The sequence below is a fragment of the Aegilops tauschii genome, chromosome 3, assembly GCF_002575655.3.
Source record: "Aegilops tauschii subsp. strangulata cultivar AL8/78 chromosome 3, Aet v6.0, whole genome shotgun sequence".
NCBI lineage: Eukaryota > Viridiplantae > Streptophyta > Magnoliopsida > Poales > Poaceae > Aegilops > Aegilops tauschii.
In genome coordinates this window covers 574,304,332-574,375,174 of record NC_053037.3, presented here as the reverse complement: position 1 = coordinate 574,375,174, position 70,843 = coordinate 574,304,332, and the positions used below count along the sequence as shown (strand labels likewise).

The window sequence follows — 70,843 nt, the reverse complement described above, 5'->3', positions numbered from 1 at the left end:
AGAGTTGTAGCAACTTCCCAGATTTCTCAATATCATGTCCAATAGTGTTTATAGTCTTTCTTTCATAGATTTTTACTCACACTTTAAAAGTGTTATTAACCAAATTTATGCGAGCTTAATGGAGCATTTGAGTTACACCAAAATGTCCAATAGCAATGGATTCTGTACATTGATAAAAGTCAACATATTGCTGGTTAAATCTGTTTTCACCAAAATGGTAGAATTATATGTTCCACTGTGCACGTCATAATATTTAGATTTCTATATGCCTTTAACTACATTGACTTTGTCAAAACAATATTCTGCACTAGAAACAGTACAAGATATCTCTGAGTCAACTTATGTATGCAGATTGTTAATATGAGGCGGAAAACTTTATCTCAAGTTATTATATGATCTTAGTTACTGCAGTTTTCAGTATGGTTGCTCTTGCCAGTCGACTTTAGCTTAGCCTCCATTTCTGAATGTTTTGAATTGATTTCTCTTCCTGTGTTTGTCGCTCTTCCTATTTCCATTCCCGATGCCATAGTAATATATAATTGTTTCTGATGAATATAAGACATTCAGTGTGCTTAAGGACATGGGCGAAATCAAGTATAATTTTAAGAGGAGCATTTATGAGATCGAGCAGCTACATGATTTCTCAATGCAAAGCTCCTACCTGTGTTTGTGCACTTATTCTTCCAATATATTCTTAGGATATGCCTAACTACAGTGTGACAGCTCCTAACTGTGTTTGTGCACTTATTCTTCCAATATATTCTTAGGATATGCCTAACTACAGTTTTGTCACATGGATTCCTCCTTATTTTGTTATCAACTCACTTGAACTCAAAGTGGTCGGACCCTTCCCCGGACCCTGCGCAAGCGGGAGCTATATGCACCGGGCTGCCCTTTTTTTTTTGTTAATGTTACTGACTTGAATTGTTTCTATACCTCATTCTCAACTATATGCTCTAGATTATTATGTTATAGTTTAAAATTCAAATATAAAGATAATTACAATTGTGATCTGATTCACAACCTATATACAGGAACCTGCACCATTTTAGTCCATTTTAATCTGTATCCATTTTAGTAAACAACAAAGTTAGGCAAAATGGGAATACAGAGGAAAAATGAAATAGCCCACCTAAAGATTTCCCCGTAACCATTTTGATTTGTATAAGTGGTAATTTAACCTTCCAGTATGCAGATATTGTGACTTCACTTAGGATGGCAGATCTCAGGCTCCTTAAGCAAGCCCTTGATAGACATGAAGACCACTAAGTTCACATATTTGTGTCCTGAAAAAGTTTCGGCCCTCTGCTGTCACTGATTGCGTCCTACTTTTTTGTACAGGGACACTGGTTGCTTTGCATGGACACTGATTGCTTATTTCTCTTGCAGCGTTACTAAAATGCGGTGTCTACCTTGTGTTGGACAAACTTGAACTCCAGGTTTACCGGAGATTAGTGAAGAAAATGTGAGTGTAAACTTGTAGGTGTCCTCGTCACAATTTTACAGAATGAACCAATCCTTTTCGCTTTGCTTTCTTCTGCAGCCATATCATCCAGAGGGAGAAGGAACCATCTAAGGCAAATCAAATCAAGCTAGAGGTCTCTGCAACCATTTTAGTCGAGTAGCAGTTTTGCAAAAGGTGACCGTGGCAAACATTTTATCCTGTTACAAGCACATTATTTGGATGAAATGGCGTTTATTGTTGGTGGCTTATTTGTATGCCTAACAAGTTGGGTGCTTTTCTTCAGGGTATGTCATAACCTCAACCTTTAGGTTACTATAAACAAGTTTAGAACGACAAGAATATCAAATTATAACTTTTTACTGTTTTGTTACTATAACTGGAATGGAATGAGCTGTGTACGTTAGCCTGATTCAAATCCTTTTCATCTCCAATGAACGATCTGTGTACAACATCAGCCTTCATTCAAACTCCATGTACTGAATAATTTCACAGCGTGTGCTGCTACAGCCAACGCCCAACAGCAAGGCAAACAAAGAAGGCATTAAAACACTTGTCCTTATGTGATGTAAAAATTGCATTTTTATTGTGCTTCCAGTACTAGTTGCATGTTCATGTATGTTACAATAGGTTTATTGTGCTATGAGAGCTCCATTCTGAGTTTCCGTTCTGTTGCAGGTTTCCCAAAGATACACTACTTGATGGAGATTTGGATGATCTACAAGCTGCTGAAGGTTTGCAAGATCTACTATTAAGTTGGTGGAGTGATAATGTAATGCGCCTTGTTTGTTGAACTTGGGAGACATTGGCAAGTTCTGCTCATTTTGGTGGTTGTTTTGGCACATAGGCCACTATATGGCCATTTTGGTTGCGTGACACATTTAGAAACATATATACTTCTCCCTTTGTGGAACTACTTCATTTTGGTTGTGTGGCACATGTATCTAGAAACATTTATGTACTCTTTTTGTGGCACAATCTGCTTATATACGTTCTTATGTTTATGGAATGAAGTTTAAGGTTTCTGATGAGACCTATATGTTACTTTGAAGTGTATGTATAAATTGTGCGAGGTGCCCTGATTGCTTAACATAATGAATGGAAATTATATCGGGAATGCATACAATAGTTTGCTAGTGAAATCAAAGTGCTGGCATCATAACTGCCGGGAAAACATGCATGTGCAGGCAGCTAAACTGCCGGCAATTGTAGTTTCATGTGTCCTGACCAATCTGCCGGGAGAAAACAAACTGCCAGCAAATATAAGGGCCGGGATAGAGAAACCGCCGGGACAAGTAATCCCCGGCAGCCGTTCTCGTGGCGGTTCTATCTGCCGGGAGAAATGCTATCCCGGCAGATTGTCTGCCCTTATAAGTATGTTCTCCCGGCAGTTTTTCTGTCCTTATATCAGTGTTGTGTTGTAGTCCTGCTCGTCCTGTAGGTAAATGATAAAAACAGAATTTTTGATGTGGAATGCTTCTTTACATACTTTTTAATGTAATCCCTTTTTATTGTGGCATGAATATCTAGGTCTGAAAGATTCAAGATAAAAGTTTAATGTTGACATAAAAATAATAATACTTCAAACATGCTAACCAAGCAATTATGTCTTATCAAAATAACAGAGCCAAAGAAAGCTTATCCCTACAAAATCATATAGTTAGGCTATGTTTCAATATTGTCACATAAACGTTCTCATCATGCATAACCCCGATGACAAGCCGAGCAATTGATTCATACTTTTAACGCGCTTCAGCCTTTTCAACTCTTACGCAATACATGAGCGCAAGCCATGGATATAGCACTATGGGTGGAGTAAAGTATAATGATGGGGGTTATGAGAGAAGACAAAAAGGTAGAAAGTCTCACATTGACGCAGCTAATCAATAGGCTATGGAGATACCCATCGATTGATGTCAATGAGAGGAGTAGGAATTGCCATGCAACGGATGCACTAGAGTTATAAATATGTGAAAGCTCAACAAAAGAAACTAAGTGGTTGTGCATCCAACTTGCTTGCTCACGAAGACCTAGGGCATTTTGAGGAAGCCCATCATTGGAATATACAAGCCAAGTTCTATAATGAAAAATTCCCACTAGTATATGAAAGTGACAACATAGGAGACTCTCTATCATAAATATCATGGTGCTACTTTGAAGCACAAGTGTGGAAAGGATAGTAGCATTGTCCCTTCTCTCTTTTTTCTCTCATTTTTTTGTTTGGGCCTTCACTTTTTTTTGGCCTCTTTTCTCTCTCTCTTTTTTTTAGTCCGGAATCTCATCCCGACTTGTGGGGGAATCATAGTCTCCATCATCCTTTCCTCACATGGGACAATGCTCTAATAATGATGATCATCACACTTTTATTATTTACAACTCAACAATTACAACTCAATACTTAGAACAAGATATGACTCTATGTGAATGCCTCCGGCGGTGTACTGGGATATGCGATGAATCAAGAGTGACATGTATGAAAAAATTATGAATAGTGGCTTTGCCACAAAATACGATGTCAACTACATGATCATGCAAAGCAATATGACAATGATGAAGCGTGTCATAATAAACGGAACGGTGGAAAGTTGCATGGCAATATATCTCGGAATGGCTATGAAAATACTACAATAGGTAGGTATGGTGGCTGTTTTGAGGAAGATATAGGGAGGTTTATGTGTGATAGTGTATCGTATCACGGGGTTTGGATGCACCGGCGAAGTTTGCACCAACTCTCAATGTGAGAAAGGGCAATGCACGGTACCGTAGAGGCTAGAAAATTGTGGAAGGTTGAGAGTGCGTATAATCCATGGACTCACATTAGTCATAAAGAACTCATATACTTATTGCAAAAGTTTATTAGCCCTCGAAGCAAAGTACTACTACGCATGCCCCTAGAGGGATAGATTGGTAGGAAAAGACCATCGCTCGTCCCCGACCGCCACTCATAAGGAAAGCAATAAAAGAACACCTATGTGTCAAAATTGTTACACAACTTTTACCATACGTGCATGCTACGGGACTTGCCAACTTTAACAAGAGTATTTCTCAATTTCACAATTACTCAACTAGCACACTCTAATATTACCACCTTTATATCTCAAAACACTTATCAAGTATCTAACTTCTCATGATATTCACAATTAAAGAAAATTACCATGCTGTTTAAGACTCTCAAAATAATATAAGTGAAGCATGAGAGTTCAACAATTTCTATAAAATATAACCACCGCCGTGCTCTAAAAGATATAAGTGAAGCACTAGAGCAAAACTATATAGCTCAAAGAATATAAGTGAAGCACATAGAGTATTCTAACAAATTCCGAATCATGTGTGTCTCTCTCAAAAGGTGTGTACAGCAAGGATGATTGTGGCAAACTAAAAAATAAAGACTCAAATCATACAAGACGCTCCAAGCAAAACACATATCATGTGATGAATAAAAATATAGTTCCAAGTAAATTTACCGATGGATGAGGACGAAAGAGGGGATGCCTTCCGGGGCATCCCCAAGTTTTGGCTTTTTGGTGTCCTTAGATTATCTTGGGGTGCCATGGGAATCCCCAAGCTTAGACTCTTTCCACTCCTTGTTCCATACTCCATCAAAGCTTTACCCAAAACTTGAACACTTCACAACACAAAACTTAACAGAAAATCTCGTGAGCTCCGTTAGCGAAAGAAAACAAAACACCACTTCAAGGTACTGTATTGAACTCATTATTTACTTATATTGGTGTTAAACCTACTGTATTCCAACTTCTCTATGGTTTATAAACTATTTTACTAGCCATAGATTCATCAAAATAAGCAAACAACACACGAAAAACAGAATCTGTCAAAAACAGAACAGTCTGTAGTAATCTGTAACTAACGCAAACTTCTGGAACTCTAAAAATTCAGCAAAAATAGGACGACCTAAATAATTTGTTTATTGATATGTTGAAATTGGAATCAATATTATATCACATTCTGGTAATTTTTAACAATTGTTTTCGTGAACAGAAAGTTTCTGGAATTTTCAGCAAGATCAAATAACTATCATCCAAGAAGATCCTATAGGTTTAACTTGGCACAAACACTAATTAAAACATAAAAACAAATCTAACCAGAGGCTAGATCAAAGATTTATTCCTAAACAAAAGAGAAAAGCAAAAAACTAAAAATAAAATTGGGTTGCCTCCCAACAAGCGCTATCGTTTAACGCCCCTAGCTAGGCATAAAAACACGGATAGATCTAGGTATTGCCATCTTTGGTAGGCAATCCATAAGTGACTCTCATAATAGATTCATACGGTAATTTAATTTTCTTTCTAGGGAAGTGTTCCATGCCTTTCCTTAACGGAAATTGGAATCTAATATTCCCTTTCTTCATATCAATAATTGCACCAATCATTCTAAGGAAAGGTCTACCAAGAATAATAGGACATGAAGGATTGCAATCTATATCAAGAACAATAAAATCTACGGGCACATAATTCCTATTTGTAACAATAAGAACATCATTAATTCTTCCCATAGGTTTCTTGATAGTGGAATCCGCAAGGTGTAAGTTCAAGGAACAATCATCAAATTCGCGAAAACCTAACAAATCACACAAAGTTTTTGGAATCGTGGAAACACTAGCACCCAAATCACAGAAAGCATAGCATTCATGATCTTTAATTTTAATTTTAATAGTAGGTTCCCACTCATCATGAAGTTTTCTAGGGATAGAAACTTCCAACTCATGTTTTTCTTCATAAGATTGCATCAAAGCATCAACGATATGTTTAGTAAAGGCTTTATTTTGACTATAAGCATGTGGAGAATTTAGCACGGATTGCAACAAGGAAATACAATCTATCAAAGAGCAATTATCATAATTAAATTCCTTGAAATCCAAAATAGTGGGTTCATTGCTATCTAAAGTTTTAACCTCTTCAATCCCACTTTTATCAATTTTTGCATCAAGATCTAAAAACTCCGAATTTTTTGAACGCCTTCTAGGTAGAGGTGGATCATATTCATTCCCATCATTAAGATTCATATTGCAAAACAAAGATTTAATAGGGGACTCATCAATAACTTTTAGATCTTCATCTTTATTCTCATAAAAATTAGAAGAACACGCTTTCACAAAGCAATCTTTTTTAGCACGCATCCTAGCGGTTCTTTCTTGCACTCATCAATGGAAATTCTCATAGCTTTGAGAGACTCATTGATATCATGCTTAGGTGGAATAGATCTAAGTTTCAAAAAAATCAACATCAAGAGAAATTCTATCAACGTTCCTAGCCAATTCATCAATCTTAGGCAATTTGTCTTCAAGCAAAGCATTGAAATTCTTTTGCGAATTCATAAATTATTTAACACTTGTTTCAAAATCAGAGGGCAACTTAATAAAATTTCCATAAGAATTGTTGTAGGAATTACCATAATTATTAGAGGAATTACTAGGGTACGGTCTAGGATTAAAGTTTCCTCTATAAGCGTTGTTACCAAAATTATTCCTACCAACGAAATTCACATCCATAGATTCATTATTATTCTCAATCAAGGTAGACAAAGGCATATCATTAGGATCGGAAGCAACACTTTTATTAGCAAATAATTTCATAAGTTCATCCATCTTTCCACTCAAAACATTAATTTCTTCTATCACATGCACTTTTTTATTAGTAGATCTTTCGGTGTGCCATTGAGAATAATTAACCATAATATTATCTAGGAGTTTAGTAGCTTCTCCGAAAGTGATTTCCATAAAAGTGCCTCCCGCGGCCGAATCTAAAAGATTTCTAGAAGCAAAATTCAATCCGGCATAATTTTTTTGAATAATCATCCACAAATTCAAACCATGAGTAGGGCAATTACGTATCATTAATTTCATCCTCTCCCAAGATTGTGCAACATGTTCATGATCAAGTTGCTTAAAATTCATAATATCGTTTCTAAGAGAGATGATCTTAGCAGGAGGAAAATACTTAGAGATAAAAGCATCTTTGCACTTATTCCATGAATCAATACTATTTTTAGGCAAAGACGAAAACCAAACTTTAGCACGATCTCTAAGTGAAAAAGGAAATAGCTTCAATTTAACAATATCATTGTCCACATCTTTCTTCTTTTGCATATCACAAAAATCAACAAAGCTATTTAGATGGGTAGCAATCTTCACTAGGAAGGCCGGTGAATTGATCTTTCATGACAAGATTCAACAAAGCAGTATTAATTTCACAAGATTCAGTGTCGGTAAGAGGAGCAATCGGAGTGTTAGAAAATCATTGTTGTTGGTATTGGTAAAGTCACACAATTTAGTATTGTCTTGAGCCATAGTGACAAGCAAGCAATCCAACACACAAGCAAACAAAAAGCGAGCGAGAAAGAGGCGAACGGAAAAGAGAGGGCAAATAAAATGGCAAGGGTGAAGTGGGGGAGAGGAAAACGGGAGGAAAATGGCAAATAATGTAATGCGAGGGATAAGGGTTTGTGATGGGTACTTGGTATGTTGACTTTTGCGTAGACTCCCCGGCAACGGCGCCAGAAATGGCTCGTTGTCGGGAGTCCAAATCTTGACCTTGCATAAGCCTCCCCGACAACGGCGCCAGAAATCCTTCTTGCTACCTCTTGAGCACTGCGTTGGTTTTTCCCTTGAAGAGGAAAGGGTGATGCAGTAAAGTAGCGTAAGTATTTCCCTCAGTTTTTGAGAACCAAGGTATCAATCCAGTAGGAGGCTACGCTCGAGTCCCTTGCACCTACACAAACAAATAAGAACCTCGCAACCAACGCGATAAAGGGGTTATCAATCCCTTCATGGTCACTTACGAGAGTGAGATCTGATAGATATGATAAGATAATATTTTTGGTATTTTTATGATAAAGATGCAAAGTGAAAATAAAAGGCAATGGAAATAGCTAAGTGTTGGAAGATTAATATGATGAAAAATAGACCCGGGGGCCATAGGTTTCACTAGTGGCTTCTCTCAAGACCATAAGTATTATGGTGGGTGAACAAATTACTGTCGAGCAATTGATAGAATTGAGCATAGTTATGAGAATATCTAGGTATGATCATGTATATAGGCATCACATCCGTGACAAGTAGACCGACTCCTGCCTGCATCTACTACTATTACTCCACACATCGACCGCTATCCAGCATGCATCTAGAGTATTAAGTTCATAAGAACAGAGTAATGCTTTAAGTATGATGACATGATGTAGAGGGATAAACTCATGCAATATGATATAAACCCCATCTTGTTATCCTCGATGGCAACAATACAATACGTGCCTTGCTGCCCCTGCTGTCACTGGGAAAGGACACCACAAGATTGAACCCAAAGCTAAGCACTTCTCCCATTGCAAGAAAGATCAATCTAGTAGGCCAAACCAAACTGATAATTCAAAGAGACTTGCAAAGATAACCAATCATACATAAAAGAATTCAGAGAAGATTCAAATATTGTTCATAGATAAACTTGATCATAAACCCACAATTCATCGGTCCCGACAAACACACCGCAAAAGAAGATTACATCGAATAGATTTCCACGAGAATCATGGAGAACTTTGTATTGAGATCCAAAAAGAGAGAAGAAGCCATCTAGCTAATAACTATGGACCCGAAGGTGTGAGGTAAACTACTCACACATCATCGGAGAGGCTATGGTGTTGATGTAGAAGCCCTCCATGATCAATGCCCCAAGATGGGATCTCACGGGTACAGAAGGTTGCGGCGGTGGAATTAGGTTTTCGTGGATGCCTCTGATGGTTTGGGGGTACGTAGGTATATATAGGAGGAAGAAGTACGTCGGTGGAGCAACGTGGGCCCCACAAGGGTGGAGGGCATGCCTGGGGGTGGGGGGTAGGCGCGCCCCCTGCCTCGTGCTCTCCTCGTTGATTTCTTGACGTGGACGCCAAGTCCTCTGGATCATGTTTGTTCCGAAAATCACGTTCCCGAAGGTTTCATTCCGTTTGGACTCCGTTTGATTCTTTTTCTGCGGAACACTGAAATAGGCAAAAAACAGCAATTTGGGCTAGGCCTCCGGTTAATAGGTTAGTCCCAAAAATAATATAAAAGTGTATAAATAAGCCCATTAAACATCCAAAACAGAATATATAATAGCATTGAACAATAAAAAATTATAGATACGTTCGAGACGTATCACATGATATGCTTATTCCTATGCCCTTGCCATGCACTTGTGACCCATGCTTTGCATTACACATGATGATTGATTCTAGTACTTGTATGTGTATTTGCAAGCTTGGTGGAGATAGTGCTTGTTATTGCCATATTCCTTTTGCGCACCATTCCTATGATGATACTATGATCTTGCTTTGTGTTCGTGCTTGCGATATGTCATGTGCATTGTCTATGCCCACTATTTGCACCCATGACATGATTGACTTGCTTGCCTCACACATGTTGAACAATTGATCTTTACTTTGTGTTGAGTGCCACGATATCTTCACTACACCCTATGCACATTATGCTTGGATTGTCTTGCACTTGCCCCATGTGTTTAGACATCTCATTATACATGGTGTTGTGAATGATTCCTATGCCTACCATAGACCTTTTGTTGAGCACGTTGCGCATTCTTGCTATGATCTTGAGGTAGATGCTTGTTCACTTCTCACACATATTAGCATTCTTACCTCCCATTGGCATGCTTGTTTCCATGATGTCCTTGATAGTGCTCAATTTATATGCTTAAATGCCATGCCACACTTCTTTGTAAAATCATATGCTATGCTTGATGACAACACTTGTTGGGTGAATCGCCTCTTGAATGCTTGGTTTTGCTTTAATGCCAACCACATTTGTTTTTCCAAGTGCTTGTTATCTTTGCTCCTTTTGAAAGAATCGCAAGATGGTGCGACATTGGAGAGTGCAAATTTCAAGCTACAAGATGATGAATACTTGGTGATCGTCAGCTTCTACATGGCGACATCATCTCTTTCCCATGGTGATTTGGTTTTCGATCCGAGGTCGGATCTTTCCCAAGGGGGAGGGGATGGTGCGGAGCATCCTATGGACATCACCATGTCAAGAATCCCATCGCTAAGAGACAAGTTCAACTTCTACTTCAATCATACTAAGGTGAATTCCATCCTTAATGTGTGTCTTCTTAGTTCCCTTGTGGATGGTATACTACTTGACCGTCCTACCATGTGCCCATATAGGTTTGAGACCGATGATGAACGTGCCATGGAGGAGGTCATCCATAAGCGAGCGCCTACACCATCCATGAGAGAAGCCTGGAAATGGAGAAGGAACCGTCAAGAAGAAGGCGAGGTTCCACCTGCACCGACGGGAGTCCACGAGAAGACGTGCTGCAAGCTTCAGGACACCCCGTGTGCACGGGCCTTGGACCCCGTGCACACGGGACCCCGTGCCTGCGGTACAAGCCCGTGCGCATGGGCTAAGTCGCTGGGTCTCTGGATACCCCGTTCACATAGGCTCCACTTACCCCGTGTGCACGGGGCCTCCTGCGTGTGGCTGTTGGGCTTTGCCTTGTATTCCCATTTCGCCCCTCCTTACCCCTTCATCCCTTGGGCCTATATATACTCCTTCATCTCCTCCATTTATACTTAGCTAAGGATAGACACAAATCATAGAGCTTAGCTCATGTATCTCCCCTTGTGGGATTCCTCTTGTGAGAGAAGACTCCATTGGAGTACAAGACCTCCATTGGAGAAGATCCCTAGGGATTCAAGACCCCCTTGTGGGAAGGATCTATCTAGATCATCAAGCCCTCATCTCCTTCACAGGATTTGGGATGAACTCTACCATGTATCTTGTTTCCCTTTGATTGTTCATGTACCTTGTGGATCTTGTGTGTTTGTTGGTCTAGTGGATGTGTGATTGGACTTGTTCTTGAGTGTTCCTCTTGTTTTCTCTCTTGTGTTCATCTTGTTCTTGGGGATTCCCCCTCCAATTCGTGAAAGATCTTCACTTAGGGTTCCACCCTACAACACATGCCTCCTCCCAGAATGGACGAGCATGTGAACAGGAGATAAGAGCATGCTGCAGGTCCTCCTCACCAGCCAAGCAAACTTTGTAGCTACTGATGTCTGCAATATGGCGCTTCTTGAGCGTGCTTTCGTCTGGGAGAATACCCCGAAGCACTCTCTACCAGAATACTCTAACTTTTGGAATGACATTAAGTTTCCATAGAGCTTTCCACATCTGTTTATCGTTCTCTGATGTCCCGGTAGCCGTCCCTTCCTCTAGAGCTAGTTGCTCTTTCCGAGTCACTACAGCATGGTACGCCGTCTTCACAGTGTAGTTGCCCGATTTCTCAAACGCCCATGCGGGAAAATCATGTCCCCCTCCCTGTCGAATAGGGATGTTTATAATGGTAGCGACATCCGAGGCGACGAAAGTATCCTGAATCAAATCTTGTCGCCGCGTCCAATTATCTGTATCTATCAAATCTAACACCTTCTCCACATTTGTGTTTGATGACCTCGAGGTTGGAGTCATAGAGATAGTGCCTGGGATCCATTTATCAGTCCACACTGAAATGGTGGAGCCATCTCCTACCCGTGAGATCAAACAAATATTAAAGGCCTCTCTTCCCACTATGATGGCCCTCCATGTAGCCGAGGCCGACTTGGGTGCTGTTGCTTGCATGAACTCGGTATATGGGAAATAGCGACCCTTTAAAACTCTTGCACATAGGGGATTTGGGTTTGTCAAGAACCGCCATCCACGTTTACCCAACATTGCAAGATTAAATTGTTGTAGGTCTCTGAAGCCCATACCCCCATTGCACTTGGGTGTAGCCAACTCCTTTCAAGATACCCAATGCATCGACTTTTTGTCAAGAGAACTACTCCAAAAATATTTAGCCATGGGAGAAGTTAAACTCTTACAAACCTTCTTGGTGAACAGAAAAGTACGCATTGGGTAAGTAGGAATTGCTTGTACGACTAATTTCAGCAGTGTCTCACGTCCTGCACAAGCTAGAAGCTTCTCCGACCAACCCTGAATTTTTCCACGAGCTCTTTCGCCAATGTGATCGAAAGTCCCACTCGTGATACGCCCCACAGCCGTGGGCAAACCCATATATTTCTCGCTGAAGGACACCACTTGAATATTCAGTGTCGCTTTTAAAACATTCTTCACAGTATCAGGAGTGTTAGAAGAAAACAAAATGGAACTTTTGTCACGATTAACACGCTGACCTGAAGCATCTCCGTATATCCTTAGAATCTCATTCAATCCAAGAGCACTTTCATCTTTTGCATTGATGAAAATCAAGCTATCGTCTGCAAATAGCAAATGGGTGACCCAAGGTGATCGATAGCTAACTCTCAGGCCTCGATCAACAGTACCTCCATTGTAATTCTTAAGCAATGAGGAAAAACCTTCCCCACAAAGCAGGAACAAATACGGCGAGATAGGATCGCCTTGTCGGAGTCCCCTGGACGGGATGAAAAACGGCAAAAGCTCCCGATTAACCCTGACTGAGAAATGTACTGAAGTCACGCACTTCATAATTAACCTGACTAAAACTATGCTAAAACCAAGTTTAGATAGTATCGCTTCCAGGTAATGCCACTCGACACGATTGTATGCCTTGATCATATCAAGCTTCACCACGCAAGAATAGTTTTTCCCCTTTTTCCTCCTCTTCATAGTGTGCACACTCACATATGCCACTAGAACATTATCAGTGATAAGCCGACCGAGAAAAAAAGCACTTTGATCTTGGCTAACAATCTCATCCATAATGCCCCTTAGCCTATTGCAAAAGGACGATAGGACGGTATTGAGATATGGACTGAGGATGATTTACCTTTGGAATGAAAGTAATCGAAGTGTCATTCAAGCCAGAAGATAGCTCCCCGCCATTATGAAATTCCAACACCGCACTAGTAACGTCGCCAGCCAGGAGACCCCAGTGACATTGGTAAAAACCTGCTGTATACCTGTCCACACCGGGCGCCTTCGAAGGAGCCATCTGGAAGAGCGCAAACTTGACCTCTTCAGTGGTATACGGTTTTGTGAGCTCCACATTCATTTCATGTGAAATTTTGACAGGAACGTGAGCTAGTAGTTCGCCGGCATCAGCAAAACCTTGCGATTGGTACAAATTCTTACAGAACATCTGTACTTCGTCCTTGTCCTCATTTTCATCAGCACAAACTGACCGATCCGCCCTCCGAAGGCCTTGTATTTTGTTCAATCTTTTTCGTTGTATTGCTTGTGCCTGAAAATAGGCAGTGTTACGGTCCCCCTCACGGAGCCACGGAACGCGTGAGCATTGCCGGAACCACACCTCCTCCTCGTGTAACGCCTCTTTTCAGTTTTTTGACCGTGGACAACTCCTCATGTGACGGAACCCGGCCAATAGACACAGACCGGATGCCATCAAGCTTCTTCTGAAGTTGCCTCACCATCCACATCAAACACCCAAATTCCCTAGAACTCCACGGTTCTAGTGTTGGTTGTAGTTCACCCAATGCCTCGGATATGCCTCGCAGACCCGGTCTGCGTTGTAAACCTTGCATTGTATCCACAACTAAGCGATCATAATCAGTGTGTGTTTGCCACACATTTTCGTATCTAAACTGCTTCTTGGCATGCGACCTCGATGATACTGTTTCTTTTATTTCTGCAAGAACAAAGCAGTGATCGGACTCCACCGATGAGAGATGCCTCACCCTTATATGCTGAAACTGTTGACGGAATTCCTCATTAGCAAAAGCATGATCCAGTCTTGCTTTCACATTGTTCTCTCCGTCTTGGCGATTGTCCCATGTGTAAGCCATACCTGACCAGCCCAAGTCCTGGAAGGAAACATCGTCCACCACCTCCCTAAAAGCTCGCATCTGTCGCTCAGGATGAGCAGCTCTAATGAAATGCTCATTGGAAAACATGGTCTCGTTAAAATCCCCCATGCACATCCATGCAGCATGTGGTAATGTATATAGAGTACGCAAGAACCACCAACTGTTGTGTCTATCTTCAACACGCGGTGCTCCGTAAAAACCAGTGAACCTCCATGACGGAGAGTTCTGATCTTTATTACTAACCAAAACATCAATATGGCAACGACTGGAGTTTTCAACTCGACAGAAACATCATTAGACCAAAAAAGACCAATGCCGCCACTGAGGCCAACACTGTCTATGGCAAAACAGCCACCAAAACCTAGCAAATTCTGGAAATCCTCTACTCTTTTTGCTTTTATTTTCGTTTCCATAACAAAGAGAAGAATGGGTCCTTCTAGCCTCACAATACTGCAAAGCTCACGAACAGCCTCGGGGTTCCCAAGCCCCCGATAGTTCCAGCTGATACAACTCATTGAGATGGGCAGGACCGCGGCGCGGTCTCTGCCGAATTCTCTGGAGTAGGCTTCTTCTTCTTCTTGGGCTCCTGAGCGAAATCATCACCCTCACCATTGACTTCTGAAGATGCATCAACACTGGCCAGCTTTGAACCTCCAACAATAACCCCTTCGCCTCCATTAGTAAGCAGCAGGGTAGTTTTTGCAACTGGTCTATAAACCTGATTTGGAGCATCCTTACGTTTCTGTTGTTGCCTATTCTTGACGGGGAAGGTCACTTCCTCTCCAGTGTCTTTAGCAGTACTCGAGTTCCTGGTCTTGTTACTCGCATTATGCTCCCTAGAAGAGTTCTCTGAAGCCGCCGGATCCTGAAATCCTCCTGCGCTCCCAACTTTGGTCCAAACGGGAGGTCACCATTCTCATCCCGAGACCCCGGCGTTGGACAATAGAGATCTGAATGACCCAACTTGCCACAGGAGAAACATAAATAAGGGACTTGCTCATACTAAATATTATACATATCGACCTTCTTCGTCTTGGCAGAATCAATGAGAATCCATCTCCTAAGTGGTTTCTCTACATCAATGGAAATTCTTGCTCGCAGGAAACCACCATTATGATCAAAGACAACAAGCTATTGGGATCCACCAAGATTCATCTCTCAAGTTATAGGGTAGGTTAACAACCCTAGCCCAAATTTGCAGACGATTGAATTTGATTTCATCTGGCCGCATGCAATCGTCGAACTCCGCTAACACCACAGCGTATTTGTTAATGTGCCATGGCGATCCACCCCAGACTCGATCTCTATCTCGCTGATTCTCAAATTCAGCCACAAACATGTTAAAACCAACTGATCTGAACTTTAGTCCTCGTGGGTTTCCCCACGCCGGTCGGAGTGCATTGGTGATAGTCTAGATATGGAAGTGATTTCTGTGGTGAACTTTACCAGCCAATAGCCACTTCACCTGACCTCCATCTACCCGATCGTCGATCACCCGGGGAGTCGCCTCTTCTTCAGATATATCGAGTTTGCCCAAAGCTTCCTCCAGTTTCTTCATGGCCTCCCGACCCATCTGCCCATCATCTCCAGTCCCGCCCTCCATTGAGGCGTTGGGAGCAGCCATCAGCACGCGCGTAAGGGCGCGCACGATCAGTCCTGGCGATGAATCTCCGGCCGAAGCCCTAGTTCCACGGTCAAAACCCTAGTCACCCGTGGCGCCGCTAGAGCGTTTTAGGGTTTTGAGGAAAACCTATTTTATGAAGCCGACCCTGTGCAGGGTTTGATTGTAATGCCAAAACATCAACTAGGAACAAAAAAATTGTAGAGTTTTTAGTTTCTGTAATGCGAAAATGTGATTTCACAAAAAAAAAGTGAAAGGGTATGTGTTTTGTTGGGAAAAGAATGTACTCCTATATGAAATCAGTATAATATTTCCCGGAAAAGAAAAAAGAAATCAGTATAATATGGCCTTGTTCTGTTCATCTATATGTAAACGAAACCATTGTGAGTGAAATTCAGGAGATGTTAAAAGTTGATAGGGAGATCTCAGTTACTCTTATTAGCCGTACCAAAAATAAAGTTAGTCATAGTCTAGCTGCCTACGGGCATTGTACTCCTCGGACTGCGGTGTGATTAGGAGGAGGTACAGACGAAATTGTGAACTTGTGCAAGGATGATGCACCACCTTAAGTAATGAGATTTTCCTTTCCCCGCAAAAAAGAAAATGAAAACGAAACCAGTAAAGCAGCAGCGAGAGCAACTCGAACAGAAATCATATGTCGACACATACATCGCGCATGCAACTGACCCCGCGCGTACGGCGGCCGGCGAGATAGGATCTAGGGTTTCAAGGGAATAACTGAAGTAATCGATCTAAACCAACACGGGATCGAGAGAGCTCATATATATCCTATCCAGCCCGGTTAAGCGTTGTTCGAGATTGGCAGCCCAAAGCCCCCAATACATCTCATCGCTGTTTGTTCGTCTGCCAGAGAGAAACACGGACCAACAGATCGAGAGCTCATCCAGCCGGCGACCATGGCGGATGCTGCAACAGCAAGATCGACGCGTGTCCACCAAGGCCTTCTGGAGGAGATCGTGATATGGGAGATCCTCGTCCGCCTGCCCCCCAAAGCCCTCCTCCGCTGCCGTGCCGTCTGCCGTGCATGGCGCCGCGCCACCTCCGTCCGCAACTTCCTCCTCGCCCACCACGGTCGCCAGCCCGCCCTCCCCCTCGCCTCGCAATGCATGAACTGCGGCAACAGCTACTACCAAAACATCATCACCTTCAACAATCGGGCCACCGACGCCCAGGTCCAACACGTTGCCCGGGTGCAGCTTGCTGACACGATCCGGCTAGATGCCTCCTGCGAAGGCCTCCTCCTTTTCACTGACAACTCGATTAGTCAGCTCGAACAAAATGGCAGTACGTATGGCCCCTGCTTTTCCATCTGCAACCCGGCCACTCGTGAGCATGCTCGTCTGCCCATGCTTTCTGCCTTCCTCCCGTTCGGAATGTACCGGCACCGTCCTACAAGCGAGTACCGGATACTGCTGACTCAGGAAAAGGATGATCCCGCAGTCGACGCCTTCTTCATCTTTGCATTGGGCTCAGCCCAGCCACCGAGGAACATCGGGGGGTGGCCGAGGGAGAAGGTTAGTGTCTGGGGGGATGATGTCCTGCTCCGCGGTAGCCTGCATTGGCACCTACAGAAACATGAGAGCAAAAGCATCCATATAATGGTATTCGACACCACAGCCGAGTCGTTCCGTGAGATGCGTGCTCCGGTGGTTCTTGATCCTAACCGTGCTAATCTGTTTGAGATCTATGACAAGCTCGGCATGTCAATCTTTAATGGTGAACTGAAAATCATTGATATCTGGATGATGCAGGATTACGAAAGCGAGGTTTGGGCCTTAAAATATCGGGTTGAATTGCCGGTAGCACATCTCAATGAGCAGTTTGGTAAGATTGTTGAAAATTGGAAAGTGGCAGTCCACTCTTGCCATGGTGATGTGCTCGTGCTGGTCAGATTTGGCGAGTGGCTACTTCACTTTGATACCGATAGCAGGTTGGTGGCCAGTTTCCATCACGAAGGTCTCCGTCTTGGTCAACATCGGCTCCAGCAAACTCTTGTTCCACATACCTTCTTTACGACGCTAGACGGTTATTCTGTGAACCGTCGGTGCTTCTATACATCATATTGATATATACAAAATTATGAGAAGAAGCCACCGAATTTTATATGATTGCATCTTGCATGACATTCATATTTCTTTAAATATCCTTTTGCGCTGAAGTGGCTACCGCGCAAGTTGATGCTACCAAGTCATTTTTGTCAGTGGTTGAAATATTTGCCAGTTGATCTGCCACATGTCTATGTTTCTTCTTATCTGAATAATATATTTGGCTTTTATCGTGGTCTTCTACTTTTTTGGAGATTATCCAGTGGTTCTCTTAGTAATGCATTTAGCAAAATAAATTAATTTCTGGGTTCCAAGTTTTGTTGTAGCCGACAATAAAATTAAAGCAGAGTATCCTCTTGTTGGACCAACAAGTTGCGCTTGATTTTTCTTGATACATACTGAAATCTTCTGCTGTTTTTATGTCTTTCTGTTGAATCGTTAGGTGCTACCTCCATCATTTTTCTTTAGCTGCAAACCATTTAATTGCAGTAAAAGTTGTACTGGTAAGCCGAATAATGGTTTGGCAGGTCCCACGATGTGTTCCTCTCGAGATATTGAAATTGCAAGTCATGTCCATTTTTCTCTGTTGGCATTACAAGGCCATCTCCACTACCGTTGGTCGAATGGAAGTTTTCTACTTGTCTTATCTCATGCAGGGGACAACACCAGGAATTATGAGATGATGCAGTTGTATTATGCCGTTGAAAGATGGCTGATCATTTGCTAGTGCGGGGGGCCAGGGGTAATTGTTCAGCTGCTCAAATTTAGGCTACTGTGCTTTCCCCCCCTTATTTTGCTGGGTAATTTAGGCTACTCAACCGCCAATTTTTACTGCATAAACCTTTGGGGGCAAGAAGCTCCTTGTTGCTTTCAAAGCAAAGGTACGTACTCGTGAAACAAGGTGGAAGACAAGGATTTGTGCTGCTCAAACTTCCGTGCATTTTCTGCTCTTTCTTCTCTTCTATTTATTCAGATTACAGAAAAGTAGAAATGGGGCACAATCAGATCAACGTGGCGTGAGACTCACGCCAGATTGTTAAGCCCGCGAGCTAAACCAGCTAACTAACTAACTAATCTGCCAAATGATGAAACTGAAGAAAATGACACCTCAACCTGAACCTACTGAACTGAAGTTTCTGAAGCCACAAGGTTTATTTCCAACACACCTGATTGCGAGGTTCCATGTCGAATATCGTCTGCGAAATAGCTTCACTCCACCCTGGTTCCATCCTGTTCGACTAACCTGATACAGACCTACAAATTGATCTTGTATGATATTATGGGTGCAGTTTGCCCAAAAGTTTAAGCTGTGAGGTGGTTTATTTAATCTTGATCAGGCATTCCATGATTAATTAGGTGTGACTCATCAACTCCGTACGTTTGAGAACATACTCTTTGTTGATCTGTAGTCCAGTATACATAAATATGAGTCTGTAACTTAAGCAGAAGTGTTTCAAAGTAAAATCTTGAGATGAATATCTCGGGATGTTTCAATGGACAGAACTTGAGGAACCAGATCCAAATCTCTTTTGTTCGCTTCCAATAATCATACAAAGCTTGTCCCAGTTTTTTGGGATGAACGAATCACTTATTGTGGCTGAAATAATGACCAGTTTTCGAATTATTTCAATCAAAAATAAAATCATGACATAAATCTTGGGAGTTGAAGGGCATTATGACGTTATGACGATTTTGGACATAAAGCTACTACCAGTTGTCTGCCTGTATAGAACCATCCAAAGTGTTTATTGCTCGTGTAGACCAAGTAACCTTGGGTTTCCTCCTGGTGAAGCTTTTAGTGTCATTGGGTTCGGTTCTCTTTTGAGAAAACCGCACAGTATTTGCGCCATTTATCCTGGCTGGTGCTGATTTCTGAACAATGAGTTTGTATTTTATTATGCGAAAGGCATCGAAAAGGTGCAGAGTAGATTAGTAACTAGGTAAGACCACATACAACAATCTCCTAGCAGAACGGTTTTCAGGAGTGTTTGTGTACTGTAGCAAGAGGAACTGCCAACAGCAAGAATGTTCGGCCAAGTGAATCCTTAGGCCAGTGTAGTATTAGCATTAGTGGTGCGTGTGATTGGCGTGCTGTCAGAAGGTGTGCCCGATGAGCGGCTGGCAGGCTGCAGCATCTTGGAGCATTTCATTCAGAGAATGGTCTTCATAGAGGCGGCTTTGGCTCACCAAAATAGCACTATGTAAAATTCCAAATAAAATAAAATAGCAGTATGTATAGTTTCTTTATCAAGGTTGTATGATGTACATGATACCGCGAGGGGTGACTCGTGAGAATAGAGCTCTTCTCCTAAATTAGAACTGACAGCCGAAGTCTATTGCAGAGTCTATCCAGGAAGCTCCGGTAGATGGTACCTATCCATCTCAAGTTCACCATGATACCAATATGGCTTACAGGCTTGGGCACTCGCCACCTGTCTCGTAGAGCATTTTTTCCAAGGTGAATTTAGAGTCGAATAAATAGTGTACATACAACCTACAAACAAGACGGTGGTGAATACAGAAGGAATACCTATTTTCCCTAGTCCTCCCTCGCATGCCATATTCAATGTGCACAGGACTGTGACTGTGACTGTGATATACTCTGTCAAAAACACATTTGATTCATTGTAAATTCGGAGAGCAAGTATGTGCATACCCAGTCAATACCGGCACTTAACAGAACAAATACCTTGATGGAAGTGAGAGATCGGCCACTCTCTTTAAAACCTTGACGATCTTGCTCCTTGGCAGGAAAGGAGTTTCTTTACTTCCATCATAAAAGTTCATCCCAACAAAAGTCCCACCAAAATCAAGTAGAGGGGCTCCAGCTCATAAACATTCAACAAAAGAAAGAGAGGATTGAACAGATTTTGATGTCGTAAATAAAAGTTGCAACGTCCATACTGTCCAAACGAAAAGTTTAGCTCCTCATCTAGAGAAATATTGCTTCAATATTATGAAAGAGCACTAAATTAGCAACAGATATGTGTATCCACAAGATATAGGTAGAAAGAAAAAGATAGTTTTCAATCCACATATTACTATGTGGAAAGTCTTTGGTTAAATGTTGCTGGTATCTAAAAATGGCTTACTAAAATGGTTTTGGATCAAAGAGAAATAAACCTACTTGGGAGGATCATAGATACTGGAAGCGTAAAAGACATACTTGAGTATCCCAAACTTCTTCAAGCTTTTAAGAAGTATCTCCCGTCGAAGGAAGACAACATTTCTCTCGTCTACATCATCAGAATCGTCCGTATGAAGGCTCATCCCAATAAATCTATCACCATTTCCTATAATTGGCCCTCCAAATACAACCTAGACCAAAAGTAAAGTGGTGGGGCTTATAATGGGAATATGGTATCTTCACTTTGGCACACACAGTGATAAAGTAGACCATATATATCACCTTGCAATTATTTGTTTCAGGTTCTCCATCATGCCAGGAATGTAACATACAAATCAATAGCATACCTCGGTGATATCTGGATCATCAGAAACCCACATGGGAGGGTTTTCAATGAGAGACCCACGTGTGGCCATCAAACTGCTCGATGAGAAGGCACGACTGACAACAAGTATACGGTCGCCATGCATGAGAGGGAGCCAGGTCCTGAGGATTCAGATCTACGACATGCAGAGTTCGGACTTCCAAGGTTGTGACAATTGCAATTTGTTGATCATATAGACCCAACAACCCGTCGGCAATATCACTATCAGGAAGGCGTACTTTGACCTGTTAGTGATAAAAGCAGTATACCAGTTTAGAATGACCGCAATTTAGCTTGAAAAACAAAGCAAGATAAAAAAAAACATAATGATTAGCATCACAACACACAACGCTCAAATTATCATGTCTATTTCTATTAGCATTGTATGCAGTAGCCAAACGTGATGAAGTCACAAATCTTGTTAGCCATAGTGTAGCTCTTCCCGGCGGTAGTGGTATGCCCGAGCATTCAAATAACATCTTGTCTCCTGCAAATACTGATCATTCAGATCACCAGCAAGTAACAACTAGATACAGATTATAGGAAATAAAATTTGGTAAGCATGTAGCAGCATGATCACCATCAAACAAGGCAAGCGAGACGGCAATAGAAGACAAATCTCGAGAAACGTTGGCATCGGTGATATAGCATTGTTGACCATACACAACTTCACGGCCAAATGGTCTCTCCACAAAAGGGCTGCCGGAAGCAGGTGGATTGGGAAGGTCCCCAAACAGCTCCTCCCGAACAGCACATCTGTGCTCATAGGCTTTCATGGCCGCGGTGTGGGCAGCTCCAACTGGTTAACAAACACGTTTCATTAGCGAAACTGTGAGGGTTTTCTTACAGCAACATATGTGTGTGTGGTGCGCGGAAAGGAAGAAGCAAAGAAAACTTAGACCCATTTACTGACTTCTATCCATTCTCTCTATGGCTTCACGTAAGCCTTTTACGCAACCTCCCTTTGCTTTCAAGGATGACTTGAGTCTGGCGTTTATATCATTGACTGCGTCCTCCGTCTTGGATGTCAGGCCGGGAGTCCTGTGGTACAAAATAAATGTAAATGCTTGGAAGAGGAACTACTTAAAGCTGGCCATGCGTAGGGTTCGATTATACTGCCCCAACATCAACTGGGAACCAATATGTATAGTAGCTTTTTAGGCTCAGTAATACGAAAATGTGAAACAATATGTATTTTGATGGGGAAAAAGAATGTATATGAAATCAGTATAATATGTGCGTTTATATGAAAACGAAACAAGTCCAGCAGAGACTCAATTCGAACTGCTCCGTGATCGTGAGCAGCAGCGACAGCAACTCGAACAGAAACCAGAAAGAAAATCGACACTTGCATCGCGCATGCATGTCACGGCCCCCTCTACCTCATCCCCACCAGAAGGCACCACCGGAGAGGCCAGCCCGCTTAGGCCCAGGCGGGAGAGGAAGCCCAGTGCCAGGTACGACCCAGCAACCTGGGAGTTGGCACCGCTACAAAAGGGAGCGACCACCAAGTGAGAAAGGGTATCCAATGTAATAGGCTATTGGCACTTTCCCCTTCCCAATTCTTCTCCGCTCCCGATCCCCTTGCTGTTCCTCCTCCCCAACCTCCAATTCTCCCTGGATTTGTATCAGTTACCTATGAGACGAGTAAATTAGATTGAGTGCCCTAACACATGGTATCAGATTTGCCAGAATACCTCAAGAAACCCACCTATTCCACTCGCCAGAAACAACAAGCCACCGAGATGGAGCAGCAACTCGCCGATCTCGCGGACGCGATGGCGAAGATCCAGGAACAGACGGCCGCGATCCAGCAGGCAATCGCGGCGTCCAGCACCCTCGTCGCAGAGATCAAGCCGGCGGTGCTGGATCTCGCGGCATGGCGGCCCGTGATGGAGAAATCGGTGGAGGAGCTGCAAACCGATCTGGGCGGCCTTCGCAACCAGATCGCACAGGTCGCGCGCAACCCCGTGCTCTCCATTAAGCCGGCGGATCTTCCCCCGCTGATTCCGCGCGTCCCCGAGGCGGATCGGGCTCCCAACGGTGACAACAGTCACGGGCCAAGCGGCCACCACGACGACACAACAACACGGAGGTTGGGTACCGGAGTGGTCACCACCCTCCTGCCACCTCCGGCCATGAGTACGTACCACCAGCTTCCTGCACCTCCTGCCCACCTATCCCCTCGTCATACATCTCGATCCCGCAGTCCGCAACGCCATTCCTCGCTGCTTCCTCGCCCCAAAATGGATTTCCCACTGTTTGGGGGAGAACGCCCTCGCAGTTGGAAGCGCAACTGTGAGGCTTATTTTCGGGTTTTTCACATCGATCCGTCTCTCTGGATTGACACAGCATCCATGCACTTCTCTGGTGCAGCCATGCTCTGGTTAGAGAATAGTGGATTTGATCTTGATTGCCTAAAGTGGGAGGAATTCTGCGCGCTGGTCTGTGACCAGTTCGGACGCAACGAATTCTCTGTTTTGCTTCGTCAGTTGTTTCACCTTCGTCAGACAGACTCGGTGCTCGATTACACTACTCGTTTCAATGAAACTATGCATGCTCTGCTTGCTCATAGCAAGGCTTGGGATCCTGCTTTGTTTCCTTCCCGTTTTGTTGATGGCCTTAAAGATGAAATTCGAGTAGTTGTTCTGGTTCACAACCCCAAGGATTTGGATACTGCTATCTCTCTTGCGTATCTGCAGGAAGAAGCTCTGGAGATCCTCAAGCGCCGGGAGCCGCGGCGCGCGGACATGGGGCACAGCTCGCGCACGCATTTACGCGGAGCCATGCCATTGCCGCCCCCTACAGGACGGCCACCCACTCTGACTACACCACCGGAGGCTCCCCGCGGCGACACGATGCCACGGGGAACACCATCGACAGATGAGCGCCTCTCCACCTTGGGCGCTTATCGCAGGGCGCGCGGTCTCTGCTACATGTGCGGGGAACGCTGGTCGCGGGATCACAAGTGTGCAACCGCGGTGCAGCTACACGTGGTACAAGAGCTGTTCGATGTGCTCGGCCTGACGGACAGCACGCCTGAACCAGCTCCGTCCGAGATCAACAGTGAAGTGCACACCATTTCAAGGGCTGCTGTGGATGGAGAGGCCACACCTCAGACTATCAGGTTGCAAGGCAAGATTCAAAACCACCAGGTTCTCATTCTGGTTGACAGTGGTAGCTCACACAGTTTCGTCAGTTCAGCCCTAGCGGCGCGTCTGCAAGGGGTGGTGCAAGCTGTTCGGCCGCTGTCAGTTAAAATTGCAGATGGTGGTGAGATGCGCTGCACACAAGAGCTGCTCAAAGGGGAATGGACTGTTCATGGGCACAAATTCTACTCTCGGTTGAAAGTGTTGTCGCTCGGATGCTATGATATGATCGTGGGAATGGACTGGTTGGAGGCACGTAGTCCCATGGATGTGCATTAGGCACACAAGGAGCTCTCCTTTTCACATCATGGCAGGACGATTCAGCTAAAAGGGGTTCAGCCTAAGCTCTCGGATTGTTTTCAGATCACCAGCCATCAGTTGCAGGCTATGCTGGAAGAGAATGCGGTTCACTACATAGTCCAACTTTGCACAGTTGATGGGAGTGCTACTCAGGATGCCTTACCAGCTAGCATTGAGAATCTGTTGGCTCGTTTTGCTCATCTCTTTGAGGAACCCAAGGGACTGCCACCACATCGAGAGTTCGACCATGCAATTCCATTGATTCCAGGCGCTCAACCAGTTAATCTCCGGCCTTATCGCTACAGCCCCCAGCAAAAAGATGAGATTGAAGCACAGGTTGCCGAAATGTTAAAACAAGGGATCATCCAGCCTAGTTATAGTCCCTATGCTTCGCCGGTTCTCTTAGTCCAGAAGAAGGATGGAACATGGAGATTTTGCGTGGATTACAGACACCTCAATGCTATTACGGTCAAGAACCGCTACCCTCTGCCCATCATTGAAGAACTCTTGGACGAACTAGCGGGCTCTTGTTGGTTCACGAGCTTGGACTTGAGAGCTAGATATCATCAGATCCGAATGGTGCCGGAGGACGAGCACAAAACTGCATTCAAAACTCATCATGGCCACTTTCAGTTCAAAGTGATCCCTTATGGTGTTACCGGAGGCCCTAGCACTTTCCAAGGGGGTGTGAACACTGTTCTTGCTCCACTGCTACGCAAAGGGGTGCTCGCGTTCATTGATGACATCCTGGTACATAGCAGCACCTTGGAGGAGCATGTTAAGCTGCTGCGACAAGTGTTTGAATTGTTGGATAAATACAAACTTCACATTAAGCGCAGCAAGTGCAGTTTTGCTCAGAAACAGCTGACTTATTTGGGACATGTGATCAGCGAGCAAGGAGTAGCAACAGACAACAAGAACATTGCTGCAGTGCAAAGGTGGAAGACTCCTACCTGTGTGAAGGAAGTACGGGGATTCTTGGGGCTTGCAGGTTATTACCGGCGTTTCGTCCGGAACTTTGGAGTGATCAGCCGGCCGCTCACGAACCTGTTGAAGAAGAATGCGGTGTTTGTGTGGAGCCAAGAGGCCGATGCAGCCTTCCATCACCTGAAGCAGTCACTGATCACGGCGCCGGTGCTAGCCTTGCCCTGCTTTGACACCCCGTTTGAGATTGAGACGGATGCTTCTAACAAAGGGATTGGGGCTGTGCTTATGCAGGCCGGGCACCCTATAGCATTCCTCAGTCGGGCGTTGGGGCCTCGCAACCAAGGTCTCTCTACCTATGAGAAGGAGTTCATGGCAGTTCTTCTTGCAGTGGAGCGCTGGAGGCCGTACTTGCAAGGGAATGAGTTCACCATACGCACGGATCAGCGCAGTTTGGCCAACCTGGGTGACCAACGACTGTCCACACCTTGGCAGAAGAAGGCGCTGACCAAGTTAATGGGGCTACGTTATAAGATTGTGTATCGCAAAGGCGTGGAGAATCGCGCGGCGGACGCCTTGTCCCGTGCTGATCATGGTGACTTGTTGGCCCTCTCGGTCGCTCAACCAACTTGGCTGGAGGATGTTGTTCGGGGATATCACGGTGACCCACATGCCAAGGATATTCTGCAGCGCTATACCGGAGCACCAAGTGATGATAATCCATACTCTGTGGTGGACGGCGTGATCAGGTACAAGGGGAGAGTGTGGCTGGGTTCAGATTCTGCCGTCAGACAGCAAGTCTTGCGTGCGCTCCATTCCAGTCCCACAGGAGGGCATTCGGGGATTCATGCTACTTATGAGCGAGCTCGCAAGTAGTTTGCCTGGCCTAAGATGAAACAGGACATCATGCAGTTCATCTCTGGCTGTGACACTTGCAGGCAAGCAAAGTCCGAGCACGTGCGATCGCCTGGTCTCCTGGAACCCTTGCCAATCCCACCGCATGCTTGGCACACGATCACTCTGGACTTTGTTGAGGGTCTGCCACTGTCTAAGAACTACTCCTGTATCATGGTGGTGGTTGACAAGCTCACTAGGTACGCTCACTTTGTGCCCCTGTCGCACCCATTCACCACTCTACAGGTTGCTACAGCATACATGACGCACATCTACAAGTTGCATGGGTTGCCGTATGCTATGGTCTCCGACCGCGACCGGGTGTTTACCAGCAGCCTTTGGAGAGAGTTGTTTCGGCAGGCAGGAACTGATCTGAAGATGTCATCGGCCTATCATCCACAAACCGATGGTACCACGGAGCGAGTGTTTACCAGCAGCCTTTGGAGAGAGTTGTTTCGGCAGGCAGGAACTGATCTGAAGATGTCATCGGCCTATCATCCACAAACCGATGGTACCACGGAGCGAGTCAACCAATGCATGGAAGCCTACTTACGTTGCTTCGTGCATGCTTGCCCACACAAATGGGTCCTGTGGCTACACCAGGCTGAGTTTTGGTATAATACCGCCTTTCACTCGGCTCTCAACTCCTCGCCTTTTGAGGTTTTGTACGGCCATTCGCCTCGCCACTTTGGCATTGTCGATTCTTCTTCTGTGGCATCGGCTGATCTGACTGCGTGGATGCAAGAACGACAGTTGATAACAGCCATCCTGAAGCAGCAACTGGAGCGGGCTCGCCAGCGCATGAAAGAGCAAGCTGACAAGAAGCGCTCGGAGCGAGTGTTCCAAGTGAATGACTGGGTGTTCGTCAAGCTGCAACCCTATGTGCAGACGTCAGTTGCGGCCCGTGCTAACCACAAACTCTCTTTTCGCTACTTTGGCCCCTTTCAGGTTCTGGACAAGATTGGCTCAGTCGCATACAAGCTGGCCCTCCCTGCAGACAGCCGGGTGCACCCGGTCTTCCACGTCTCACTGTTGCGTGGGGCTCTACCGCCAGCTACCGCAGCCCAGCCGGACCGGGCAGTGCCACCGGCTCCTCATACGGCGCCATCTGTTCCAGAGGCAGTGCTTCAGCGCCGGGTGGTTCAGAGAGGCACAGCTCGACTACCGGAGGTGCTGATCAAGTGGTCTGGCCAGCCGGCGTCCTTGGCTACCTGGGAGGACTACTTCGAGCTCCGCAGCCGGTTCCCGGGAGCCGCGGCTTGGGGTCAAGCCGGCGCTGAAGGGGGAGGGGATGTCACGGCCCCCTCTACCTCATCCCCACCAGAAGGCACCACCGGAGAGGCCGGCCCGCTTAGGCCCAGGCGGGAGAGGAAGCCCAGTGCCAGGTACGACCCAGCGACCTGGGAGCTGGCACCGCTACAAAAGGGAGCGACCACCAAGTGAGAAAGGGTATCCAATGTAATAGGCTATTGGCACTTTCCCCTTCCCCAATTCTTCTCCACTCCCGATCCCCTTGCTGTTCCTCCTCCCCAACCTCCAATTCTCCCTGGATTTGTATCAGTTACCTATGAGACGAGTAAATTAGATCGAGTGCCCTAACAATGCATGCAACTGATCTGGCAACCAACACGGGATCTAGGGTTTCAAGGGAATAACTGAAAGGAATCGCCAGACTTCGACCGAAACCAACACGGGATCGAGAGTGGCTTCATTATTTTATAGCGGAGACAAATTGGGGCTTCTTAGGTAAGCCCAGCCCGTTTAAGCGTTTTTCTAGATTGGCAGCCCAAAACCCTAAATACATCTCTGCTCTGTTTCTTCTTGTGCCCCTGCGACGACGGATCGAGAGCTCCCATCCAGCCGGCGGCCATGGCGGATCCTGCAACAGCAAGATCGACGCGTCTCCACCAACGCCTTCCGGAGGAGATCGTGATATGGGAGATCCTCGTCCGCCTGCCCCCCAAAGCCCTCCTCCGCTGCCGCGCCGTCTGCCGTGCATGGCGCCGCGCCACCTCCGTCCGCAGCTTCCTCCTCGCCCACCACGGCCGCCAGCCCGCCCTCCCACTCATCTCGGAGCACATGAACTGCGGTGACCGAAACTACCAAAACATCATCACCTTCGACAATCGGGCCCCCGACGCCCAGGTCCAACACGTCGCCCCGGTCCAGCTTGACGACACGATCCATCTAGATGCCTCCTGCGACGGCCTCCTCCTTTTCACTGACGACTCAGTTAGTCAGCTCAAACGAAAAGACACCTTGTATGGCGCCTGCTACTCCATCTGCAACCCGGCCACTCGTGAGCATGCTCGTCTCCCCATGTTTTCTGCCTTCATTCCGTTCGGGATGTACCGGCACCATCCTACAGGCGAGTACCGGATACTGCTGACTCAGGAAAATGATGATCCGGCAATCAACGCCTTCTACATCTTTGCATTGGGCTCAATCCAACCGCCGAGGAACATCAAAGGGTGGCCAAGGGAGCAAGTGACTCTCTGGGGGGTTATGTCTTGCTCCGCGGTAGCCTGCATTGGCGCCTAGAGAAACATAAGAGCAAAAGCAGCCATATAATTGTATTCGACACCACAGCCGAGTCGCTCCATGAGATGCGTGCTCCGGTTGTTCCTGATCCTAGCCGCGCTAATCTCTTTGAGATGTATGACATGCTTGGCATGTCAATCTTTAATGGTGAAATGAAAATCATTGATATCTGGATGATGCAGGATTACGAAAGCGAGGTTTGGGCCTTAAAATATCGGGTTGAATTGCCGGTTGCATATCTCAATGAGCAGTTTGGTATGATTTATGAAAATCGGAAAGTGGCGGTCTACTCTTGCGATGGTGATGTACTCGTGCTGGTCAGATTTGGTGAGTGGCTACTTCACTTTGATACCGATAGCAGGTTGGTGGCCAGTTTCTATCACGGAGGTCTCCGTCTTGCTCAACATCGCCTCCAGCAAAGTCTTGTTCCACATACCTTCTTTACGACGCTAGCCGGTTATTCTGTGAATCGTCAGTGCTTCTAAACAGCATATCCTTATGATCTTCAATATGCATGGATTGGATCAACTAAAGATGCCTATTCATATATACAAAATTATGAGAAGAAGCCTCCAAATTTTATATGATTGCATCTTGCATGACATTCATAGTTCTTTGAATATCCTTTTGGGTTGAAGTGGCTACCGTGCAAGTTGATGCTACCAAGTCATTTTTGTCAGGGGTTGAAATATTTGCCAGTTGATCTGCCACATGTCTTTGTTTTTTATTATCTGAATAATTGATTTAGCTTTTATCGTGGGCTTCTACTTTTTTGGAGATTATCCAGTGGTTTTCTTTGTAATGCATTTAGCAAAATACATTAATTTCTCCGTTCCAAGTTTTGTTGTAGCCGACCATATAATTAAAGCAGAGTATCCTCTTGGTGGACCAACAAGTTGCACTTGATTTTTCTTCAACATACTGAATCTTCTGCTGTATTTATGTCTTTCTGTTGAATCGTTAGGTGCTATCTCCATCATTTTCATTTAGCCGCAAACCATTTAATTGCAGTAAAAGTTGTACTGGTAAGCCGAAGAATGGTTTGGCAGGTCCCACGATGTGTTCCTCTTGTGATATTGAAATTGCAAGTCATGTCCATTTTTCTCTGTTGGCAATTGGCATTACAAGGCCATCTCCACTACCGTTGGTCGAAGGGAAGTTTTCTACTTGTCTTGTCTCAAGCACGGGACAACACCAGGAATTATGAGATGATCCAGTTGTATTATGCCGTTGAAAGATGGCTGATCATTTGCTAGTGCAGGGGTAATTGTTCAGCTGCTCAAATTTAGGCCACTGTGACTTTTCCCCCCTTTTTTTACTGGGAAATTTAGGCTACTCAATCGCTAATTTTATAGTGCATAACCCTTTGGGAGGAGTGCAACGGGGGCAAGGAGCTCCTTGTTGCTTTCAAAGCAAATCTACGTACTCGAGAACCAACGTGGAAGACAAGGTTTTGTGCTGCTCAAACTTCCACAGCTTTTCTGCTCTTTCTTCTCTTGTACTTATTCAGATTACAGAAAAATAAAATGGGGCACAATCAGATCAACGTGGCGTGAGACTCACGCCAGATTGTTAAGCCCGCGAGCTAAACCAGCTAGCTAACTAACTAATCTGCCAAATGATGAAACTGAAGAAAATGACACCTCAACCTGAACCTACTGAACTGATCTTCCTGAACAACAAGGTTTATTTCCAACACACCTGATTGCGAGGTTCCATGTCGAATATCATCTGCGAAAAGCGCTTCACTCCACCCTGGTTCCATCCTGTTCGACTAACCTGATACAGACCTGCAAATTGATCTTGTATGATATTATAGGTTCAGTTTGCCCAAAAGTTTAAGCTGTGAGGTGGTTTATTTGATTTTGAACAGGCAATCCCTGATTAATTAGGTTTGACTCATCAACTCCTTACGTTTGAGAACATACTCTTTGTTGATCTGTAGTCCAGTATACATCAATTCCATTTAAATCATCGGAATCATTAATATGAAGGCTCAGACCAATAAATCTATCACCATTTCTTATAACTGGCCCACCAAATACAACCTAGGACAAAAAGTAAAGTGGTAGGGTTTATAAAGGAAAGATGGTATCTTCACTTTGGCGCACACAGTGATAAAGTAGCAAGGCCACATATATCTGCATGCAATAATTTTTTTCAGGTTCTCAATCATGCGAAGAAAGTGACATAAGAGTCAATAGCCCAGATCCGCCGCCAGCCCCGAATCTGGGCCACTTCTCGCGACCCTCCTGCGTCCCGCCCCCCCCTCCCCCTCCCCCGCGGGCGGCCAGGAGGGAACCCTAGCCGCCGCCAGGGCGCCCCCTCCTCCTCTCCTTCCTCCCTCGCCGCCGCCAGGGGTTGCAGCCGGGCGAAGCGCGGCTGGCGTCGGCGGCGGCGGGGAGATCTCGTCCTCTCGCGCGGGGCCCTGATGCGGGACGGGGCGGCCGGGCTGGGGTGTGGCACTGGCAGAGGGCGCTGCGGCGTGGCGGGGAGTCGGAGCTGTGCGGCGTCGGCATCTTGCTGGCTGCGCGACGGGCGTCGTGGTGGTGGGGCGTGCTGGGCGGCCGGTGGCGGCGGATGGTGCGGGTCAACGCAGCTCCGCCAGATCTAGCCGCGTCGCGACGCGAGCTGCGGGCGGCGAGGACTGCGGACGGCGCCGTGGGGTGCGGCGGTGGTCGTCCGTGGCAGGGGTGTGGCCTCGGCTGGTGTCCGGGGCGGTGGTGCGTGCTTGGCGGCGGCGGCCCCGTCCAGCACCATTCTGGTCTGGCAGGCATGTGGGCGTCGGGCGGTGCGGGGGCGGGCTGCGACCCGGTGTGGTCGTGGCCATGACCGTGGGCCACGGCGGCGCGCTAGCTGCTGCTGCTGGCGGCGGTGGTGGTGGCAGGTTGATTACGGCGGCGGCCAGATTTTCCTGGCGTCGGCCCGTCTGTATGCTGCCTGTATCGGCCTTCGACCCCTCTCCTCGGCGTCCGTTCGCTTCTCTCTCCGGAGGGCTGGCCTTCTCCCGGCTGCGGTCCATCATCCGTCTCGCACCAGGTGACGTAGGACCGAGCTGGTCTCGCGCCCGGCAGCAGGACTGGCTCGTCTCGCGCCCGGCAGCAGGACTGCGCTCGTCTCGCGTCCGGCAGCACGACCGGCCCGTCTCGCGCCCGGCAGCAGGACTGCGCTCGTCTCGCGCCCGGTGTTGCAGGACGGCTCGATGGAGGCCTGTGGTGGCCGGCCTATTGGGTCTTGGCTTTGGGTCCGGCCAGGGGTGTGAAAGGCGGATCCTTTCCGCCCGTCTCTGCGGTGGGGGTAACGGTGGGGCTCGGGGGACTTGGTGTCAAGGTCTTGGATTCTGGGGCGGCAGCCCTGGTGGTGGTGGCGCGGTGCTCATGGGCAGAGCTCGTGCCTCAGTGCTGCCCGGCTACCACGGCCGTGTGGGCGGCGTGGTAGCCGGGGTGTGGCGTTCGGTGGCGGTGAATGTTGGCCGGGGTGAAAACCTACTCTTTCTTCGGACGGACTGGCGACGGCGAAATCGCTCCCTTCTTGAAGGCGTCGTCGCGGCTATCACTGCCCGTCGTGGTGCTCCAGGGGAAACTCTGATCTTCGGATCGGGCGGTGGCGACGCTCCGGTGCCGTATCCTTCTTGAAGGCACTGCCTTGGAGCCCACGGTTCGTCATATGCGGTTTCACTTCTTCGGATGAAGCCCCCGGCGGCTCTTGTAGTGCTAGGGTGTGTGTTGCTCCGCTCAGCGCCTATGTATCATGCCTTGGGTGCGTGACCGGGCACTGTGGATCTTTGCTTTATATATAAAGCGGGGCGAAATTCTTTTTCGGTAATAGCATACCACTGTGATATCTGGATCATCAGAAACCCACGTGGGAGGATTTTCACTGAGAGACCCATGTGGCCATAAAAGTTCTGAGCGAGAAGGCATGCCCGACAACTAGTCGGTCACCACGAGAGGGAGCCGGATTCAGATCTACGGGTGGAGAGTTGGTAGCTCCAAGGTCGTGACAGTTGCAATTTGTTGATGGGAAACGTTTACATACGGTCGACCGGCCGAGTGTTCGGCCGGTCGCACCGCTCGTTCTCGCTGCAGGCCCACCTTATCCCTTCGTGGGTGTCTTCTTCTTCAATTTGCTGCCTCGCCTTTTCCCCTTCTTCGCGCACTGTCCATGCGCTAGCTACAGCAGCTTCACGGCCCGCTCGGTGCCTAGCCTCTCCCTCCACCGTGGCCGGCTAGCCCCTCTCACATCCGTCTCTCTCTCTCTTCAATTTTTGCATCCCCACTTGCTCCCTGCGGCCATGGCGCCCAACCCCGCTGCCATGGAAGCCATGGTTGTGCGGCTTCGACCGTCGTCGTCCTCCTCGTCATGGCGACGCCATGGCCGTGCTGCAAGCTCCAGCCGCCATAATGGAACCATGTTTGCTGCGTACCCCGGCGGCGCCCATGCATCACCGGAGACGGTTTTTGCTGCAACCGACGGTCTGAATCACTGGAACCAGCGAGTGATCATGCTGGAACCATAGGGAGAGGGCGGTCGCCGGAGTTGTCCTGCGAGGGAAGCTGCGCCCTGTATGCAAAAAAAGCTACAACCAGCCTGCGCCGGAGCTGGAACCAACGGTCGAAAATGTTACAATCGGCTGTTAATTTTGCTAGAACCAGCTAGGCGGGGGCTGCGCCCAGTGAGTGAGAGAAGCTGCAACCGGCAGCGAAAAATGCTACAACCTGTGGCCTAGGTAGCTTCAACCGGCAACATAAAAAGTTTCAAAGAACAACGAAGAAGATGGTCGTCGGGGCACTTCCGCAAAATAAGCTGCAACCGGTGGCCTATAAAGCTACAACCGACGACGGGAAAGCTTCAACCAAAAATACGGAGAAGCTGGTGGTCGGGGCACCGAGCAAAAAAAAGCTGCAACCGCGGCCTAGAAAGCTTCAACCGGCGACTGGGAAAGCTTCAACCGGCTAATGGAGATTACAGCGAGGCGAGCTGGGAACTCGGTGCCCGTGGTGACCATGGCGGGTGAGGAGGAGATGCGGCTGTGATGGCGGCCGGCGGTGACAACGCCGGGTAGATAGCTGGCGAGGACATGGCTGAGGACGAGCAAGGCGGCGCGTGGTGGCTGGCGAGCGCGGCGTCGTACAAGGCGAGGCGGAACGAAGAAGACGAACGCGAGGGGATCCAATCGAACGGTCGCGTGTGGCTGAATCAAGCGGCTGAGGGCAGACCGGCAGAAATCTCGGCCGGCGCGCCGGCGCCTAACAGTCGCCTTGATCATATAGAGCTAACAACCCATCAATAACAGTATTATCAAGAAGGTGCACTGTGACCTATTAGTGATAAAAGTAGGATAGAATTAATGACTTAAATCTAGCTTGAAAACAAAGCAAAATGGAAAACATAATGATCAGCATCACAACACACCCCTCTAATCATCATCTCTATTTCTATTAGCATTGTATGCAGTAGCCAGTAGCCAAACGTGCTGAAGTCACAAATCTTATTGGCCGTAGTGCAGCTCTTCCAAGTGGTAGAGGTGCCCGAGCATGCAAATAGCATCTTATCTCCTGCGAAACATCATGATTGAGGTCATCAAAAATCTCATAAGCGTATGGTATCATTGGCATCGGTTAGATAAGAAACAATGTTCCTCGAGGCGACAATACAAGAAAAATTTCAAACCCGGTAGAATAACCGACTCCCAGGGTCTTGCGTCGCCCCTCTCGGGAGCGGCCCCAAAGCCTATACGCCACCTCCTCTCCTCCCTCCTCCCCCCTCCATGCTGTCACCCAAGGAGCCCGTCAGCTGCCGCATGTCTTCCGGTGAAGGTGGCGGCGAGGATCTGTTGCCTCGCGCCGGTGTGAGGGGCTCTGTAAGCCAGGCCGGCGGGCCGGCAGCCTTGGGGGGAGATGATGGCGTCTATCTCTTCGGTGGATGGAGCGCGCGGGTGCTGGTCGTCCCTTCTGGCCATCAAGGATGGGGGTGGTGTCTTGGAACGGGGGAAACCCCTGGTTGATTTCTCGTCGACCTCAATGCTGGCGGTGCTCCGGTGAAGTTCCCCATCTTGAGGGCGGGTCGAGCTTCCAGGTATGTCCCCCTTGTTCTCCGGGCGGAAGTCTTGGCCTTTTGACCGGACGTCGGAGGCATTCTGGCACCTCGGTTCTCCTTGGAGGCACCGTTCAAGGGGTGGTTGGGGGTGGTGGGTGGTGGCGGCGGTGCTCGGCTCCCCTGGTTGACGGCGTTGGTAGTGGTGTGTGGGTCCTTCCGCATCTTTCAGTGGCTCCTCGCCTTGTTTGATGGTTGGTTGCCAACCGGTGGTGGCATTCGCATATTTGGCACGGTTGGGAGAAAAGGGGAGATAGTGGTCTCTCCCTCTGGCAGTGGCCCGAGGCAACAGGTGACGGAGTCGATATTTTCCTTCAAGCGGTTTGTATCTTCATGTCCATGGCAATTTCTGTCATCGGGTGGCTCCGGCCCTACTGTTCTTGCCGCGCAAGACCTTCGGCGGCTTGATCATTGTTTTCTCTGCGACTCCTGGTCGTAGTGAATTTGGCATGTAATTTTTTTTTTGGTTTTTGGTCAAGTCTTTTACTTTATAATTCAGCACATGTATCCTAGCCGGTTGATGGCTTCATTAATTTGAAGTCAAGCCTTCGTGTCTTTTCTCTAAAAAGAAGCCAACAAATCTCGAGAAACATTGGCATTGGTCAGATAGCGTTGTTGACCACATGCAACTTCACGGCTAAATGATCTATCCACAAAAGCACTGCCGAAAGCAGGTGGATTGGGAAGTTCCCCAAACAGTTCCGTCTCGATGGCTATCTGAGCTCATCGCCTTTCACAGCGGCGGCACGAGCAGCATGGACAGGTTAACGAACACGATTCAGCAGCGGAACAATGATGGTTCTAATAGAGCAATGTATGTGTGGTGTGCGTGGAAAGGAAGGAGAAGAAACAAAATCTGGATAATTCACTGACGTCTATTCATCCTCTCTCTACGGTTTCACGGAAGCCTTTTACGCAGCCGCCCTAGCCCTTTGCTTTCAATGATGACTCGAGTCTGGCGATTCTATCATTGAGTCCGTCCTCCGTCTTGGATGCTGTGCCTGCAGTCCTGTTGTAGAAAATAAACGTAAATACTTGGAAGAGCAATACAAATATGTGTGTTATGACTGGAAAACAATTAATGTATATGAAATCAGTGAAAAAGTGGCATCGTTCTGTGCATTTTATATAAAAACCAAACTAGTCAAGTCCAGGTAGATGTATATATAGTAGAGACTCAATTCGAACTGCTCGGTCAGCAGCAGCGCAACAGCATCGGACAGAAATCAGATGAGAAAATTGAACCTTACATCGCGCATGCACATGCAACTGATCCGGCGAGATGGAATCGGGGGATCTAGTCTAGGGTTTGAAGGGTATCATTTGTGGCGGAGACAAATTAGGGCTCCGAGGGTCCGCGTGGAGTATATAACTTGAGCAGAGGGCCGCCTCGACTTTGGTTGTTGAGAGCCTGGGCGGTTGGAGCTTGCCAAACCAGTTTATGTCGTTCCAGATATATCTAGCTCTACGGGAGGAAACACCGACCTACCGACGCTCCTGGGACGGATCGAGAGCTCCCATCGAGCCGGCGACCATGGCGGATCCTACGACAGCAAGACCCACGCGTGTCCACCAGGGCCTCCCGGAGGAGATCGTGATATGGGAGATCCTCGTCCGCCTGCCCCCCAAAGCCCTCCTCCGCTGTCGCGCCGTCTGCAGCGCCTGGCGCCGCGCCACCTCCATCCGCGACTTTCTCATCGCCCACCACGGCCGCCAGCCCACCCTCCCCCTCGCGTTCGAGCCCAACTACAGAGGCATATACTGCGGCGACATCATCACCATCGACAACCAGGCCGCCGACGCCCAGGTCCAACATGTTGCCCGCGTCCGGTTTGAAGACAAGGTCCGTCTGGATCTGGATGCCTCCTGTGACGGCCTCCTCCTTTTCACTGACACGACTAAAGCCTGCTTCTCCATATGCAACCCGACCACTCGTGAGCATGCTCGCCTGTCCATGCTTTCTTCCTTCGTCCCATTGGGAATGTACCGACACCTCCCTACAGGTGAGTACCGGATTCTGATGTACCATAGAACTTATGATCCGGCAAATGTTGGCTTCTACATCTTTGCATTGGGCTCAGTTCAGCTGCCTAGGAAGATCGGATGGTCAACGGTGGTAGGGATTTTCTATGGGGAAGCTATCCTACTCCATGGTAGCCTGCATTGGCATGTGGAGAAACATGAGTGCGGAAGCAACATTATAATGGTATTCAACACCATAGCCGAGTCGTCCTGCGAGATGTGCGCTCCGGTTGTTCCTGACCGCGCTAATCTGTTTGAGATATATGGCATGCTCGGCATGTCCAACTTTAGTGATGACGAAGTGGAAATCATTGATATCTGGATGATGCAGGATTACTTAAGCGAGGTTTGGACCTTAAACTATCGGGTTGAATTGCCGGTTTCATATCTCAATGTGCAGTTTGGTCAGATTGTCCATGATTGGCATGTGGTGGTCCACTCTTGTGATGGTGATATGCTCGTGTTGGTCAGATTTGGCGAGTGGTTACTTCACTTTGATATTGAAGGCAGTTTGGTGGCCTATTTCCATCATGTAGGTCTCCGTATTTCTCAACATCGGCTCAAGCAAACTCTTGTTCCACATACCTTCTTTCCAACGCTAGATGGTTATTCTGTGAACCGTCAGTGCTTTTGAAAATCGTATCTTTATATTTTTCAATATGTATGGAGTGGATCCACTAAAGGTGCCTATTGATATATGCAAAGTTATGATCAAGAAGCCTCCAAATTTTATATGACATTCATATTTCTTTGAATATCCTTTTGTGCTGAAGTGGCTACCATGCAAGTTGATGCAACCAAGTCATCTTGGTCAGTGGTTGAAATATTTGCTAGTTTATCTGCCACATGTCTTTGTTTTTCTTGTCTGAAGTATTGATTTGGCTTTTATCATGGTCTTCTACATTTTTGGACATTATCCAGTGGTTTTCTTAGTACTGCATTTAGCAAAATACATTAGTTTCTTTGTTCCTTGTTATTTTGTACCCAACCATGAAATTAAAGCAGAGTGTCAAGTTGCACTAGATTTTTAGTCATGAATCCACTGCACCTGGATACGTATCGGAACCTTCTGCTATAACTATGTCTTTCTGTTGAATCGTTAGGTGTTATCTCCGTCATTTCTTTCCCTTTCGCTGATAACTATTTAATGGAAGTAAATGTTGTACTGATAAGCCGAAGAAAGGTTTGCCAGGTCCTACTAAGTGTTCCTCTTGAGACATTGTAACTGTCAGTCATGTTCATATTTCTCTGTTGGCGTTACAAGGCCATCTGCACTACCGTTGGTCGTCAAAAACGAGTTTTCTGCTTGCCTTGTCTCAATCAGGGAACTGCACCAGGAATTATGTGGCGATGCAGTTGTAAATGCGAATAGAAAGTTCCCTCTCATCAGTTGTATTATGCCGTTGAAAGATGGCTGTTCATTTGGTAGTGCATATGTAGTACGTGCCAGTGCAGCGGCAATTGTTCAGCTGCTCAAATTTAGGCTACTTTTTTTTTCTTTTTTTGCTGGAAAATTTAGGCTACTCAACAGCCAATTTTCTATTGCATAACCCTTTGTGAGTGCCTGGTTACACTTAGCACCATGGGTCCAGATTATTAATGTATTCCAAATGTGTCCTGGACATGAAACCGGTGATCGAAAATTCTGAAATGCATTTTGTGTTCTTGGGTGCAAGATTTCTGTTCTACAACCAGAGCTAAGCTGACTGCCTACACGCATCATGGTCGGACCTACAACCCTGGCTTGGTGGAGTCATGTAGTGCCTAGCAAAGGCTTATGAAGCTGCTAGTTAACGATTAAACTCTTATCCTCATGTGCATCACCTCATCCATTGCGCCTATGTCCATTAATTATTCTGTTCTAACGAAAGTCAGCTTTACATAATATTTTATAGAAAGGTAATATACTACCCTAGCTGACGTAACTAATTACGAATCTTGCCAGGTCCGTCCCTTCAGGTGGCGGTTAGCGTACATCACGGAGAGGCGATATCGGGGCGATCCCGATCTCGCTAGGGTTTTGCCTCGAGGCTGCCGCCGATCGCCGCCCCGCCATGCTCGTCTCTTTGTAAGGGTTGACACCACCGCGTTCCACCTGACCTCACTCCCCTTCCCATCCAGCATAGGCCTTCCGCGAGCTAGGGATCGCGGTCGTACACCACCGGTTCGTCCCTAGGGTGTTCTGAGAAGGAGGAAGGGGGGAGAGGCAGAGATGGAAGACGTAGATGTTGGAAATATGCCCTAGAGGCAATAATAAATGGTTATTATTATATTTCTTTGTTCATGGTAATTGTCTATTGTTCATGCTATAATTGCGTTATCCGGAAATCGTAATGCATGTGTGAATACATAGCCCACAACGTGTCCCTAGTAAGCCTCTAGTTGACTAGCTCGTTGATCAACAGATGGTCATGGTTTCCTGACTATGGACATTGGATGTCATTGATAATGGGATCACATCATTAGGAGAATGATGTGATGGACAAGACCCAATCCTAAGCATAGCTCAAAGATCGTGTAGTTCGTTTGCTAGAGCTTTTCCAATGTCAAGTATCTTCTCCTTAGACCATGAGATCGTGCAGCTCCCGGATACCGTAGGAGTACTTTGGGTGTGCCAAACGTCACAACGTAACTAGGTGACTATAAAGGTACACTACAGGTATCTCCGAAAGTGTCTGTTGGGTTGGCACGGATCGAGACTGGGATTTGTCACTCCGTATGACGGAGAGGTATCTCTGGGCCCACTCGGTAATGCATCATCATAATGAGCTCAATGTGACTAAGGAGTTAGTCACGGGATCATGCATTGCGGTACGAGTAAAGAGACTTGCCGGTAACGAGATTGAACAAGGTATTGGGATACCGACGATCGAATCTCGGGCAAGTAACATACCGATTGACAAAGGGAATTGTATACGGGATTGATTGAATCCTCGACATCGTGGTTCATCCGATGAGATCATCGTGGAACATGTGGGGGCCAACATGGCTATCCAGATCCCGCTGTTGGTTATTGACCGGAGAGGCGTCTCGGTCATGTCTGCATGTCTCCCGAACCCGTAGGGTCTACACACTTAAGGTTCGGTGACGCTAGGGTTGTAGAGATATGGGTATGCGGAAACCCGAAAGTTGTTCGGAGTCCCGGATGAGATCCCGTACGTCACGAGGAGTTCCGGAATGGTCCGGAGGTGAAGAATTATATATAGGAAGTCCAGTTTCAGCCACCGGGAAGTTTCGGGGGTTATCGGTATTGTACCGGGACCACCGGAAGGGTCCCGGGGGTCCACCGAGTGGGGCCACCTATCCCGGAGGGCCCCATGGGCTGAAGTGGGAAGGGAACCAGCCCTTAGTGGGTTGGGGCGCCCCCCATGGGCCTCCCCCCCTGCGCCTAGGGTTGGAAACCCTAGGGTGGGGGGGGGGGCGCCCCACTTGACTTGGGGGGGAAGTTTCCCCCCCTTCGCCGCCGCCCCCCCCCCCCCACAGATGGGTTCTTGGCCGGCGCCCCCCCTCCCAAGGGGCCTATATAAAGGGGGGGGGGGGGGAGGGAGGGCAGCAACACTACAGCCTTTGGCGCCTCCCTCCTCCCCTGCAACACCTCTCCCTCTCGCAGAAGCTTGGCGAAGCCCTGCCGAGATCCCGCTACATCCACCACCACGCCGTCGTGCTGCTGGATCTCCATCAACCTCTCCTTCCCCCTTGCTGGATCAAGAAGGAGGAGACGTCGCTGCTCTGTACGTGTGTTGAACGCGGAGGTGCCGTCCGTTCGGCACTCGGTCATCGGTGATTTGGATCACGGCGAGTATGACTCCATCAACCTCGTTCATTGGAACGCTTCCGCTCGCGATCTACAAGGGTATGTAGATGCACTCCTTTCCCCTCGTTGCTAGTATACTCCATAGATGGATCTTGGTGATGCGTAGAAAATTTTAAAATTCTGCTACGATCCCCAACAGTGGCATCATGAGCCAGGCCTATGCGTAGTTACTATGCACGAGTAGAACACAAAGCAGTTGTGGGCGTAGATGTTGCCAATTCTTCTTGCCGCTACTAGTCTTATCTTGTTTCGGCGGTATTGTGGGATGAAGCGGCCCGGACCGACCTTACACGTACGCTTACGTGAGACAGGTTCCACCGACTGACATGCACTAGTTGCATAAGGTGGCTAGCGGGTGTCTGTCTCTCCCACTTTAGTCGGAACGGATTCGATGAAAAGGGTCCTTATGAAGGGTAAATAGAAATTGGCATATCACGTTGTGGTTTTACGTAGGTAAGAAACGTTCTTGCTAGAAACCTATACAAGCCACGTAAAAACTTGCAACAACAATTAGAGGACGTCTAACTTGTTTTTGCAGCATGTGCTATGTGATGTGATATGGCCAGAAGATGTGATGAATGATATATGTGATGTATGAGATTGATCATATTCTTGTAATAGGAATCACGACTTGCATGTCGATGAGTATGACAACCGGCAGGAGCCATAGGAGTTGTCTTTATTATTTTGTATGACCTGCGTGTCACTGAATAACGCCATGTAAATTACTTTACCTTATTGCTAAACGCGTTAGCCATAGAAGTAGAAGTAATCTTTGGCGTGACAACTTCATGAAGACACGATGATGGAGATCATGGTGTCATGCCGGTGACAAAGATGATCATGGCGCCCCGAAGATGGAGATCAAAGGAGCAAAATGATATTGGCCATATCATGTCACTATTTGATTGCATGTGATGTTTATCATGTTTTGCATCTTATTTGCTTAGAACGACGGTAGTAAGTAAGATGATCCCTTATGATAATTTCAAGAAAGTGTTCCCCCTAACTGTGCACCGTTGCGAAGGTTCGTTGTTTCGAAGCACCACGTGCTGATCGGGTGTGATAGATTCTAACGTTCGCATACAACGGGTGTTGACGAGCCTAGCATGTACAGACATGGCCTCGGGACACACGCAATACACTTAGGTTGACTTGACGAGCCTATCATGTACAGACATGGCCTCGGAACACGGAGGACCGAAAGGTCGAGCATGAGTCGTATAGAAGATACGATCAACATGGAGATGTTCACCGATCTTGACTAGTCCGTCTCACGTGATGATCGGACACGGCCTAGTTAACTCGGATCATGTTTCACTTAGATGACTAGAGGGATGTCTATCTGAGTGGGAGTTCATTGAGTAATTTGATTAGATGAACTTAATTATCATGAACTTAGTCTAAAATCTTTACAATATGTCTTGTAGATCAAATGGCCCATGTTGTCCTCAACTTCAACGCGTTCCTAGAGAAAACCAAGCTGAAAGATGATGGCAGCAACTATACGGACTGGGTCCGGAACCTGAGGATCATCCTCACAGCTGCCAAGAAATATTATGTCCTAAAAGCACCGCTAGGTGAAGCACCAATCCCAGAGAACCAAGACGTTATGAACGCTTGGCAATCACGTGCTGATGATTACTCCCTCGTTCAGTGCGGCATGCTTTACAGCTTAGAACCGGGTCTCCAAAAGCGTTTTGAGAAACATGGAGCATATGAGATGTTCGAAGAGCTGAAAATGGTTTTCCGAGCTCATGCCCGGGTCGAGAGATATGAAGTCTCCGACAAGTTCTTTAGCTGTAAAATGGAGGAAAATAGTTCTGTTAGTGAGCACATACTCAAAATGTCTGGGTTACACAACCGCTTGTCTCAGCTGGGAGTTAATCTCCCGGATGACGCGGTCATTGACAGAATCCTTCAGTCGCTTCCACCAAGCTACAAGAGCTTTGTGATGAACTTCAATATGCAGGGGATGGAAAAGACCATTCCTGAGGTATATTCGATGCTGAAATCAGCGGAGGTGGAGATCAGAAAAGAACATCAAGTGTTGATGGTGAATAAAACCACTAAGTTCAAGAAGGGCAAGGGTAAGAAGAACTTCAAGAAGGACGGAAAGGGAGTTGCCGCGCCCGGTAAGCTAGTTACTGGGAAGAAGCCAAGGAATGGACCCAAGCCTGAGACTGAGTGCTTTTATTGCAAGGGAAGTGGTCACTGGAAGCGGAACTGCCCCAAATACTTAGCGGACAAGAAGGCCGGCAACACCAAAGGTATATGTGATATACATGTAATTGATGTGTACCTTACCAGTACTCGTAGTAGCTCCTGGGTATTTGATACCGGTGCGGTTGCTCATATTTGTAACTCAAAACAGGAACTGCGGAATAAACGGAGACTGGCAAAGGACGAGGTTACGATGCGCGTCGGGAATGGTTCCAAGGTCGATGTGATCGCCGTCGGCACGCTACCTCTGCATCTACCTACGGGATTAGGTTTAAACCTCAATAATTGTTATTTAGTGTCAGCTTTAAGCATGAACATTGTATCCGGATCTCGTTTAATTCGAGATGGCTACTCATTTAAATCCGAGAATAATGGTTGTTCTATTTATATGAGAGATATGTTTTATGGTCATGCCCCACTGGTCAATGGTTTATTCTTGATGAATCTCGAACGTGATGTTACACATATTCATAGTGTGAATACCAAAAGATGTAAAGTTGATAACGATAGTCCCACATACTTGTGGCACTGCCGCCTTGGTCACATTGGTGTCAAGCGCATGAAGAAGCTCCATGCAGATGGACTTTTGGAGTCTCTTGATTACGAATCATTTGACACGTGTGAACCATGCCTCATGGGTAAGATGACCAAGACTCCGTTCTCCGGAACAATGAAGCGAGCAACCAACTTATTGGAAATTATACATACCGATGTGTGCGGTCCAATGAGTGTTGAGGCTCGCGGAGGATATCGTTATGTTCTCACTCTCACTGATGACTTAAGTAGATATGGGTATGTGTACCTAATGAAACACAAGTCCGAAACCTTTGAAAAGTTCAAGGAATTTCAGAGTGAGGTTGAGAATCAACGTGACAGGAAAATAAAATTCTTACGATTAGATCGTGGTGGAGAATATTTAAGTCACGAATTTGGTGCGCACTTAAGGAAATGTGGAATCGTTTCACAACTCACGCCGCCTGGAACACCTCAGCGAAACGGTGTGTCCGAACGTCGTAATCGTACTCTATTGGATATGGTGCGATCTATGATGTCTCTTACCGATTTACCGCTCTCATTTTGGGGCTATGCTTTAGAGACTGCCGCATTCACTTTAAATAGGGCTCCGTCGAAATCCGTTGAGACGACATCGTATGAATTATGGTTTGGGAAGAAACCTAAGCTATCGTTTCTAAAAGTTTGGGGATGCGATGCTTATGTCAAGAAACTTCAACCTGAAAAGCTCGAACCCAAGTCGGAGAAATGCGTCTTCATAGGATACCCTAAGGAAACTATTGGGTATACCTTCTACCTCAGATCAGAAGGCAAGATCTTCGTTGCCAAGAACGGGTCCTTTCTGGAGAAAGAGTTTCTCTCGAAAGAATTAAGTGGGAGGAAAGTGGAACTTGATGAGGTGATAGTCACCCCTTCCGAACCGGAAAGTAGCGCAGCGCGGGAAGATGTTCCTGTGGTGCCTGCACCGACTGGGGAGGAAGTTAATGATGATGATCATGAAGCTTCGGATCAAGTTACTGCTGAACTTCGTAGGTCCACAAGGACACGTTCCGCACCAGAGTGGTACGGCAACCCTGTCCTGGAAATCATGTCCACAAGGACACGTTCCGCACCAGAGTGGTACGGTGAACCTTCGAACTATGAAGAAGCGATGGCGGACCCGGATTCCGACAAATGGCTAGAAGCCATGAAATCCGAGATAGGATCCATGTATGAAAACGAAGTATGGACTTTGACTGACTTGCCCGATGATCGGCGAGCCATAGAAAATAAATGGATCTTTAAGAAGAAGACAGACGCGGATGGTAATGTGACCATCTATAAGGCTCGACTTGTCGCTAAGGGTTATCGACAAGTTCAAGGGGTTGACTATGATGAGACTTTCTCACCTGTAGCAAAGCTGAAGTCCGTCCGAATCATGTTAGCAATTGCCGCATACTATGATTATGAGATATGGCAGATGGACGTCAAAACGGCATTCCTTAACGACTTCCTTAAGGAAGAATTGTATATGATGCAGCCGGAAGGTTTTGTCGATCCTATGAATGCTAACAAAGTATGCAAGCTCCAGCGCTCAATCTATGGGCTGGTGCAAGCATCTCGGAGTTGGAATATTCGCTTTGATGAGATGATCAAAGCGTTTGGCTTTACACAGACTTATGGAGAAGCCTGTGTTTACAAGAAAGTGAGTGGGAGCTCTGTAGCATTTCTCTTATTGTATGTGGATGACATACTATTGATGGGAAATGATATAGAATTCTTGGAAAGTATAAAGGCCTATTTGAATAAGTGTTTTTCAATGAAGGACCTTGGAGAAGCTGCTTATATATTAGGCATCAAGATCTATAGAGATAGATCAAGACGCCTCATTGGTCTTTCACAGAGTACGTACCTTGACAAGATATTGAAGAAGTTCAATATGGATCAGTCCAAGAAGGGGTTCTTGCCTGTATTGCAAGGTGTGCAATTGAGCACGGCTCAATGCCCGACCACGGCAGAAGATAGAGAAACGATGAGTGTCATCCCCTATGCCTCGGCCATAGGGTCTATTATGTATGCCGTGCTGTGTACCAAACCTGATGTAAACCTTGCCGTAAGTTTGGTAGGAAGGTACCAAAGTAATCCCGGCATGGAACACTGGATAGCGGTCAAGAATATCCTGAAGTACCTGAAGAGGACTAAGGATATGTTTCTCGTTTATGGAGGTGACGAAGAGCTTGTCGTAAAGGGTTACGTCGACGCTAGCTTCGACACAGATCTGGATGACTCGAAGTCACAAACCGGATACGTGTATATTTTGAATGGAGGAGCAGTAAGCTGGTGCAGTTGCAAGCAAAGCGTCGTGGCGGGATCTACATGTGAAGCGGAGTACATGGCAGCCTCGGAGGCAGCACAGGAAGCAGTCTGGATGAAGGAGTTCATTACCGACCTAGGGGTGAATCCCAATGCGTCGGGCCCGATGAATCTCTTCTGTGACAACACTGGAGCTATTGCCCTTGCGAAGGAGCCCAAGTTTCACAGGAAGACCAGGCATATCAAGCGTCGCTTCAACTCCATTCGTGAAAGTGTTCAAAATGGAGACATAGATATTTGTAAAGTACATGACCTGAATGTAGCAGATCCGTTGACTAAACCTCTCCCTAGAGCAAAACATGATCAACACCAGGACGCAATGGGTGTTCGATTTATCACAATGTAACTAGATTATTGACTCTAGTGCAAGTGGGAGACTGTTGGAAATATGCCCTAGAGGCAATAATAAATGGTTATTATTATATTTCTTTGTTCATGGTAATTGTCTATTGTTCATGCTATAATTGTGTTATCCGGAAATCGTAATGCATGTGTGAATACATAGACCACAACGTGTCCCTAGTAAGCCTCTAGTTGACTAGCTCGTTGATCAACAGATGGTCATGGTTTCCTGACTATGGACATTGGATGTCATTGATAACGGGATCACATCATTAGGAGAATGATGTGATGGACAAGACCCAATCCTAAGCATAGCTCAAAGATCGTGTAGTTCGTTTGCTAGAGCTTTTTCAATGTCAAGTATCTTCTCCTTAGACCATGAGATCGTGCAGCTCCCGGATACCGTAGGAGTACTTTGGGTGTGCCAAACGTCACAACGTAACTGGGTGACAATAAAGGTACACTACGGGTATCTCCGAAAGTGTCTGTTGGGTTGGCACGGATCGAGACTGGGATTTGTCACTCCGTATGACGGAGAGGTATCTCTGGGCCCACTCGGTAATGCATCATCATAATGAGCTCAATGTGACTAAGGAGTTAGTCACGGGATCATGCATTGCGGTACGAGTAAAGAGACTTGCTGGTAACGAGATTGAACAAGGTATTGGGATACCGACGATCGAATCTCGGGCAAGTAACATACCGATTGACAAAGGGAATTGTATACGGGATTGATTGAATCCTCGACATCGTGGTTCATCCGATGAGATCATCGTGGAACATGTGGGAGCCAACATGGCTATCCAGATCCCGCTGTTGGTTATTGACCGGAGAGGCGTCTCGGTCATGTCTGCATGTCTCCCGAACCCGTAGGGTCTACACACTTAAGGTTCGGTGACGCTAGGGTTGTAGAGATATGGGTATGCGGAAACCCGAAAGTTGTTCGGAGTCCCGGATGAGATCCCGTACGTCACGAGGAGTTCCGGAATGGTCCGGAGGTGAAGAATTATATATAGGAAGTCCAGTTTCAGCCACCGAGAAAGTTTCGGGGGTTATCGGTATTGTACCGGGACCACCAGAAGGGTCCCGGGGGTCCACCGGGTGGGGCCACCTATCCCGGAGGGCCCCATGGGCTGAAGTGGGAAGGGAACCAGCCCTTAGTGGGCTGGGGCGCCCCCCATGGGCCTCCCCCTGCGCCTAGGGTTGGAAACGCTAGGGTGGGGGGGCGCCCCACTTGACTTGGGGGGGAAGTTTCCCCCCTTGGACGCCGCCCCCCCCCCCATAGATGGGTTCTTGGCCGGCGCCCCCCTCCCAAGGGGCATATATAAAGGGGGGGAGGGAGGGCAGCAACACTACAGCCTTTGGCGCCTCCCTCCTCCCCTGCAACACCTCTCCCTCTCGCAGAAGCTTGGCGAAGCCCTGCCGAGATCCCGCTACATCCACCACCACGCCGTCGTGCTGCTGGATCTCCATCAACCTCTCCTTCCGCCTTGCTGGATCAAGAAGGAGGAGACGTCGCTGCTCCGTACGTGTGTTGAACGCGGAGGTGCCGTCCGTTCGGCACTCGGTCATCGGTGATTTGGATCACGGCGAGTACGACTCCATCAACCTCGTTCATTGGAACGCTTCCGCTCGCGATCTACAAGGGTATGTAGATGCACTCCTTTCCCCTCGTTACTAGTATACTCCATAGATGGATCTTGGTGATGCGTAGAAAAATTTAAAATTCTGCTACGATCCCCAACAGTAGAAGGCCTGATGCGAGGATTGAAGCTTTCGGCAGCAGAGAGGAGGGGGGTGAAGATCGGGCAGATGGAAAAGGGGAAAGCGCCGGAATGGGCGCCGGATGATCCACAAGCGGTGGGCAAGCTGTTCTCGGAAAAACCAGCCCATGCAAGAGTTGTAGGGCAAACCTTGGGAGGATTTGGTGCCCGATCAAGGGTGTGCAATGTAAAGAACTGGAGACCAACATCTTCCTGTTCACGTGTCGACAGGCGTCATGGTGGAGGCGTGCTCTTGAGGAAGGACCTTGGTGGTTTGATAAGGAATTGTTGGTCATGGAGGACCTTGATCCGGAAAAAACAGTAGACGAATACGACTTCAACTTGATTCCTATGTGGATCAGGGTTTTTGGCCTACCTATTGGTCACATGAACAGAAGCACGGGGGAACGAATTGGAGCGGACTTTCATGATCTTGTGGAAGTTGATGTTGAGCATGATGGCAATGCAGTGGGCAAATACCTAAGGGTGAAGGTCAAACTGAATATTACAGAGCCACTCATGAGGGGTTTTGTGCTAGACCGCCAGAAGAAGAAGGAGAATGGAGGAGGTGCGGAGGGCATGGAGGTGGAAGGTGATAAGAAAAAGAAAAAGGCCCTGCTTTGATGTAGATTTGAGTATGAGTTTCTGCCTGACATTTGCAATACTTGTGGTGTGATTGGTCATGGCGAGAAGGAATGCAGGAGGAGGCCAGATAAAGGAGAGGCTCTGGAGTTTGGGCCATGGATGAGGGCTGAGGAGAGTGGTAAAAGAGGGGATGATTGGAGGAAGGAAGGGGGGCAGGAGATCTGTGGATACGGTGATAGTAGGAGTGGCAGCAGGGGGAGTGGGAAGTCGGGGCCCCATGGCCAAAGTGATAGGAGGCAGTACAGCTTAGGGAAGAACTCTGGTGGTTTCAGGCAGCAATGCGGTCTCATGGCGGAAGGAAAACACGACCTCGAAGGACAGTGGGAAGGATGTAGGCGCTGATGAAAAGGAGGTTACGAGCCCGCTGAAGCTGTTGTCGAATGGGCCGAAGGTAGCAGGCAGTGAGGCCGCAAAAAATCTTCAGTTTGAGCCCTCTCCTACCTCGCAAAAGGGGGACGCACAAACCAGTGTGGCCGTCGAGTTGCAGACAACTGTAATAAATGAGAAGGGGGAACGCGTGGAAACACAAGGTGAAGGTAATCGGGGGAGGTGCATAGCTGATGATAGTGACAACAGAAGCAAGTAGGGGAAGGTGGCAACGGAGAAGGACGGAGCAGTGAAGGATGGGAAGAAATTTAGATGGAAACCTCGGGCCAACAGGTTGGAGTCAGAAGGAGAAGGAAGTCTTATGGTTAATTTGGGGAAGAGGGAGGGGGAAGAGATGGATGTTGATAATGCTAGTATGACGAAAAGAGGCAAGGATGATAATGGTGTGATACACAGGGAGGAGCGAGAAGAGATGGTGGAGGGAGAAGGGAAGGGTACGATTAGTTCACCTAACAGTATATCGGCCAGGCTGCTTGAGCAGCCCCGCTGGGAGCAATGAAAATCATCAGTTGGAACTATCGGGGGCTAGGGAATGGCCCGGCAGTTCGCTCTCTTCTCGAGCTGGGAAGAGTGGAGGAGCCCGATGTCCTGTTCCTATGTGAAACAAGATTAAGTGAGAAGGATCTGCAAAAGTTTAGGTGGCTGTTGGGCCTTACCAACATGGTAGCATGGAAGGGGGAGGGGAGCGGAAGAGGAGTAGCTTTGTTTTGGAGGAAGGAAGTGGATGTAACCCTACGATCGTATGGCAGAAGGCATGTCGACGTAGATATTCAGCAGGAGAGTGGAGGGATATGGAGATTGACGGGGGTGTACGGCAAGTCAGCCACGGAGAGGAAGAAGGAGACTTGGAGGCTGTTGAAGATTCTAAAGAACCAGCACCAGAATGGGAGACCATGGCTATGTATGGGTGACTTTAACGAGATACTGTCGTGTCATGAGAAGATTGGGGGGGGGGGGGCTGATCGGCCGCAACACTCCCTTGATGGCTTCCGAGAGGCTATCCAATTCTGTGAGCTCCGTGATATCGGTTTTGAGGGCGACATGTACACATGGAGGAACCATATCAAAGAATTAAGAACATATATTTGTGAGCGGCTAGATCGTGCTACGGCCAATGATGAATGGTGCCAACGCTTCCCAAGCCATGTGGTGATTAATGGAGAACCAAGGCATTCTGACCATCGGCCGGTCATCGTGTGTTTGGACGGAGTCGATAGGGGATGGAAGAGAGGAGATCATTTGTTCTGTTTCGAAGCTCGGTGGCTACAGGAGGAGGGGTGTGAGGAGGTGGTGAAAAAAGCATGGGATGATAGTCTGGTGGGAAATGGTGGGGGAGTGGCACAAGCATTACGAGGAGTTGCCTCAGAAGCAAGTAAATGGAGCAAGGAGGTTTTGGGAGAGCTGGATGGGAAGATTAAGAAGGCTAGGGTAGACCTGGAGCGATGCATGAAGGAGAGGGTCTCGGAGTCAAAGATCAGAGAGGAAGCTAGACTTCGATGCTTGCTGGAGGAGTTGAAAGATAAGAAACATACTCAACTAAAACAGAGAGCGCACATGTGGTGGTTGCGATGGGGGAATAAAAACATCAAATATTTGCAGTCGGTAGCTAATGGAAGGAAGAAGGCTAATAGGCTGAAGGAGATCAGGAGGGAGGATGGTAAGGTGGTGGAAGAAGGGGAGGCTTTAACTAATTATATGTGTTCATTTTTTCACGGCCTCTTTACGACATCTAACCCGCATCGCATCCAAGAATTGATCGATAAGGTTCAGCCACGGGTGAACAGCGTAATGCCCGCAACTCTTGAAGCCGAATACACTCGAGAGGAAGTGAAAGCAGCCCTGGATCATATTGGTGATCTGAAGGCCCCGGGACCGGATGGTATGCCTTCTATCGTTTTCAAGCGACATTGGCATTTCATGGGCGATCAGATTGTCAAAGAGGTCCTATCAGTGCTAAATGGAGGAGACATGCCAGAGGGATGGAATGACACTATGGTTCAATTCATCCCCAAGGTCAAGAACCCGAAGAGGATCAAGGATCTCAGGCCGATTAGCTTGTGCAATGTAGTCTACAAGCTGGTTTCCAAAGTCATAGCAAATAGACTGAAGTTAGTGCTACCGGATGTCATCTCGGATAATCAAAGCGCTTTTGTACCGGGTAGACTAATTACGGACAACGTTCTCACTGCATATGAAATCTCACACTACCTCATGAATAAGAGAAGTGGCAAAAGTTGTGTGACAGCAGTCAAAGCAGACATGAGCAAAGCCTATGACCGTGTCGAGTGGGGCTTTTTGGAAGCCATGTTGTGTAAGTTGGGCTTTAGCTGAAAGCACGATACTTCCCGAATAGCAGCGTTCTTGAGGCCCAAGCACATGATGGTATCTCGTACTCGTGGCGGTGCATCCTACATGGTCTGCAATTGATCAAGGAAGGATATATATGGTGAATTGGGAATGGATCGCAGGTGCACATCTGGAATGACCCCTGGATACCAAGGTCCTGGTCAAGGCGTGTTATCACCCCGAGAGGTGCCAATCTGTTAACTTATGTGTCTGAACTTATCTGCCCTATATCGGGAAACTGGGATGAACAGCTTGTGAAGGACATCTTTTGTGCTGAAGATGCCAACGGATACTACAGATTCCGCTACGGGATGGTGTGGACGATTTCATAGCTTGGCACTATGATAGCAAAGGAAATCACTCTGTGAAAAGTGCATATAAACTGCAGGTTGAGTTGAGCAAGCATGTGGGGAACGGATCGCCAGGATCGAGCTCTAGCGGAGCCGGACAGCTTGGGCGGATGGCTGATCAGTCTTGGAAACGAATCTGGAAACTACCATGTCCGCCCAAGCTGCAGATGTTTGTATGGCGCTTGAAACATGAAGCTCTCGCACTCTGCCTGAATCTGGAGAGGAGAGGAGTAAAGCTTGAGAAGACCTGCTGTTTCTTCTGCAGTCATGGAAAGGAGGATGGAGGACACCTCTTCATCAAGTGCAAATGGGCCAAAGAAATGTGGCGTGGTCTAGGCCTGGAAAGAGAACGCATGCGATTGGAAAACATCACATGTGTACATGCGATGATTGACCAGCTCTGGGAGTTGAATGAGAAGCAAAGGGCCCTAATCATTATCTTCTGGTGGCAATGGTGGAACCAGCGCAACAAAGTTCGTGATGGCCAGCTGCCGCTGCAAGCTCCGGAGCTTATAAGGCGAATCAGAAGCACTGCTTTGGAGTACGAACAAGTGTTTGCGCCGGAGAAACGAAGTATGCCCTTGGCAAAAGGGGAACCGCCTGAAGCTGATACTCTCAAGTTTAACCTAGACGGGGCTTTCATTGCTGGGCAGTCCATGATTGGATGGGGTGTAGTGTCTCGAGGCTCTGATGGCCAAGTGGTGGTCGCTCGCGCCGGGCGCCAAGACCAAGCACTAGACTCCTTTGGGGCTGAAGTAAACGCGTTGGCAGCGGCCATATCGACTGCGACCGAGCTGGGCGCCACACGAGTCGTTTTTGAAACTGACTCGCAGCTGCTTGTTGATGCCATGAATGTCAGAGTAGCTGACTCCTCCCAGCATGCTGCGATCATCGAAGATCTGAAATTCCAGCTTAAAATGTGGTCCGCCAAATGTAATGTGACCCATTGTAGGCGCTCGGCGAATTCTGTAGCACATGAATTAGCTCAGATCGGTCGCATGTGTTTACCTAGCGTTTGTATGGAGTGGAACTCATTTGTACCGCCCGCTGTGGCTGCCTGCGTCTCCGGGGATATGCCCGAGCGCCGTTAATCTATAAAGCTCTGCTTTGCCTTCAAAAAAAAAAAAATACGAATCTTGCTCTGGGTAAGAAAGAAACAGATTTAGATTTTCATAGTGGTGGTCACTGAAACTTCTGTACTCCTCTATGATTGAGGGTATACGAATGTTCATCTATTTTTGTAATGCTCCCTGGCATCTATGATTCGCCCCTTATACTCCTTCCTTTTTTTTAAACGCGGTCTCTTAGGACCCGATTCATCAAAAAAGTAGAAGAGAGTTTCCCAGTTACTTAACGAAAACCTGGGTGAAAACGGTTACAACATGCCCACAAGAGGGCACCAGCATCACACAAGCCGACCCCGAGACCGCGCACCAGGCGAGACATCGGCTCCATCACCCGAGCAACCCGAAGCCGACACCCTACGACCAAAACCGAAGCCGACACTCTGGCATCCACGCTGCCCCCAAGGGCGCACACTAGGCGAGCCACTGTCTCTATGACCCGAGCAACCAGAGCCGACAACCTACATCCATCCCAGGAGCTACCGCTCCGTCTTACAAATGATAAAAACACACACGGCGACCCTGAGACAGCACACCAGGCGAGCCGCCTGCTTCATCACCCGAGCAACCGGAGCCAATGCCCCACCACCATATTCGGAGCCGCCGCTCTGGCACCAGGCTGACCAACGACACTGCTACCCAAGTGCCTAGTATCGACACCCCTACACGACGACAAGATTCGGAGCCGTGGCTCCGACTTCGATCCTGACCCCGAGGCTGCGCACTACCCGAGTCGATGGCTCGTAGGCGAATACCACTCCAGTATGATGCCTCCAAGAAGGACCATGATAGCTTAGCGCCACCATTGGCGGCTCCAAGAACCTGGAACCATGGTTACCCCTAGAGCACAAGAGAGGAGGGCCTAGGCCCTCGGTCAAGGTTGCCTCCAAGAAGGTCTACGGCGATCGCAGGTGTTGCCATCATCGGCTCTGGTCAAGGCGAGAGCAAGGCTTTCGCCGCGAGCAGCCAAAGGAAGCCCCCTTTGAACCGACAGTTGAGAGCCACTGCGCTCCTGAACCGCCACCCGCCACCAGAGGCCGGAGCCACCGGTCAGAACAACCCAACTCGAACCGTCACTCAAGAACCACTGCATGCGTGAACCACCACCCGCCACCAGAGCCTAGAGCCACCGGTCAGAACAGCACCCCCACCGCCACCTACCCGAAGCAGAGCCACCGACCACGCCACCCCATCACCATTGCAGGAGCTAGATTCGGCGCCCCGCCATCCCAAGCATGCCCAGCACGGCCGAGTGCCGACGCACTGCCGAAGAAAATCGACGCCCACGAGCTCCAGCCGTGGCCCTGCCAAGACAGCCACCACGGTCGCCGCAGAAGAAGAAGTGGTCTCGGGCCGCCGCCCCTGATGTTCGAGCACCACAACCCCAGACATGCCAGCACATGAAACACAAACCTGGCGGCGGCGGCGGCTATGGTGCGCTCCTGACCGCCCGCGGGAGTGACCGAGGAGCGGCGAGTTGCCAAATCAGGACTTTGTAGCTTGTTCTTTGTTGCGTTTCTGTGCATTACAGAAGAATGGTCCAACACAAACTGTAGCAAAATTCCAGTTGAGAACTAATGATGCGCTTTGCAGCTCAAGATTGCCGGTAAGAACTTAAAGATGTCATTTGCATATAAAATTCTTCCTGAGACAATTTGTAGCTGTTGTTTTTAGATTCAGATCTTGACATATTTTTGTCGGGCTGGTGTCTTATTTTTACATACACTATGTGTTGTTTGGTGGATAGTATGAGTATTGTTTAGATTAGATTATACCGTGTTTTTTTTTAACTGACCAGAGATTGCACTCAAGAATCAAGAACTCAAATCTGTACTCTGCAATGCACGGTAAGAGAAGAGTCGTTGGAACATACGTAGAACAGAGAGAGCATTGGGTGTTAACAGTGATGCGCTTCTGGGCTAGAGCTCAGCCCGTTTTAGACCCACACCAATCCATACCTATGCGGCTATAGTCCCCCACGAAAAACCTAACTCCGCTCCGCCGCCGCCGCCGCCGCCAGCCAGGATCCGGCGACCATGGCGGAGGACGCCACAGCAGGGGTGAATCCTCTCCTCAGTGGCCTCCTGGATGAGATCGTCACCTGGGAGATCCTCGTCCGCCTCGACCCCAAATCTGTCCTCCGATGCCGCGCCGTCCGCCGCGACTGGCGCCGCGTCACCTCCACCCGCCGCTTTCTCCTGGCCAACCACAGCCGCCAGCCCACCCTCCCCATTTTCGACACCAGCAAATTCATCGACCGCGTCCACTATCATATCATCCTCACCTTCGACCACCGGGCCGCCAACAACACCTGGCGTAAGAAGGGCTTAAATCTGGCGGCTCGGCTTGACAAGGGTTTCCGTCCGGTGGCCTTATGCGACGGCCTCCTCGTCCTCTCCAAGTACAACAGGCCTGCCTCTGGAACCTGCCTCTCTATCTGCAACCCGGCCACGCGCGAGCATGCCTCTCTTGGGCCACTGTGGGGGGATGTACTCACACCGACCTACCGGCGAGTACCGGCTGTTACTGAAGCGGTGGAGCTTCACGGGCTGCTTGGACTCGCCTAAAGACCGAATTGGCTTCTATGTTTTCACGTTGGGCTCAAACCAGACACCCAGGTACATTGGATGGCCGGAGACAGCGTCATGGTGCATCCATGTACCTGTCATGGTGCGTGATTGCCTGCATTGGTATCCAACATTTTATCTGAGTGGAAGGGCATATCTCAGTGAAAGCAAACCAGTAATAGTATTGGACACCATAGCTGAGTCACTCCGGCAGATGCGTGCTCCAATTTTTCCCACCGACTCGTATATCTTTGAGATGGATGGCACCCTCGGCATCCATAACCATAACAGGGACACGCAAGTTATAGATATATGGGTGTTGCAGAACTATGAAAGGGAGATTTGGGACTTCAAGTACCATATAAAATTGCCGATTACAGAAATCAGCACATTTAGAGGCAGTGATGAACATTGGGATGTGGGTGTTATTTCAAGGGATGGCGATCTGCTCTTTCTGGTCAGTTTTGGTCGGTGTTTGCTTCACGTTAACAGTGATGGCAAATTGATTGACTATTCCTACCATGATTATGAAACCCTCTGCATGTTCAAATGTCAGCTCAAGCAAAGTCTTGTTCAGCACACCTTTTTTCCGGCGCTAGAAGGTTATGCTGTGAACACTTCGCCTTTCGTATGACGGCTGTTGGTGAGGTGGTGCTTCTTAATGCCCTACCTGTCATGTCCCTTATGAGCTGCAATATTTTATGAATTGGATCAAGTATGAGCTTGCTAGCCTCTTCTTCTTTTTGCATTGATGTATCACTGGTAGAAAAAAGCCCTTTAGTCCCGGTTCGCAACAGCCTTTAGTCCCGGCTGTGCAACCGGGACTAAATATGCGCGACTAAAGACCCCCCTTTAGTCGCGCCACTTACGAACCGCGACTAAAGGCTTTAGTCCCGGTTCTCGTGGATGACCGGGACTAAAGGCCCGTCCACGTGGCCGCCAGGGGTCCGTCGGGGCGGAGGACCTTTAGTCCCGGTTCTCGTGGCTAACCGGGACTAAAGGCCTCGTCCGCAGGTTTAGGGTTTTAGCCCCCCTAAACCTGGTTTCTTTTTAATTTGTAGTGTTTTATTTCTTTTATATTTTATTTTATGTTTTGTTTTAATTTTGATGAAGTTTCAGTACCCATATTCTACGATACTATATACATGCATATGAAATTTCAAACAAAAAGAATTCAAGAGGAATATATAATATATATTCAATCTCGGGTGACCATATACAACTTTGAACAAGTTTCCATACACAATTAGGATGGAGGACCATATACAACTTCGAACAAGTTTCAATCTCGGGTATGCATATAAATGTCTGCGTCCTCGGTATAGTGTTCTCCTTTAGGATTGATGACTTCCCTGAAGAAAAATCCTCCTAATTCATCTTGAATTGGTCGGAAGCGAGCTTCTGGACTAAGCCTCCTCCGCAAGTTATCCGTCGCGTTCCGCACGCTATCCGATGCCTTCCGCTCAGAGGTTAGTCTCCGGATGTTCTCACAAACATAGTATCCACATAGATTGGTCCCCGGTGGCTGCTTATCCACATTAACTAACCTTCTGAAATCTAGCTCATGTTTGAATTCACCGACAATTTCTTCTGAGAACCGTCTCCAAACCCTACAGGGCAAAGAAAATTAAATGAACAAGGGAGTTATTAGTTACTTGATATTAGGAAATGAACGAAAGAGACCGATCGATATAGAGCTCAAATGATTGAAAATAATTACTTTTGCAACATTTTTCTCATGTCGGCCCAACGCTTTGGATCCGAATCCATAGAGTCCATGATTAGAACTCTGGAGGTGTGAAGTTCAATATTTAGCAGAATCCAGTGGAACCTGCGGACACGTTACATGCACAGTCATGCATAACTCATCGATTAGACATACCATGCATGGAGTAAACAAAAGAGAATGGGCACAAGAGAGAAACACTCACCCAAAACGGTAAGGAAATAGAATATGACTTTTGAGTTGATGCTTTCTAAGAAACTTGTACAAGTCTTTCTCCACGTCTTCGGGGTGATATTGTAACACATGTCCATTAACGATATGTGGGTCAATGAACCCAACATCATGGATGTTTCTTATTTTGCATTCCCAAATCTTCAATCTGCATAATAGCGTACGCAACAATATAGTTAGGACAATATATATATATATATATATATATAGTGCAGGCAATGAAGAACGAGATGAGGTAGAAATAAATCACTTACAGAACGTAGCAACTCAGCATAGATTTGTCGAGGTCGCGCAGATTGAACAGCTGGAACAATTCACTCATATGAACTTGTACAGAGTACCGTTTGGTGTGATGCTCCTCTGTAACATCCGCATAAATATATTCTTTGTCGGCCCATGTTATGAATTGCTTGTACCAACGTAGCAGATTTCGCATTTGTGGCGGTAGACTCTTCTCCCGCGCAGGCTCGACGAGAGGCCCATTCCGCACATATTGTAATGCTATCTCACATACTGGCGCATCCTCAAGGCCTAAGAAGGCACGAAGAGTCAAACCCATCTCGGACACTTGTTTCATGGCACTCGCTACAGTCAATCCAAGTGCTGCCGCAGCTGCTATGATCTCGGGGTCCTCTTCCGGACCGGCTTTCACTATGAGCGGGGGGATCGATTGTTTCTTCTGCATCCCGAGCTGGTCAACTTGTTTCCCGCTTTTTTTACTTTCTTCTTTCTCCTCCTTCAATATTTTTGCTTGCCTACGAAGTTCATGTCCATAGTCGTCAGGCATATTCAGCTCGGCTTGGGACGGTGTCGTCAAAAAATCCTTAGCCCACTTCTTTTGCTTCTCAGTGAATACTTGCTTGGGCTCAGACTCTTTTATCGCCTTCATATCCGCCTTCCATTTCTCATAATCAGCAGACGCGGCCAATTTGGTTTCAGCTTCACTAAGTTCCCCAGGCCTTGGGAGGAGAGGCTTCAGTGATGGCTCCGGTACCCTTGTGGTCTTAGGTACATAAGGGTCCGGTTAATAGTCCAGGAGCGGGTTTCCTTGCTGTTCGCCTGCTTCTGCTTCTTCGCCGGAGGTGGATTGGGGGCCGTCGTACCCGCTGGAGGAGGATTGGGGGCGTCGTACCCGCCGGAGGTTGTGGATCGGGGGACGGCGTCGAATGGCGTGAAGGAGGTGTAGGTGAACCACCACGACCACCACCACCGCCACCACCGCCACCACCACCACCACCACCATCGGAGGGGGGTGGACTTGCTAGCCTTGGCGCCTCGCCTGGAAACACTATGTACTTCTTTTTCCATAGAATGAACTGGCGCTTGACATCTCCAAGTCTTCTCTCCCCTTCGGGTGTAGGTTTGTCAATCTCCAGGTCTTCAAACCCTTGGACTATGTCTTCCACCGTGACACGAGCATAGCCATATGCAATGGGGTTGTTGTGGTGGAGTGCTCCAGGTGTACAGGGTAAAGCACTACCGCTAGCTACCTTCGTGGAAACGTTCCCCACGGGATAATGCAGATCACATTCTTTTATCTCCTTTACATCATCCACGGGGTAGTGAGGCTCCGGTGCACGAATCTCGATCATCGGTGCACTAGCACCAGGCGGGGCATCCGTGGAAGCCACGCTGCTTCTCCGCTGCTGGCTTCCGCAATCCGCTTCATGATCTTCATGCGGCCCTGCAGTCGATTTTTCTTTTACTAGTTCATGCACGGTCTGCTTCAACTCATGGAGTTCCGATGCAAACTTCGTCATAAGATCTGCATCCCGGTCCGTCTTTCTCTTACGGCTTCTGTAACAGTACGGGTCATTGTCCTAGGAAAACCCTACTTTCCACGGAACTTTGCCTTTGCCTCCGATTGCTTTTGCCTCACAAATTCTGGCCAATCATCTTTCAGTTTCTCATGTTGTCCATTGAAATCCGGAGTCTTGCCCTTGTTGACATAGTCACGGGTTAAATTTTTCTTGAAGTTCCGGAATGCTTCGCCCATCTTCTGAAGAGCGAACTCTTTAACTAGCCTCCTCCTCTGACGTCCACCCGGAACCTCGTTACCGAATTCATCGACTTTGTTGTATTCCGGAGGTAGAATGAAATGTTCCATAAGCTTTCTCCAGCAATCTTTTTTCGTTCTCTTGTCGACAAAACTGAAACCAATACGTGCCTTCTTTGGCTCCTTCCATTCCTGGACGGTGATCGGGACGTTGTCTCTAACAAAGACTCCGCATTGGTTGATAAAATTTGAGGTGTGCTGTAGGGGCTTGCCGGTTTCACTGACAAACTCAATGGCATATGTTTCTCCTGTTTTCATCGCCTTGGATTTGCCACGCTTTGTCGTACTCGATCCGGAGGGCTAAAAAAAGAAAGAGAGTCGCGCGCGTTAATACATATGTATTCACATTTCAGTAAGTTTGTATCACGAGAGGCTCAATGTATATATATACCTCGCCGGAGGTGGTTGCTACTTGCAATTCGAGATCGTCGTTTGTTGACGGTTGACCTCCGTCGACAATGTCCGTTCCTTCACCTTCTTGATCATCGACAATCTCTGTTCCACCTTCAAGGTTCAGAAAAGAAGAGACTACATCCTCTTCTTGCTCATATTCTGAGCCCGGCACATAAGGAATCTCGTTGTTGATGATGCCCATTAGATAACGTTCAGCCTCCGGATCCCTAAGCGGCTCGGCTCTATCGTCCGCCATATGTCACTCCTGCATGTAGTAAAAATTCTTTAAGTATAAAGGAATTAAAAAATAAGATTAAGGGGACATACAGGAGGAGGAATTAAAAATAAGATTATTGAGCACTGCCAAGTATTTTGTTTTGTCTTCTTTGTTTTTCTTTTTGGTTTTCATTTGGTTCTTTCTTCTTCCTTTTTTCTTCTTTTTTTCTTCATCTTCCTTTCTTCTTCCTCTTTCTTCTTTCTTTCTTCTTCTTCCTTTTTCTTTCTTCTTTCTTTCTTCTTCTTCCTTTCTTCTTCCTTTCTTCTTCTTTTTTCCTTCTTCCTTTTTCTTTCTTCTTTCTTTTGGTTTTTATTTGGTTTTCATTTGGTTTTCATTTTTTTCTTCTTCCTTTTTCTTTCTTCTTTTTTTCTTCTTCCTTTTTCTTTCTTCTTTTTTTCTTCTTCCTTTTTCTTTCTTCTTTCTTTCTTCTTTCTTTTTTTCTTCTTCCTTTTTTTCTTCTTCCTTTTTCTTCTTTCTTTCATCTTTCCTTTTTTCTTCTTCCTTTTTTTTCTTCTTTCTTTTGGTTTTCATTTGGTTTTCTTTCTTCTTTCTTTTTTTCTTCTTCCTTTTTTTCTTCTTTCTTTCTTCTTTCTTTTTTTCTTCTTCCTTTTTTTTCTTCTTTCTTTTGGTTTTCATTTGGTTTTCTTTCTTCTTTCTTTTTGGTTTTCATTTGGTTTCTTTTGTTTTGTTTTCTTTTTTTTTCTTCTTCCTTTTTCTTTCTTCTTCCTTTTTTCTTCTTCCTTTTTCTTTCTTCTTTTTTTCTTCTTCCTTTTTTCTTCTTCCTTTTTCTTTCTTCTTTCTTTCTTCTTCTTTCTTTCTTCTTCTTCCTTTCTTCTTCCTTTCTTCTTCTTTTTTTCTTCTTCCTTTTTCTTTCTTCTTTCATTGTGTTTTCATTTTTTTCTTCTTCCTTTTTCTTTCTTCTTTCTTTTGGTTTTCATTTGTTTCTTCTTCCTTTTTCTTTCTTCTTTTTTTCTTCTTCCTTTTTCTTCTGTTTTCTTTTGTTTTCTTTTGTTTTTCTTCAGTGTTTTTCTTCCTTTTTTCCTTTTTCCTTTTTTCTTCAGTTTTTTTCTTCTGTTTGTTTTTCTTCTGTTTTCTTTTGTTTCCTTTTTTCCTTTTTCCTTTTTTCTTCTGTTTGTTTTTCTTGTGTTTTCTTTTGTTTTCTTTTTTGCTTTCTTCTTCCTTTTTCTTTTGTTTTCTTTTTTTTCTTCCTTTTTCCTTTTTTCTTCCCTTTTCTTGTTTTTCTTCTGTTTTTCTTTTGTTTTCTTCTTCCTTCTTTCTTCTTCTTCCTTTTTCCTTTTTCTTTCTTCTTCTTCTTCCTTTTTCTTCTTCTTCTTCTTCTTCTGTCGGCGCGCGGAGGACGGCAGGCAGGGGCAGCGGACGGCGGGCGGCGGGCAAGGGCGGGCAAGGGCCACGGGCACGCTGCGGCGGCGGCGGAGCGCTAAGGGCAGGGCACGGGCGGCGGCGGCGCTCACTGGGGATGGGGGCGGCGACGCGCAGGGCTTCGGCGTCGGCGTCGGCGTCGGGGCAGGGCTTCGGCGTCGGGGCAGGGCGTCGGGCGGCGATCGGCGTCGGGGCAGGCCTTCGGCGTCGAGAGAGGAGAATGGGAAGTGGCGGAAACTGCTAAGTGCAGTATATATAGACGTACCTTTAGTCCCGGTTGGGGAGGAGGACCGCGACTAAAGGTACCCTTTAGTCGCGGTTGGCCACACCAACCGCGACTAAAGGGTTCCTTTAGTCGCGGTCCTCCTCCCCAACCGGGACTAAAGGGTTTTGGCGCCGCTTTCGTTCCCGCGCAGAAAGACCCTTTAGTCGCGGTTGGGGACAACAACCGTGACTAAAGGGTACCCTTTAGTCGCGGTCCGCCTCCCCAACCGCGACTAAAGGCATTGTGCTGCTACCACTGCCGCTCCCCTCGCTAGTTTAGTCCCACCTCGCTAGTTGAGAGGGGCGCGCAGTGGTTTATAAGCCCCACTACCGCTCCCCTCTTGAGCTCCTCTCCATTGCAGGCTTACGGGCCTAATTGTGACTGCTATGCCTGATGGGCCTACTGGGCCTTCTGCGGGCCTGAATCCTGGCCCATCGATGGGTTTCTAGTCGTATTCAGGCCGTGGTGGCCCAGTAGGTGGCATATTTTTTATGTTTTGCCTGTTTTTTGTTTTCTTTTTTGCTTTATTTATTTTGTTTTGTTTCTACTTACAACAAAAAACTTATTTATTTTATTTTATTTTCTTTCTAATTACTTATTTATTTTACTTTATGATAATTATTTTTGCTATTAAAGTTTCTAAGAAAAAAGTTTATATTATTTTGTTTCTAATTCATTTTAAAATCTTAAAAATACAATTATATATCAAAAAAATCAGAAAAATAAAACTAATTCATTTTAAAATCTTAAAAATAAAATTATATATCAAAAAAATCAGAAAAATAAAACTAATTCATTTTAAAATTTTAAAAATACAAATAATATATCAAAAAATTCAGTTCATCGATCCCTTGAAGGTTTGACAAAAGGTTTGATACATCATTCAGTTCATCGACCAAATACAAAGTTTGATACAATAAATTATTACACATCAATTCTTCCCTTGTGTCCCTGCTTGCTTAGGATTGTGCCGTATCCATGGAGCATCCTCATCATTTAACTTAATGCTTGGGTCAGTGTTCACTTTGAAGGGCGGAATTTCACCAAACATATTATAATCTTCTGACATGTCTGTCTTGTCCTCCACTCCCACGATGTTTCTTTTCCCTGAAAGAACAATGTGGCGCTTTGGATCATCGCATGATGTACTGATCGTTTTCTTATCTTTCCGTTTCCTCGGTTTGCTACTCATGTCCTTCAAATAAAAAACCTGAGCGACATCTTTGGCAAGGACGAATGGTTCGTCAAGGTAACCAAGATTGTTGAAATCCACCATTGTCATTCCGTATTGCTCGTCCACCTTTACCCCACCTCCTGATAGCTTGAACCATTTGCACCGGAACAAAGGGACCTTAAAGGAGGGTCCATAGTCAAGTTCCCATATCTCCTCTATGTAACCATAATATGTGACCTTTCGCCCATTTTAGGTTGCTGCATCAAAGCGGACACCACTGTTTTGGTTGGTGCTCTTTTTATCTTGGGCGATGGTGTAAAATGTATTCCCATTTATCTCGTACCCTTGGAAAATCGTTATAGTCGAAGATGGTTTCTTGGCCAACATGTACAGCTGATCTCCAACATCATTGTCATTCATTAAATGTTTTCGCAACCAACTGCCGAAAGTCTCCATGTGGGCCTTTCTAATCCAGGATTCAGGCTTCCCCGGGTTGTCCGAGCGTAAAATATTCTTGTGTTGCTCGAAGTACGGAGCCACAAAGCTGGAATTTTGCAGAACTGTGTGGTGTGCTTCAGTCATAGAATGACCGTCCATACATATCGTGGATTTCCTTCCGATCTTGCCTTTTCCACTTAGTCTCCCCTTGTGCCGCGATTGAGGAATACCAATCGGCTTAAGGTCAGGAACATAGTCAATACAGAACTCAATTACCTCCTCATTTCCATAGCCCTTGACGATGCTTCCTTCTGGCCTAGCACGGTTACGAACATATTTGTTTAATACTCCCATGAACCTCTCAAAGGGGAACATATTGTGTAGAAATACATGACCGAGAATGGAAATCTCTTCGACTAGGTGGAGCAGGAGGTGCGTCATAATATCGAAGAAGGATGGTGGGAACACCAACTCGAAACTGACAAGGCATTGGACCACATCGTTCTGTAACCGTGGTAGATCTTCTGGATTGATTACCTTCTGAGAGATTGCATTGAGGAATGCACATAGCTTCACAATGGCTACTCGAACATTTTCCGGTAGGAGCCCCCTCAAAGCAATCGGAAGCAATTGCGTCATAATCACGTGGCAGTCGTGAGACTTCAGGTTTTGGAACTTTTTCTCCGCCATGTTTATTATTCCCTTTATATTCGACGAGAAGCCAGACGGAACCTTCATACTGCTCAGGCATTCAAAAAAAATGACCTTCTCTTCTTTGGTAAGAGCGTAGCTGGCACGACCTTGAAACCATTCCGGATGCCGGTCATCTGGGTCTTTCAAAAGTTGCTGGTCCTGCCGTGCTTCCTTTGTATCATTTGTCTTCCCATACACGCCCAAGAAGCTTAGCAGGTTCACGCAAATATTCTTCGTAACATGCATCACGTCGATTGCAGAGCGGACATCTAGGACTTTCCAATATTCTAGCTCCCAAAATATAGATTTCTTCTTCCACATGGGTGCGTGCCCGTCAACTCCCCGCGGAACTGATTGTCCGCCAGGACCCTTTCCAAAGATGACTTTCAAATCCTTGACCATATCAAATATCTCAGCACCAGTACGTTCCGCAGGCTTCGGCCGGTGATCTGCCTTGCCGTTAAAATGCTTGCCTTTCTTTCTTACGTTATGATTTCGGGGAAGAAATCGACGATGACCCAGGTACACGTTCTTCTTACAATTAACCAAACGTACACTTTCAGTCTCATGTAAGCAGTGTGTGCATGCATTGTATCCCTTATTTGTCTGTCCCGAAAGGTTACTGAGAGCAGGCCAATCGTTGATGGTTACAAAAAGCAACGCTCGTAGGTCAAATTCCTCTCCTTTGTGCTCATCCCAGACACGTACACCAGGTCTGGCCCACAACTGTAAGAGTTCTTCAACTAATGGCCTTAGGTACACATCGATGTCGTTGCCGGGTTGCTTAGGGCCTTGGATGAGCACTGGCATCATAATGAACTTCCGCTTCATGCACAACCAAGGAGGAAGGTTGTAGATGCATAGAGTCACGGGCCAGGTGCTATGGCTGGAGCTCTGCTCGCCAAAAGGTTTCATGCCATCAGTACTTAGACCAAATCTTATGTTCCTTGCGTCAGCTGCAAAATCTTTGAACACTCTGTCGATCTTTCTCCATTGCGTTCCATCAGCGATGTGCCTCAACTCCCCGTCGGACTTACGGTCCTCTTTGTGCCATCGCAACGACTTGGCATGCTTTTCGTTCCTGAACAGACGTTTCAACCGTGGTATTATAGGAGCATACCACATCACCTTGGCGGGAACCCTCTTCCTGGGTTTCTCGCCCTCAACATCGTCACCAGGGTCATCGCCTCTGATCTTATAACGCAATGCAGTGCATACAGGGCATTCATTCAAATTCTCGTATTCACCGCGGTAGAGGATGCAGTCGTTAATGCATGCATGTATCTTCAGAACCTCTAAACCTAGAGGGCAGACAACCTTCTTTGCTTCGTACGTACTGGCGGGCAACTCGTTATTCTTCGGAAACATATTCTTCAACATTTTCAGCAAATTTTCAAATGATGAGTCACCTACACCTTCCTGTGCCTTCCATTTTAGCAAATCCAGTGTGCAGCCCAGCTTTTTCAGACTATTATCGCATCCTGGATACAACGACTTTTTGTGATCCTCTAACATGCGATCCAAATTCTCCCTATCCTTATCAGTTTCGCAGCGTCTCCGTGCATCAGCAATGGTCCGACCAAGATCATCAGCGGGCTCATCATGTGCCTCTTCTTCACCTTCACCTAACCCTTCCCCACCTTCAGCATCATCCTCCATGAAAGTATCACCGAAATGATCATGATAGTTGTCATCGATATCATCCCCTTCTTCATCTTCTTCCATTCTAACCCCTCTTTCTCCATGCTTGGTCCAACAATTATAGCTTCGCATGAAACCACGCCGAAGCAGGTGCATGTGAACCTCTCTTGAGGAGGAGTAACCCTTCTGATTCTTACAGAAAGCACATGGACAGATAATAAAACCTCGCTGCTTGTTCGCATTTGCCACTACGAGGAAATCTTTCAAACCCGTAGTGAACTCGCCGGAGAGTCGGGGACCGTACATCCATTGTCGATTCATCTGCATTATTATTATATAAAGTATATAATTAACCATCATGCATTTGTTAAACTAACTAGCTAGAAATAATACAAATTAAACAATGAACTACACACATGCATATTTTATCAATGACACATGAAAGGTTCAAGTTGCTAACCGCGATCGCGGAGGAAAAATAAATGAGAAAGCTCAAGTGTGGCTCGGACACTTCATATCATGTTTGTTTCAGGCTCTCGGGCATTTCATCGAACACCTTGTGTGCATAGGAGGAACCAAAAGCAAACCCACCACCCCCTTATGAAAATTGTGAAGTGAGCTGAGTGAAGTGAAGTGAGCTGAGTCCTATATATAGGGATGGGCCTTTAGTCCCGGTTGGCCTGGCCAACCGCGACTAAAGGCCTTCGGGGACCTTTAGTCTCGGTTGGCCAGGCCAACCGGGACTAAAGCCCCTCCCGTCCGCCAGCTGGATGGGACTTTAGTCCCGGTTGGCCTGGCCAATCGCGACTAAAGGCCTTCGGGGACCTTTAGTCCCGGTTGGCCAGGCCAACCGGGACTAAAGCCCCTCCCGTCCGCCAGCTGTCGACCGAGCGCGCTGGGCCCAGATAGTTGGTCGCGGGTCTCCTCCCGAACCGCGACTAAAGGCCCCTTTTGTCACGGTTCGATTGTTTTGGGGACTAATGGGGGCGTATGGAAGCCTCTTTTTCTACTAGTGTATGTAAGTTATGATCAGAACCTCTGGCTGCTATGTGGTTGCATGAAATGCGTGCTTGTCTTGGTACCTTTTGGACTGAAGCGACTAATGTTGTGTTATTGCTAAAATGCCGAAGTATTTTTTTTAACTGGTGAAGTACATTTTCTCTGCCTTTGAAATGTTTTCCAACTGATCCGCCTCATGTGTCTATATTCTTGGGCTGAGCAACTGACTCTGTTAGATGTGCATAGTCTCTGTTTAGTATATTCTCATTGTATAAGGGGTTTCCTGCACTTTGTCACACATTTATATGTAATGGCCTCTGCCCTCGATAAAGATCACTTGTTCATTATCTAACATGGTATCAGATGCTAGGCTAGGCTAGCCATTCCCCCCCGCACGCTGCAACTCCGTGCACTCTGCCCGTAGCCTGCATGCCGCCGGCCATCTCAGGCCGTCGCCGGCCGCCTGCTCCCTCCCTCTCCATGCCCACGCCCAGCTGCTTCCTCCCCTCAGCTGCTCCCCGGCTGCACACTCCCCCAGCCAGTTCTGCTCCCGCCTGCTGCTGTTCAGGGCGCTGCCGCCGCCCGTAGCCCGTCAGGACGCCGCTCCCATCCGTCCAGCTGCCGCTGCCCCGGTAAGTCTGGTCACCGTCGCCGCCCCGGCTCGAGCGCTCCCCTGGTTTGGGCCGCCACTGTTGCCGTTGTGCACAGGTTGCTGCCCCAGCAACCAGCGCCGATTCCCTCCCGCTCGAGCGCTCCCCTGCTGGCCTCGCGTGCTCTTCTGCCCGATCCAGGCCGAGCGAGCGAGTGTGCGGGCGGACGAGCGGGTGCTCGATCCCTCGATCCCGCTCGATCCAGATCGGGTGTCTGCTGACCCGTTGACTCAAAAAAAAGGTAGCTCCTCATGTCTTCTTCGGACTATGTCGCTGTTCCTCGGTGCTCGGTGATCTTCGATGGCACCAACTATGCTGAGTTTGTGGGTTTCATGCGCATCCATATGCGCGGCCTTCTGCTGTGGGCGTTCTCTCTGGTGAGGTACCCTGTCCGCCCTGCCCTGTTGCTCCGGTGGCTCCTACCCCGCCGGTTCCGCCGGTGCTTGCTGCTGCTGCTTCTCAGGCTGATCGGGATGCAACCAATGCTCTTGATGATGTTGCGGTTGATGCTTATGATCAGCAGGTATCCGCTTATTCTGATGCTCTCTCCGTCTATCGAGACGATCTATCTGCTTACACTCAGTGGTGCAATGATGATGCTCGAGCTGCTGCTGTTCTCACTGCGAGTGTCCTCCCTCAGTTTGCTTCGGAGTTCATGGGCCTTGGCACTGTTGCAGCGATGTGGTCCTATCTTTGTCAGCGCTATCAGCCCTCTGGCGATGCTCTATACCTTTCTGTGGTGCGTCAGGAGCATGCTCTTCAGCAGGGTGACTCGTCTGTTGATGAGTTCTATTCACAGTGCTATGCTATCTGGCGTCAGCTTGACTCACTGCGGACAGTTGTTTCTGGTACTTGTCGTTGCTGTCAGACTACGCGGTCTGACTTGGAGTTTCAGAGGGTTCATGAGTTCTTATCTCGCCTCCGATCTGAGTTTGAGCCTCGTCGTGCTCACTTGCTTGCTCGTGGTCGTGTTCCTATCTCGGAGGTGCTTGCCGAGCTTCGTGCTGAGGAGACACGCCTTCGCTCTGCTGGGTTGCTTGCTGCTCCGTCAGTATTGGCTGCTAGAGCTCCTGTGAAGTCTGCTCGTTTTACTGCTCCGCCGCTCCTGCCTACTCCTTCACGGGGGGTGGAGCGCCGTGACACCTTCTGTGGATACTGCTCCAGGTCAGGTCACCCAGAATCTGATTGTCGCTAGAAGAAGAGTGACCAGAGGCGCTCCTCTTCCAGTGGGACTCCTGCGTCTTCCTCGACTCCGTCACTCACTGACCAGGACATTGTACGGCTCAAGCGTCTGCTTGCTTCCTCTGGTTCTTCGTCGACGGGTTCTGCTGCTGCTGTGACTTCTTCCACCACACCGCCAGCATCTACACCGTCAGGTACATCTTCGTGGGTCCTGGACTCTGGAGCTTCCTTTCATATGTCCTCTGATTCTTCAGCGTTGTCTTCTCTTCGCCCTCTTGATTCTCCTATTAATGTCCTTACTGCCGATGGCACATCTCTTCATGTTGCTAGTCATGGTATTCTTTCCACTCCATCCTTTTCTGTCCCGAGTGTTTCACATGTTCCTCGTCTTACCATGAATCTTTTTTCCGCTGCCCAACTTACTGATTTTGGTTGTCGTATCATTTTTGATACCGACTCTTGCTCCATTCAGGATCGTCGCACCAAGGCTTTGGTGCTAGCCCCCGACGCCGTGAGTCAGCGGGCCTTTGGGAGGTTGACTGGCTTTGTGTTCCTTCCGCTGCCACCACTTCTGCCAGCTCTCATGCTCTTGCTGCCTCTTCGTCCGCGTCCTTCTAGCAGTGGCATCATCGCCTTGGTCACATCTGTGGCTCTCGCTTGTCTTCTTTAGTTCGCCAGGGCCTTTTAGGGTCTGTATCTGGAGATGTATCCTTACATTGTAATGGTTGCAAACTTGGCAAACAGACCCAGTTACCTTATCCTACCAGTGAGTCGGTATCTCAGCGTCCTTTTGACTTAGTTCATTCTGATGTCTGGGGTCCTGCTCCCTTTGATTCAAAAGGTGGCCATCACTACTATGTTTTGTTTATTGATGATTTCTCTCGCTACACTTGGCTCTATTTCATGAAATCTCGTAGCGAGGTTCTCTCTATATACAAACGCTTTGCTGCCATGATTCACACCCAGTTTTCCATGCCCATTCACACTTTTCGTGCTGACTCCGCTGGAGAGTTTATCTCCCAACTGTTGCGTGGTTTTCTAGCAGAACAGGGTACTCTTGCTCAGTTCTCTTGTCCTATAGCACATGATCAAAATGGCATTGCAGAACGTAAGCATCATCATTTGCTTGAGACGGCTTGTGCGCTGATGATCGCCGCTTCCCTTACCCCACATTTTTGGGCTGAGGCTGTTTCTGCGTCCACCTACCTCATCAACATTCAGCCATCGACTGCTCTGCAGGGTGGTATTCCTATGGAGTGTCTCACTGGTCGTTCTCCTGACTACTCAGCCCTTCGTATGTTTGGATGTGTGTGCTATGTTCTACTTGCCCCGCGAGAACGCACCAAACTAACTGCTCAGTCGGTTGAGTGTGTTTTCCTTGGCTACAGTGATGAGCACAAGGGCTATCGTTGTTGGAATCCTGTTGGACGTCGCTTACGCATCTCACATGATGTGACCTTTGACGAGTCTTGCCCTTACTACCCACATCCTTCTTCCTCGAACTTCTCTGTGGACTATCTTACTTTTCTTCTTCTTCCCGATACACCTCGCTATGTGCCTCATGCTTCACCTCTTCCTACTCCTGCACCTCTCATTCCTTCTCACTCACCACCGACACCATCTTCACCATCCTCCTCCTCCAACTCTCCACCATCATCTCCAGGCCGTCGCCCTCTCTCACCGTTTCCTTTCCACTATACTCGTCGCTCTTCTACTGACGCGCCTTCCACCTCTGGTGCACCTCCCGTCACGCCTCCCCCGGTTCATAACCTCCGTGCTCGGCCTCGCCTCCCGCCTGATCGCTACCCTCCTGATTGGTACGGTCTCTCTGTTATTGCAGAGCCCACTTCCTATAAGACTGCCATGACTCAGCCTGAATGGCAGCTTGCGATGGCTGAAGAGCTTGCTGCCCTTGAGCGCTCTGGCACATGGGATCTGGTTTTCCTTCCTTCCGGTGTTTGTC

The 70,843-nt window shown here is 47.4% G+C and overlaps 4 protein-coding genes and 1 non-coding gene across 7 annotated transcripts in view; all 5 read left to right on the top strand.

Annotated features, from left to right (window-relative positions):
- Positions 1-2,506, top strand: part of LOC109763962 (uncharacterized) — a 3,774-nt gene extending 1,268 nt beyond the window's left edge. The window contains exons 2-4 of one of the 3 annotated variants that reach the window (XR_012205660.1): positions 1,390-1,465; positions 1,544-1,639; positions 2,141-2,506. This is a non-coding gene — a transcript (uncharacterized protein). Of the gene's footprint in view, positions 1,466-1,543; positions 1,640-2,140 lie in introns of all 3 variants that reach the window. The other 2 variants (XR_012205659.1, XR_012205661.1) reach the window with 2 other exon arrangements.
- Positions 2,507-16,783: 14,277 nt separating this feature from the next.
- On the top strand, positions 16,784-18,615 carry LOC109763947 (F-box protein At5g49610-like). The gene is made up of 3 exons (XM_020322827.1): positions 16,784-17,817; positions 18,375-18,435; positions 18,589-18,615. The coding sequence occupies exons 1-3, from the start codon at positions 16,784-16,786 to the stop codon at positions 18,613-18,615; spliced, it is 1,122 nt and encodes a 373-aa protein (XP_020178416.1).
- A 9,944-nt stretch (positions 18,616-28,559) lies between these two features.
- On the top strand, positions 28,560-30,221 carry LOC109763949 (uncharacterized). The gene is made up of 3 exons (XM_020322829.2): positions 28,560-29,161; positions 29,215-29,618; positions 30,196-30,221. The coding sequence occupies exons 1-3, from the start codon at positions 28,560-28,562 to the stop codon at positions 30,219-30,221; spliced, it is 1,032 nt and encodes a 343-aa protein (XP_020178418.2).
- A 6,640-nt stretch (positions 30,222-36,861) lies between these two features.
- LOC141020706 (probable F-box protein At3g44130) lies at positions 36,862-48,980 on the top strand. Its single transcript, XM_073495644.1, has 3 exons — positions 36,862-37,695; positions 37,750-37,815; positions 48,588-48,980. The coding sequence occupies exons 1-3, from the start codon at positions 36,862-36,864 to the stop codon at positions 48,978-48,980; spliced, it is 1,293 nt and encodes a 430-aa protein (XP_073351745.1).
- A 3,214-nt stretch (positions 48,981-52,194) lies between these two features.
- On the top strand, positions 52,195-53,175 carry LOC141020705 (uncharacterized). Its single transcript, XM_073495643.1, has one exon. The coding sequence runs from the start codon at positions 52,195-52,197 to the stop codon at positions 53,173-53,175; it is 981 nt and encodes a 326-aa protein (XP_073351744.1).
- The last annotated feature ends 17,668 nt before the right edge of the window (positions 53,176-70,843 follow it).

What these genes read in the sequence shown, in the direction of transcription:
- LOC109763947 (XM_020322827.1), top strand. Translation starts at nt 16,784, where the DNA reads ATGGCGGATGCTGCAACAGCAAGATCGACGCGTGTCCACCAAGGCCTT. An exon ending in CACTTTGATACCGATAGCAG is followed by an intron (nt 17,818 to 18,374) that starts GTTGGTGGCCAG and finishes TTGAATCGTTAG; the next exon opens with GTGCTACCTCCATCATTTTT. An exon ending in TTGCAGTAAAAGTTGTACTG is followed by an intron (nt 18,436 to 18,588) that starts GTAAGCCGAATA and finishes TATCTCATGCAG; the next exon opens with GGGACAACACCAGGAATTAT.
- LOC109763949 (XM_020322829.2), top strand. Translation starts at nt 28,560, where the DNA reads ATGGCGGATCCTGCAACAGCAAGATCGACGCGTCTCCACCAACGCCTT. An exon ending in CCGCCGAGGAACATCAAAGG is followed by an intron (nt 29,162 to 29,214) that starts GTGGCCAAGGGA and finishes GCTCCGCGGTAG; the next exon opens with CCTGCATTGGCGCCTAGAGA. An exon ending in GGCCAGTTTCTATCACGGAG is followed by an intron (nt 29,619 to 30,195) that starts GTCTCCGTCTTG and finishes TTGAATCGTTAG; the next exon opens with GTGCTATCTCCATCATTTTC.
- LOC141020706 (XM_073495644.1), top strand. Translation starts at nt 36,862, where the DNA reads ATGGCGGATCCTACGACAGCAAGACCCACGCGTGTCCACCAGGGCCTC. An exon ending in TGCAGGATTACTTAAGCGAG is followed by an intron (nt 37,696 to 37,749) that starts GTTTGGACCTTA and finishes CTCAATGTGCAG; the next exon opens with TTTGGTCAGATTGTCCATGA. An exon ending in ATGGTGATATGCTCGTGTTG is followed by an intron (nt 37,816 to 48,587) that starts GTCAGATTTGGC and finishes ACGTGTCGACAG; the next exon opens with GCGTCATGGTGGAGGCGTGC.
- LOC141020705 (XM_073495643.1), top strand. Translation starts at nt 52,195, where the DNA reads ATGGCTGATCAGTCTTGGAAACGAATCTGGAAACTACCATGTCCGCCC.